The sequence below is a fragment of the Megalops cyprinoides genome, chromosome 13 (genome assembly GCF_013368585.1).
Source record: "Megalops cyprinoides isolate fMegCyp1 chromosome 13, fMegCyp1.pri, whole genome shotgun sequence".
NCBI classification, from domain to species: Eukaryota; Metazoa; Chordata; class Actinopteri; order Elopiformes; family Megalopidae; genus Megalops; species Megalops cyprinoides.
In genome coordinates, this window is record NC_050595.1 from 24769942 (window position 1) to 24840460 (window position 70519).

Consider the following 70519-nt stretch of genomic DNA (forward strand, 5'->3'; position numbering starts at 1 on the left):
GAACCTTCCTGGGTTGGAAAAGAATGAGCCAGAAGAGACTCAAACTGCAGATGGTTAATTTGCGTCTCCAGGCAGAGGGAAAACAGCCTCAAAATCATAATGGAGCTCCTAATTAACATGGAGCTTTTTCGCCAAGGAAAGGTAGGTTTGTACAAATCATATCCATGACAATGAAAACAGAAATATAAACACCATACTTCACTTTATTTTACCACCACACCCACAGCAGTTCTGATTGTTGAGACAATAACGAGAGAGAATGTATGAAATGCCAAATGAATAGACTTGTTTTACTTTTGGTAATCAGAGTCAAGCAGAAGCAAAAGATCCTTTTCCCTTTATAAACAACTGACATTGTTTGAAATGATTTACAGGTAATCAACACTTTCATCATAGATTTCCTGTAATTACAATGAATTTTAGCCACCCGGCAGGAACCCTTCTAGTGTGCAACATTAAACAAATTGTCAGCAGTGATACGGAGCAGGGCTTGTGCCCTGTAAGGTTGCTGGTTTGATTCTCAGGTGGGTGACTTCTGATGTAGGGCTGGGAAGCGTTCTTCACCTGAATTGCCCCAGTAAATATCCCACTGTACAAATGAATAACATACAAAAGTGGCAAGCTGTGTACGTCGCTCTGGATAAGCATTGCAATTTCAAGGCCATGGCAAAAATGCCTTTTTATTGACAAATGATCCTGAAGTATTTCTCCCCCAAACAGAGTTAAGCCTCAAAAAGAATAGCGGCTCCCCCACCGGGCTTAGTGACAAACAAACTCTGTTTTTCCAGAGCTGCGCGGCGAGCGTCGGGCCGGTAATATGACTCCCGCACTTTCAGGAGGAAGGAGTCCAGCCTGTCCGCGGGCACCATGGACACCACGCAGCCGCCCCAGCCTGCTCCGGTCAGCCGAGAGCCCGCGGCACCCGACCGTCTGCACAGAGAGGGGACACATGTCAGGCAGCGTGATAACGGGGCACTCGAATTAAATTTTTGAAGTTAACCATCTGGCAGGCACTTCTGTGGTAGGGATGCAAAAGTGCGTCTAATAAAGGCATACACACAACACTACGTACAGAAAATGACTCAAGTGCATCTGAACATGTTTTAATTCACAGTGATGTGTGAACTGGTGCTGTCTTGGACACAAAGGCATTCTTCTGTTTGTGGTAATAGCACAAGTTAATAAGGCATACTCTTAAATGAAACTCATTTTCAAGGATGTGACACTCCTTGTTTTTTTGTCAGTTATTCAGCAAGAAATGAGGGAAACGCAAGGTAACTTTCATAAAAACAAGGCTGCTCCCAAAGCTTTCTAGTGACTGTCAGGGGCATGTGCACGTCTCTGTATGACCGGGGCTCGCACCTTCTTGTGTTCTATGTCCTCACGACATTTCACTGTACTTACAAAAGAGACTTACAGAGGATTTGTCGAAAGGGGCTGAGCCAAAGTTCAGACACCTGAGAGACCTGAACGTAATCACAACTTTTAAGTGACCCCGCATGTGGGCCACATTGTGAGCACTGCTATCTAGAGGACTAGAGATTACAGAAATCCTCCATTTCCTTTGGGAAATATCAGTACACATGCCAGTAAACACTAGAACTGGCTCACGGATTCTGGAATGCTGTTAAGCTCCTTGAATCACTCTTCATAATGCTGGAAAAAGTGACTGCCTTGTTTGGACAGAGATTTATGAGTTTCTTTTGAGACAAAGACTTATTTCCTTTTCTTCTTAAGGAGGTTTCGTCACAGCCAGCTTGGAGGGTTCATATACACCTCGGTGATAACAGAATGACCATTTATCATGATGGTATCTAAATGTTTACCTGGTTACAATCTATTTTATTCCTTCCATTCTCATGCACAGCCCTGACTCATACGGTTAAAAAACCATTTCCCTTATCTTCTACTCTTCTCTTGCACTGTTTCAGCGAAAGTTCACGGAAAAGACTCGGCCGGCCTAGCGGAGGAAGCCTGTCAAAACAAACGGATTCCTGGACTTCCCGCCACCTCCGGTGAGCGGAGGCGCTGGCGTTGCCCGCCGTGTTTGCTCGGACGATGGCGACGGATCGGTTTTTAATCGTGGGCGGACTCACAGGCACGCGTCCACCAGCTGGTCCAGCTCCGGGCAGCTGCACTCGTACAGGTCCCTGCAGCTGGCGTGGCTCTCCCGCATCAGCTCCCCGAGCCGCCGCACGGCGCCGTCCGCCGCCCGCTCGCACACCGCCCTGAACTGCAGCACCCGCGCCGCCTCGCCGTACACGTGCTTGGCGCGCTGGTACAGCTTGAAGTGCGTCACTGCGGCAGAGGAGACAGCGGGTTCAGGGGGGGTGGCAGTATCATGCGGTGGTAAGGAGCGGGGCTCCTGACCCAGATGGTTGCCGTTTTCCTCCCGTGGAGGGTCACTGCTGTTGTACCTTTGGGTGGGGCATTTAACCTGAACTGCCTCAGTCAATACCCAGCTGTATACATGGATTACATGTAAAAACTGTAAAGTTGTGTAAGGCATACTGGATGAGAGGATCTGCTAAGCTGTAAAGAGTGTGCAAGGGTACAGTGAGTTTGACAATATACATTCCAATATCACTGATCATACAACACACGTGACACTCCTTTCTGAGGGTCCTAAGGTTAGAGTATTGTCACCCTTGCTCAAAGCACCCCTACTGCAATGCCCCTCCTCTGGATGACCTTCACACCCAAAGTACCCAGATGTGCCGATGTGTTAAAGCTGCTGAAGCTGACACAATGGATGTAGACTTTTGGTTGGTTGTGCCCTTTGCTGCAAGACTACAGGGCCTTTGATCAGACATGAGACCACATCCTGGAGATCCCTGTTGCTAATCAGCTTATCGGTTGGGTGTAATTTATGTATGACATTCAGCTCCATGTGTTCAGTAGCAGACAAGTCGTGACCACATACATCCACGCAACTCTGCATATATCTGTGGATCTCCTGTGATCCGGAGATATTTACGATGCCGTTTTTACAGAGGCCTGTCTGAGAGGGGCCGGGGCAATCCCGAACCTCCCTGCCAAGCGTCCGTCTGCCCCGCAGCGGCGGTCATATATCTACAGCCATGGGAGATGGAGCAAGAGTGTGCGTGTTGCGAGAGGCCCCTTGCGTTTCGGCTCAGAAACGGCCTTCATCTTTGACATGGCGTCAAGCTAAAGAGGTGGGAGGGGGGTAGTCAATTGATGTCAGGTTCAGAGTTTAAACTCTTTAAGTGTTTCATTAAAACAGTTCTTAGCCTTGAAATGGCCTACCTGGGTAGGCATAACTTCACTGAGAGGACTGGGAATATGTGCAGCAGGTGGTGATGTCGTGTGTGTGTGGGGGTGTGGGGGGGTTGCCGTGGCAGCACGGGTGAACAGATTTGCTAGATCAAGCTTGCGGAGGTGTATGCACGCAAGAAGAATGGCTGCAGGGTAAAGGAAATAGCCTTTTTAATCAATTATGTCCAAGGCCTTTCTATTTTATAACTATAAGGTGCACTGCAGTCTAAATGTAAAAAAGCAACACAACAATTTTTTTACCCCAGAGAAATTACATGTGTTTTAGTTTAAGTCTGAACCTCTCCACCTTTTGGGACTATTTTCAAGGGCCAGTTTAAAAGCTACAAAACCCTCCAAAACCCTCCAAAACCAGTCCATACTTCTATACAGTTAACAAACAGTATTACCATTTGCTACATAATGTAGAATGATTGGATGACACATTAGAAATAACTTTATACCCATTCTGATTTCTATTGCTAACCTTAATAAACAGATTTAAAACCAACAGATAAGGCTTTCTTTAAAGGAGAAATAAAAGTTAAGTAAGTAAAATGTTTTTTGTAAAGCAGACCTGTGAGAGCATGTCTTCTACTGTCGGCATGCTTTTTCAGTTAGGGGAAACAGTGAGACTTTGCCCAGCACTAAAGGAGAATCACAGTGTGGAAGGGCAGCGAATTGGGTAAACAGTTGAAAACCAAATGGAAGGATAGCATGCGTTTATGGCTTGTTCGCCCCAAACGGGACAGAGTAGGGCCCGCTTCACAATGTGCTTTCACTCAAGGCATATCTGGAGTTGCGTGAGAGATTTCCATATCTCACACACTCTTGTAAATCACAATTGAACAGTAGTAACTCAAAGAATGAACTCAAAACACGTCTGTTTTCAATTTCGGTGCGAACGGCCTGCCAAGACTGGGACTGATTCACAGACCACCCTTTGGTAAGAGCAAGCCTTTACTGGCCAGATCACCTCAGAATACTCCAGAATCTGGGCTGCCCTGCTCACATTATACATTAACGGCCAGGCTGAGACTCCAGCTGCTGCCTCCCTGCCTTCACAAATCGCTCGAGGCAGAGGTTGCCCTTAAGTGCTGATCTAGGAACAGATCCCCAAACCCCAATTCTAACCTTAGCCATTAAGAGCTAAACGACAAAACTGCTCCTAGATCAGCACTTATGAGCAACTTCTGCCTGGTTCCCACAAATCAGGCCTTATAATTTTATTTATATGTTTTATTTTAATTTTTTTACTTTACAATCATACTGAATACACAAATGTGCCATTCTAGATTGCCTGTGATTGATAGACAGCAATTTATTTCTGGTTGTAAGGGTAAGGGATTTTCCTGTTTAATATGTAGACTAAATCCTTAGTGCTTATTAATAGCAGTTATACAGCACTCAGCGGACTCATTTTACTAAACTACTTAAGGGGGAAAGGGAGGAAATGCTAATTTTATGCTATTGTTGTTGCACAGTGCTGCTATTTGTAATAATAGCACCACTTACAGTACAACTGAAAATAAAAAGATAAATTAAAAGCTGGAAAATATTACTTTTCCCAAGCCATTTTAATCACTTTCATCTTCTCACTTTGACAACCTCTATATTAAAGCCTATTAACTCACAACAGATTGAAGCAGTTTTTTGTTTCAGACTAGCCTGCTAGCCAGTTCAGATGATGGGTATTTAATGTTTTGTTGCTGTCATGGAACATTCTTTTTGTAACTGGCACCTACTGCAGGATTCTTTCATATCGTGAGACTACATCAATTGCGCGGTGGAAGATTGCCTGCATCGGTACTACTGTGCATGTAGCCTCATTAAAGGCATTAATCTGTAAATAGCTCTGGGTAAGACCCTCCGTTGAATGACAGAATGTTGCCGTCCATTCATTCATTTCTGAAAACACAAATGATGCTACATGCAAACAAACTAAAATTTATGGCCCCCTGACATTAAGATCTTGGCAAAATTACTCCGAAGTTCTTTACATAAAGATGTCATTAGAATTTGTGTAACCCTTAATCACACTTTGCTCCTGCAAGTGTTATACAATGGTTGTATAAAATGATTTTTGCAGTAATATTTACCTGTAATCAGAACATGAACGTGTAATAGCTTATTACCCTGAAACCTGTGAATACTATAAGGGTCCTGTGGTCCCGTCTCTCACTCTGAGCACCCCAAGGTGACCATGCTGTGTTCGTTTGAATCTGAGGCAGTCCAAACTGGCAGTCCAGTATTGTGCTGGAAAAGTTGCCTTTTTGCCGCAGAGAACACAGGAATCTTGCTCTCAGCACTTACTTTAATCACCTTGAAAGTGGAAGCTTCATGTGACGTGACCCTGAAGGTGACCGTACTTTGATGTGCATGCCATTGGCCATGCGGTTTTATTATTAAACATTCTTCAGCAGTCATGTCTCCTCTGCAAATGGCCGATGCCAGCGGAGAGGCAGGATATGCACTCCGCAATACTTATTCAGCCTGAAACAAATTATAGTAAACATCTCCAAGTAAAAACAGAAAAGTGCTAGCCCGGTTATGAAAGAGGAAAGCATTTTCAGGTCGTTTTGAAATGTCTTACAACGCATTATCACGACATCGGAACATCTCATTTAGAAATCCCTGTGACTGGACTCTGCTGGATCACCAGCGGGCCTACGATGGGACCGTGGAGAACGTGAAGACGGGTCATGATGCTTGGAATGGAACTGAGAAGATGGAGGTGGAGGGGACCACTCACCGTGCTGTGTGTTGGGACTCAGAATGTCACTGCAGAGGCTTTCGAGGGTGATGCCCAGGCGCTGACAGATTTCCTCCCGGCTGTACGGCTCCGGGTGTAGCACCTCCTCCACGATCTGCGCCATCTCCTCCAGCGAGGCCGCTAGCTCTGCCTGCACCTCGCCCAGCTTCAGCAGCCTGCTCCAGTCCAGGCCTCTGCTCTTGGCCAGCAGCTGAATGAGTGCACATTCCTTTAGGCTTTGTGTCATTCCGCTTGCTGCCATCTGTATTTGTTCCAACGAACTGTGACGAATGTCCCCGCCTGCCACCCAACGTTTTCATTTACGGCAGAGCCATCGTTAGCGTGTCACACGCAGCCACACTTTCGGGAACACTCTGTGGCACACAGCACCCCTGAGGACTTCGGCAGCTTTTCTGTGCTGGTTTCAGGAAGTGCGAGGACATCCAGAACCCAGTACGCCTGAGTGATATTTGACAACTAACTATTACTTGCTTACCCTCGTGCCAGTTTCTAATTTCTTGTATAGTCTTGGGCCATGTCAGCTCCTAAAACGGCTCTTTGAATCTCTGAAAAATTCTGTAGCTGAGTTTTCTGCCCAATCAGTAGAAAGAGCACATTCCTGGGAGATAAAGCACAGTCGACTTTGTTCTTTCAGCAGTTGCTGTCTATTATACAGATGACAAACACCAGACTAACGTGAGTAAATTCAGCCCACTCTACTGCATGAAAATGGCAAAGAACATCACAAGTCAAACCTATACCACAAGCACTAGGCCTACAATAAAATTTTTGGATTTAGGATAGTTACAGGTAGTTGCGGCTAGTTACTGTTTCAACATACAACATACAAATTAACCTTTTTAGTACCACTGTTGCAAGTCTATTACTAAGAAATGCTTTCTCTTCACTCTACTTTAGATTTCATGAAACAGGTGCTTTTCTAATTTGTGTGATACATTCTCGATGTACACATTCTGTGAAGACTTTGCACCATGTTAAGTGCATTAGCAGGGACGTTAGCTACATTAGTTATGGTTTACTAATTGATAGCACATGTCGGCCCCGGTGAATTTCTGCTGAACACTTGAGGGGAGTCAAAACAGAACTCCAGCTGTAGCCCAGACGAGTGCGTAAAATCACAGGCTGTGGGATGATGACAGAGGAACATGAATGCTTTTGTGTGTGCGACTCTCTGACAGGTCGCCCTGCTCAAGATGCTAAAATATTGGAGCTGTAATGGCCTCCCTGGTTTTGGCTTGAGAGATTGTCAGAGGATTGCACGCAACACCGGGACCTGTTGCATGTGAAACAGTGCGGAAAAGACAAACAACAGCTGCTTAATAATATTGGTACCAGGTTAGCCTATTAACACCTTAAAGTTAGAGTTCCAGCAGATATCCTGTTGATGGCTTTGTTTCCAGAGTGATATGAAATGCGAAAGCATTAAACTTTGGGGGGGGATGAGTCTTATATCAGCATGCTCATCACTGATGTTGCTCTAAACTAGTAATTATTCTGCAGACGTCTTCCATGACAACATAATACTTTAAATATGGAATGCCATCACTACACAACAGCATAAAGAAGACCCAGGGTTATACAAGGGCCCTAAAATCAACAAATACATTGCAGTTAAGCATCACGCACTGAAGCTGAAAACCTCATCGTTCCATTTTAAAAAACCCAGGATGTAGAAAATCATCCACAAAACATATAAAGAATATATCTAAAAAAGTATTATGAATGTGTCCAAGTAACAAGTAAACAAATAAGCTATACTAATGAAAAGTTAGTATCTACTGTCAATAAATAAATGAATATACATTAAGAAAGTAAAATTTTTGATTTTATTAAACATATTATATCATATATAAAAACCTGTTTAATATATCTTAGAAATATCACTGTTTTGTGACTGCCTTACATTAAAACAGCCTGTTCCACAACACAAGGCACGCACATTTATGCAGTTTACTACAATAATATGAATCTAACATGAAAAAGCGTGACATAAAATATTCAGAATCTGTATAATCAGCTTACTTTTGGACTAAGTGGGAACAGAGAGTGGTGAACCTTTGTTTTTCTTTACATTTGCAAGTTTGGCACAGGTTCAGGCCACCTTGAAGAATCTGAAAATCATTATCCACTGCTCATGGTCAAAAGAGCAGCAAATATAGGATATCACATAGCAGAGGCTGACATCAAGAAAGAGGATCCTGGGAGGGAAAAAAAAGGGGTAGAGACAAGATTTCGTGCAAGAGTCTCGGGCCGAGCCTAACAGACCTGCAGTGTGCCTGGCTTCTGCTTAAACCTTTCAATTACAAACAGCTTCGATGTCACTCACACGGACATGTTTGGTAACTGCGAGGGAAAATAAAGGGCATCTTTCTAGAATGACGTAATTGGGAGCAGATTTTCGGGGGGTGGGGGAGACGGCGTACCTTTGTGGCTATCCGGCACTCCACAACCCTGATGTTGAAGTGAGACGTGGCTGCCTTGTTCATTTCCACACAACAGTTGGCAATCACGAACACGGCCTCATCTGGGAGCTTCGCGTCTGTCGCCCGCAGAGGGTTGAACTCTATAAGCTTTGCCTGAAAGACGCAAGATCAACGCATACGGCTGATAATGCATACTACACACTGCAGTTGGTATTCTTATGATGCAACATCTTTACTTTGATTGAATCTGTCACCACTGTTCCAATTCAAGAGCCTGTCTTATGTAGATGAATACATACAGTTCCTTCCTCTGCCAAGAAGGAGATGGACTGGTCCATGCCACCTCCTTCTGTGCCAATGTAGCGTTCACTGCGGGCACAGGTCTCAGCAAGTACCACCTTAAAGAGAGAAAGAACAAAAGATACGAGGGCGACCCATAAAGTGTTCCTCAAATTAATCAGAATCACACAAATGAACTACTTCAGTGTCTGGGGCAGTATGTTGAGTTACACTATATGGACAAAAGTATTCGGACGCCTGACCATTACATTGTAATGACATTGTATTCAAATACGTATACTTTAATATGGAGTTGGTCTCCCTTTTGCAGCTATAACAGCTTCCACTCTTCTTGTAAGGCTTTCCACAAGATTTTGGAGTGTTTCTGTGGGAATTTGTGCCCATTCATTCTGTAGAGCATTTATAAGGTCAGACACTGATGTTGGATGAGAAGGCCTGGCTCGCAATCTCCGTTCCAGTTCATCCCAAAGGTGCTCAATGGGGTTGAGGTCAGGGCTCTGTGCGGGCCAGTCAAGTTCTTCCACCCCGAACTCATCAAACCATGTCTTCATAGTCCTTGCTTTGTGCACTGGGGCACAGTCATGTTGGAATAGAAAAGGGCCTTCCCCAAACTGTTGCCACAAAGTTGGAAGCATAGCATTGTCCAAAATGTCTTGGTATGCTGAAGAATTAAGATTGCCCTTCACTGAAGATAAGGGCCTAGCCCAAACCCTGAAAAACAGGTGTGGCCAAATACTTTTGTCCATATAGTGTATATCTTGTGTAAAGTAGGATTTTTGTGTAAATCTTTGGTATCACTATAAGAAGCACAGGTGTGACATATTTTTGGGAGTACAATGAGCTCCAACAATCGTGTGGAAGTCTGTGTCCATATTCTCACAGGAGAAGCAATCTGTAATACTCAGTCACAGCACAATGCACTGACACCCAACTAAAGTGTGATTATCAAACACATATGCCAGCATGCCACAAGCACAGAACAGAGAGCTGTGATGACTGAGCTGTCTCTCACTTTCTTTCTGTTCATTCCCTCCTCCAAGGTGGGCTTATCAGACACACATCACAGCATGCTGTGAGCTGTGTTTGACAGCAGCTGAATGCTCTGGTGTGGAGGCTTACTAGCACCTTCTCTTGTGAACTTGGTTAAGCTTAAAGCAAGGACGACAGGGTATAGCTGATTTCTCGTTCTCTCCCTCTCTCTCCCTCTCTATGTCCACCCTTCTCACCCCCACAATCTCTCTCATTCTGTATCCCTTTCACTATCTACCCACTCACTCTTTTTCTCACCTTCTCTTTCTATCCCTGTTTTTCTCTGTAGATCTCTCTCTCTTTCTGTCCCTCTCTTCCTCTGTCAGATGTCAGATAGCTAAGACCTGCTTGTGTGCATTCAGCTCTCTCCATCAGTGCAGACCCCACAGCAGGAAAGCTCGCAGTATGGAGGAGCTTCTCTGGGGCAAACGTCCAGGTATCTGCCACTTAAACCCCCACCCCCCAGCCCACCTGCTACCACCATACCCTAAGCAGTCAGGAGTCGTCACATCACAAATGGTGGACTTTTATGATCCGTGGGTACACAAACATAGAGTGTAAAGAACTGTGCTATTTTTGTACCCTTTAATAGAAAAGTACATATTGGTATTTTATGGGGAAAAAAAAACAAAACATTTGGCAGCTGTTACATTTTATATAAAATTCCTTCAACTGGATCATTTCCAAATGATCTTTCTGCAGACATCAATGAAATCTGTCCTTTCCAAGTGAGACAGTTGTATGCCATTTTAAACCCAATTCACCTGCTATTGCCATGATGTAATACTGCCCTGCTTGCACACAATCACGATAGGTTTTAAGCAGTTCATACTCAGATAATTGTAGCTCTTTATTTTGCTTCGCACCATTTAAACCATTAAATTGCACACAAAACTGAGATCCACAATGTAACGCTGTTCAAGTGCCTCCCTGCTTAGCACCAGCAGGGTGGAATAAGGTCTGACAACCAAATCAGGAGAAGCAAGTATGAGATAACTATGGAAAGTTTTTAAGAGGGATTTTTTTATTGTAGCAAACGTCCACCTGCGTGCTCCACATAGTTGTCTGCGGCATTTAGAGAACCAAATCGAATCGCATGCAGACTTCAGCATTCAGGTATTGAAAAAATCCTCCGCCCTACGCACGCAGAGGAGGAAAAGGCAACACGGTCTCGTTACACTGTACACAACGCTAATTAACAGTCCCATCTGCTTACGGTTTGCATGCTAAGTTGCAATTTGCTGCGTTTCACATATGTTTTATATGGCAGTGGCACCGGCTCGCAGCTGCAGTGGGGACGCGTTAGTTGAGCTTTATCTGGATGTCAGCGCGACCGCAAGCCGGGGCCCGATGGTTATCAGCCCCTCAACTCTCTCGAACCCCGGTCCCCCTGTCTGAAGCACGGCAGATGAAGGTCTCTGATGACCACACAAATAGCCCAACGGTTCCTTTCCCCCGGCTCACGCTGGCGAGTAAACACAGCCGACTTAAAAACCGGTTAATCACGCTGGAATTCCTGCGAGGGCGGGAAAGGTGCCCAGAAACTTTGGTAAGACCTCTCCACAGCCGCTTTATAAATCTTTACAGATTGTAAAAGTCTGTAATTCTATTTTAGGTTACTGCTCGGGAGTTTCTCTCTGACCCCGATTCCCTTTTTTTTCTTGTTCAGACCGTCACTGAAGAGCGCGCCCTCGTAAAAACGTGAGATCGTCAATTCAAACAGACAGCTGATCTGAATGCGCATCAAATGCGACACAGACTCACGAGTCCCAAAACCACTGTAAAAGCCGATGATCAAATACTCTGCAACTTCATTTGCCTTGGCGATGTGTTGCCTCTTATTTTCCCAGCATAGTCTGACTTGTATGTATATCTAATCATGTTTTATCATTCTCCGTTTTGGGGAATTTGTGTCTAAATACCCTATGATAATTAACGGAGGACTGAGATAAACCGTTATCTCTGAAAAAGAATGCTACAGTATCTTCCCATCACAGTCCCTTGTGCAGCTGATGGTTTCACAACTTTAACCCTCAGTGGGCACAGGCGAATACTAAAAATCCAGAGTTCCAGTCAATTTCTTTCTGCTTGAGGAAAAACCTGTCCGGAGTGTGTGGTAGGGAGCCGAGACCCCGATTTGCCTGCATGCCCCATTACTGTGTTGCCTTATAAAGTGCACAGCGAACACAAGGCCTCCTGTTGACAAATCATTCAGTTGGAATTTCCAAACATTTGTCTCGAAACAAACCCGGAGTAACGTTCCAGCGCAAACTTGTGCGCCATTTATTTTCTCATGAAAAAATAAACCCGTAACAGAAACAAACCATCGAGGATAAAACAAACACCGAGAACGGCCAAGACGTCGTGAAGCCGAGATTACTGGACTTGTGAGCGTGATGGTAGCTCATAAAAAACAAAGACACTCAAAGGGGTCGGATACCGCCAGAGTTATTGAACTTTGCTTAATATTTGTCTGCTCCGTCAAAACGGAATGCTATCAACGCTTCATCGATCAATTAAATGATACAAATATAACGATATTGCTTAAAATATATGTTAAAAATATATCCACTATTTGTTTAAGTAATCCCTAATCAAATAAATTGTGGTTCAGTGTGATTTAATGTATCTCGGATATCACCATGACACATAAATATTTGGATGATAAATGTCATGGGCAATTTGCTATGTGAGTACATACATTACAGCGGCCTGTCAAAACTATCATACAGTCTATTATGCATTGGGTAGATCTGTTCAGTTTTTTAACTACTGCGAGTTATTTGTCAATGTATCCACTTCACAGTCCTTGTTCAGGAAACCTGCCTCTCACAACAGTAAAAAGGAAAACAGTACTTTCAAAAAATGAGCCTGCAATTAAGATGCATTGCTGGATCCCAGCCAAATAATTGCTTTCTGTAGTCATGCTCAAATCTCTGCCATATGCTTGAGCTACGCTGCTAATAGACTATAATTTGTGTAACAATATTTGTTTTATTACACTTTGCACAAATCTTGCCCTTGCAAACATTTTCCAACTGGGTAAAAATCCTGACATTGAAAAGGGCACGTCTACACAGAGGTCAGCTCTGCCCGGGTCAACACACTTCACATGCAGAAAACTCAGGCAGACAGGCAAACCGATGCTATTGCCATAGGACGCCCAGCTAAACTGTTTTTGCAGCACTGCTGACCGCGATGTCTTCCACTGAAATGGATACGACAACTGTGGATGAGGAGGAATCCGGAGCAGTATTGTCTGAGTAACATTCTTGGTGGTGGTTGTTTTCCGATGGCCCACTTTGTTGATACCAATCTGAAAACATTTTTTAAGATTGTTTAAGTATTTTATTTGCAGTCCGAGATGTCCATGGAGTTTGTAAAGCAAGCTTATGGGAATACCCACAGTTTTTTTTTTTGTTTTGAACCTGTGCCGGGTAAAATGCTTTTTTCCCCCTCTCTTCATGAAGATGGACTGTCTTGCTTTGAGAGGACCTTCACATTGTTTCTGTTGTCACTTTTTTTCCCAACTAAATGACCCAGAGGAAAAAGGGCAGCTTTCCTGAAATCAATATACACCACGACAGTGAATGAATACATCTGTCTGCACTTTGATGCGCTGTATATTTTTCTCCAGCAAAACATTCAGAGCTTTCACAATGCCTCACAGTGCTTTAAGGTTTCAGGCTCACTAAGACAAGATCAGGGACATAAAAGGATATTAGAGCCCTCTGCCTATTAACTTTACTTGTTTTACCGTTTTTTTTCCAAGCAATGGAAAAATACAATTTGTAACCAGCTTCCCGCAAGGGGAACGGGCGGGGGGGGGGGGGGGGAGGGGGGGAACACAGACCTCACCGAAGACAGACCACCAGGCTACAATGCTTGGTGAATTCCTCCGGTACCTCTGGAGTAAACATTGCTGTAATGGACTGAGCTTTCCGTTGTTGCTCACCGCTCACCCGGGCGAGCCCACAGTTCACAGTGGGACTTCAGGTTCGGCAGAGGCCTTTGATGGACGCCGATCCCACCCATCGTTTAGACGCTAGCTGCATTATCACAGATTCACTCCATTCCTCCACTGCGTCTGTCCACCCCCCCCCCCCCCCCCCCCCCAGGTGTTCCTCCAGCTCAGAGTGCTGCCCGGTTGGTCTGAAACCGTACCCTCACCCCCCAACCCCCTTCCTGTTCTTGAGTGGTTGTAATGAGCGCTCGTCTCTGTATGGAAGGGGTGGGGTGGGCGGACACGCGTTAATTGCCGAGGTCAAACAGCCAGGGCCGATGTGCTGGTGTGCAGGAACGAGGCCAAGGGCCCCGCGCCCCTGTCCTTCCCTGCAGACTGACCTCGCCATGCTGCTGCCGTGAGGCGAAAACCGCGAAAGCACTCAGTAACGTCAATAAAAACCTGACACAAATTAACGGCAATCTGGTCCGCAGTGTGTTGCCTGGCTGGCTTCATGCTAATGTGCTAACCCCTACCCAAGTGGCCCCCTGCAGACCTGACGAGAGGAGGCACAAAAGACAAAAGTCCACTCTGAAGCGTGGCCGGTATAGGGCTTTTCAGACTGACAAAGCAAAGCGAAAAGCCTTCAACAACCTGTTTCTCTCGAGCAGAGTTACGGCTTGACACCGCAAAGCATTCCTCCATGGATGGTACAGCCTCTATCCGTTTCCTGCCCAGGACTTGATTGATTGTGGATGCCACTGCACTCTTCCTCAGGCTCAGAGCAGCATCATGTGGTCTATTGGGCTGTGGCAGATATAAAACCCTTCAAAGTACTCTGTAGTTAATTAGCCATAATTATGGATAATCCAGAGTAAGCCCTAATTATTTTCAATGAAATTCACATTTTTATCTCTTTTGTTTTAATTATGAACATATCATCTCATTTCCAGAGCATGGTATTTATGTTACAGTACATTACTCACGGGATAATTCTGGGGACTGCGGTATGGGTTCTGACATCATGGGACACACAGTGTTGCATCTCTGGTGTGCTTCTATTTTCTACATGCATATTTTTAATGGTAGAAAATGTGAAAAATGTTATGTAAGCTGAACCTTTTTATCATTATTTTGGGAAGAATGTTGCTTCCAGGAATTGTGATTTTCGTACAGGGGCAATCCTTGCGTTCCAGGAAAAGATTGCCTCTGCGACCTTGACCTGATGCATGAATCACCCAAGGTCACCAAAAACAGATAACGGGTCGAATCACTGTTTTGATGTCAGGCTGCTTGCAGATAGGCAAAGCCTGGAGCTACACTACAGCGAAGTAACCTATATAAATACAAAAAAACCATCCCTCGATCACATGGTCTGGGTTATGACCTGAGATGTGCACTTAACATCTGCTTTCATTTTTACCAGCTCTTGGGTAGAAAAAGAAAAAAGAAAAAAAAAAAACCTAAAATGAAAACAAAACGGCTTGATGCTGTTAACTAGCCACCCTAATGTCAGCACAAAATCAAAACAATGGCTTTGTCACATACTGTTATCTGGATGCGCCGTTTACTTTGGCAAACTGAAGGTCTCATTGTGGCGTTTTGTTTACCACAGCTGCGTCTTTGAAAACTATTGCGCCCAAACTCAGCAAAACAAAACAATGACATAGCTCGGCGGTGGCTTGCCTTTGCCTCTCAGCACACTGCTTAATTCCGTTCTGAAAAATAATGTGGAAATGTGGATACAATTGTTAATGCCAATTCATTTCCCCCAATAAAGGGGACAGCAGCAGAAGAGAGGCCTAGTTTGAAAAGGTGCCTTTAGCTGAAAGAAAACATGAGAAAACTTGAAAAAAAGCTGATTTTTACCAGATAGCCCCTAAAAGGCGGACGGTTTTTCTACTGAGAGGACTCTTCCTCCCCTGCTCCCCGGGGGTCTAATGAGCAACAGTGCACCGTTGCGTCGGCAGTCTGGTGCGAGTGGAACAGGCCGCAACCCCGGGTCAGTGGGGCAGCAGGCGCGGATCTGCGCCTCCCTGAGGCTCACTCCCCAGCTCCCCCCCTTCTCTTCCCTCTGCAAACCCACACGACGCAGCAGCCACCCCCCCCTCACAGACACACACACACACTCACACAGGCAGGCCTGCCAATGTGTGTGCGCACTTGCGTGCGACGGTGTGGGTGTGCGTGCATGTTCGGCTACGCGTGTGAGTTCCCCTGGCCTTGGAGCCCGGCGCGGAGCGCAATAACAGCCCGGGCGGACCCAAATTGGTGTGTGTAAAGTGGTGCACGCTCCTGCGCTGTAAAAAATGTTTAGTCACGCATTCTCCACAGGTGGAGGGGAGGCCGAGCGCGCGGCTGGCCCGGCGCGGAGATAACCCCGGGGCCGAGCGCCACCCCGAGCCCACCGCCGGGGACGCTGCCTTCCGTGAGCGCCTAAGTGAAAAACACATTTGGAGAGATATAAAAAGCGAGTAACAGGCTGTGAAAAGTACACAGCGGCCCCCCTGCCAAATGCCATGCTGGAAACTTATAAAAGGCTCTGGTAATGTTTAAGAAACTGTCAAAAACAAGATTACATTAACTGTGTTACGGTCATTAGGTTGTGCATAAAACGGTTTTTGGCAACACAAAATTAAACGGCAGATAAATCCTTGTGTATACATTCTTGACAGGGGAGCAATATTAATATGCAAAGTTTTTTATGAAATGAATCACGGACGGCTCTGCCGCCTCTAACACTTTAAAGTCCAGCTCGGCAATGTTTACGACTCCACAAACATAGCTGTCGGGAATTGGGAGCCGGACTGCAGGTCCTCGCAGATGGCGGATGAGCACAGGAGCAGTGTGATCAGTCACGGCCATGTCAGCGAAAGACCAAACTCCAAATGTACGAGAACACGGGCTGATTAATCCAAGCAGATGATATCTTTGGTGAGGAATGGTACAGCTGAATATTGGCATCCTGGTGATGCCTCCAGCTAATTCCAAAACCAGGGTGGAGCCTTACATCCCTGACCTCTAGAGGGGTTCAGTTTGTCAGTAACAAGGCAGAGCCACAGATATTCTAGTGGTTAAAACGCTGCAAACTGTAATTACGTTCTTCCCCGCGAACATGCTGACATCACATGCAAGCTCTTGCGATGACAGTCCATGACAAAGTGGAGGTGGAGCTGTAAGTGGAAATTACAGAGCAACCGTGATTAATCAGAAAGTATACTGTGAATTGCGCGAGCAATCTGTCTGCAGCAATTGTGCAATTGTCTGTGTCGTCCTATTCCAGTAATGTAACTGTAACAGTAACAAAATTAAAACAGAATGATGTGTGGTTGGCACATGGTGTGCTATTGTCAAAATAGGATGGCATACAAATAACATGCATGTAAAAAAAAAACAAACAAAAACAAAACAAACCAAAAACCACTGCTTCCTGAATTGGGACAGCATCCTCCAGGTAGTTTTTGCATAGATTGTGACTCCTTCACCTGGCTGTGTTGGAACTGCATCAGTAGTTGTGACAAGAAACTGAAACCAGCCTGGGCAATTGCCAACTAGACCATAGTAGACAGCCACCAACTGGCCTGGTTTTTTCCATGTAGATCTCTGCTCTCAGCTGTGAGCCAAAGCTTCACCTTCCTCGTTCTGGCTGTTCGCCACCCATTCCATCTGGTGTCCTTCAAGACGTCATCCTCAACCACAAGGTTTTTATGTGTGTGAGAGAGAGAGACTGTGAGTGAGTATGTGTGAGTGTGTAAGTGACTGGGGAAGTTAGAGAGACTGTGACTGTGTATGAGTGAGTGGGTGACTTAGTAAGGTAGAGACGTACAGACAGAATAAGCTTGCAAGTATATGTGTGTCTGCGGGACGGTGTTACCTTTGACAAAGACTTGCGGTTGGCCTCAACAGTGAGGAGACCTGCGCAGCACACCAGGGCGCTGGAGCTGGACAGGCCGGAGCTGGCAGGCACCGTCCCGTCGACCACGCACCGCATCCCGGCCAGGGCGCTTAGGCCCAGGTGCTCCTGGGGGGTCAGAGCACCATGCTGTTAATGGGCAGGTGATGGACACCAACGCATTGTGTGCCAATGATGGTAGAGATGGAACATAGACTTACTGCCAATGTGACTAATGTAATAGCACATGGACAGTACATTAATGTCTGCGTTTTGATGTATTTTATATTTTAATACCTCATGGATAATCCCTTTCTATCTCTCTCTCTCTCTCTCTCTCTCTCTCACACACACACACACGCACACACACACACACTCACACACGCAATGCCGTGACAATGGGATTATTACTTTATACAGCTGTTTTTATGTGTCTTCCATCACATTTTTCCGCTCCTTAGGTGTTGAATTCTGTGGAATGAAAAAATCTTACACACATATAATAAAAACACTTGAACCAAGCGTGCTGAAAATAATTGATGTGTGATTTTATGATACCTCTGTCTTTTACAATAAAAAGCAGCGCACAGGTTTCAAGCATCTTGCGTAAACCTTGGAGGCCATAATCTGAGAAAACTAACTTCTTCTGCAATAAAATCTTTTACTGACTATGATCTAAAACTGCCTTTCCAGCAAGTGAAACAGATTATGGGCTAAATTGAGACTGCTGCCAATACCATTTCTTGCAGTGTGGCAGCCAAAGTTGTTTAAAAAACATTTGAGGAATATATTTAAACTGAACCTGATCCACGGGGTTGACTCAGATCTGAATTGAGCTTTCAGACTTATCACGCAATGTTTGTAAAGAGTATACTCCGATTTCTGAGAAAAAAAAAGAACTCTGCCAAGTTTTGCTCTAGTTGTATCCCAATAGGCTTACATGTTCAAATTAATATAAACAGATTATCCCACTGGACCCTATCAGAACTAGACATATTATTATAGTCTGCTGTACTTCACGATATTTTCAGCCAACCTTCCCCTCCCTGTTTAAAACAGGCTCTGATGATCTAATGACTAACTTAATATCAAAGATCTTATCACTATTTTTTTTCAGATTTTTCATATTTTTGATTGCCAATATTTGCGTTGCATATTGTGTAAACATGACTATGGTTCAGCCAGTGTTCTAGGTAAAAGGGCTGACATTGTATTAATTATTTATTTCCTTTTTATTGAAAGTCAGAAGTTTTACATTAAGTGAACTGAACTTAAGTAACTACTAATTTGCTCAGGGGACAACCAATACAGGCATGTTCCCTGAAATATTCAACCAAATGATATTCAGCAAATTGTCATCAGATTGTTTCAGTACTTTTGATAATATTTCAAAGTAAATGATAAAATTGTTTGGTTTTATCTCTAATCCCTCTTCCTTCAACACAAATTATATGATTATAAACACCTCAGGAAACATTTATTGCAGTTACTTTATCTGCAAAAGGACAAAGCATATTAGCTCAGCATATTAAGGTAAGATTACAATGTCTGTGTGACACACTAACAGTTATATATACATTTAAATGAAAGAATACATTTAATTAAATTGTGAAAGTACTGTTAAATTAATTAAATTGTGAAAGTACTGTTAAACTGATTTTGAATGAAAATGTGTTAGCAAGAATTTTTTTAAAATTTGAAATACAACAGATTCTGTGGTACAACTGCAAGTTGCCTCAGAAAGGTTTCACTTTAAATGTATTTCTCACCTGTACTCCTTTAACTCCACAAAGAAAATAATATTGCCATTGGGGGTTTGCTCTGTCAATCTTGATGTCTCCGGTAGATACGGTGAAATCACTGCAAAGCAGCGCAAAGATTCTTTATACATGATGTAACAGCGCCACCTTCTGGTTGATGTTGTCATCATCGGCAATTTTATGCTTATCCGTGACCACGTGAGTTGGTACTCCCTAGTTATGAATCATGATTTATGCTGAAGCAACCATTTTTCTTTGGGAATAAGAGCGCCAGTGGATAATACATTTTAAATAGTTTTAAGTTACAAGTCTTACGTGTATTGGGGATTTGTATTTGCCAGCTGTATGTCTTGAGTCTCGTTCACTGAGACTGCAGCAAGAATATTTTGCTCAATTGCCATCGGAAGAACAGCATACCCACAGTAGTCAATGTGCTCCCCTTACAACAGAATAAAGACATTGGTTAGACACTAATTAAAGACGAATCGATTTTCATAATACGAGCTACTTACAACAGAAAAAAAAATGTCTAAAAAACATTTAGACACGAAACAAATATTATTATCTGAAAAAATGGCATAAGAAAGTTAGCAACAAGTCAATACCAACATTGAGGGAACTTGAGTGAAAATTACCAATTAAATTCACGCGTCCAGGAGCACATGCATAAAACAGAGGTACTTCGCCGAACTTCTGGATAAATATTTCTTTCAATTTCTGCAACCTAAAAAGAATTAGACACATAAAACCAGCCACGTGTATAGTAGGTACATTCAGTTAAGTAATGATTCTTTTTTTAACGTGGTAAGGTGATTATGATGAACCTTAGCAATTGACAACTGAGCCATGTTTTTTTTTTTTTTCTACCACAATAGTTAAAAAATCATTCCCTTATTGGGGACAACAAACTATTGCTATCACTTTTTGATAACATCTATACCAAAAATAATACCAAGATATAAATATGTAATATAGTCTCAGAGCTGGTGTATCTTATTTTGTTTTTTTTTCCCCAAACAGACAGCATATACTGCCCACATATGCAGTACATTCGCGTCACCTTCTTACTTAGATATATATTAGTCTCTAAGTAACTAACTTTGGCTGACTAGTTTTAAACTCACCTTTCATTAAGATGAACCTGCAACTTTGGCGAATGTGCAGACATTATGCGTTGCTTGAGGAACACAATTTCTAAATGAAGAGGAGCTTATATTTGCTTTTGTTAAGCTACAAGAACAGAAAATGCTTAAATCGTCCTGTCACTGCATCAGCTGACTGTCACTCCACAATTACGGAAATTGTAACCAAACACGGAAGGGAAATCCTGTTTGCTAGCTAGCTAGCTAATTTTGTGAATTTGAAATGTCTGAGTGCTGACTTGGCTAGTAGACTCATGCCATCTCTGACATTGCACTGGCTAAAGGCAAAATAACAGTAACGATATAGCCAATTCGCAAGCTAGCTAGCTAACTAACTCCCATAAACACAACGGTGATCTAAAGTGGACCGCATTGATTATATGCAATATGCCATCATAACTAGCCGGCTACATTCACAGCTGTAGATGCTGCATTTATGTAAAACACGTTCTGAGTGGCTGTTCAGGTCACTTCAATAATTTCTTTTTTAGCATTGTCGTTGTGCTCCAATTGGTAGTCCCAATGAAAAATGTGTTAATGTAGACTAGTTCCAGGGGAAGTCGGTGAATCTGTGCCGCAGTGAATTCTGGGAAGCAGTAGCTCTCAACTCCGCTAGTCAAGATGTCTGACATGGAGGATGACTTTATGTGCGACGATGAAGAAGATTATGACCTGGTAAGGGCTAAGTGAGTTGAATTGACTGTGTAGTTTCTCTTTAATTATGCAGGTCTGCTAAAGTTTTCGTATTTTGCATATTTTATGATGTCAAGAAATACGATCAGATCAGTTTCATTGCAACGATGCTAACTCACTAGTTAGCAAGGGAATGATAATGGTTTGCTGGTTAGCTGTGATAGCTGGATTGACTGTTAGTTTCCAGAATGTTCCACGCATCTTGCACGTACAGAAAAATTCATTTCGATAAACATTTCAGCAATTCATTTCGATAAACATAACTACCCAACTAGTAAACTTAGCTACCAATACAAGATGACAGGAGGCGGCCTAGCTACGTCGCTAACGTTAGCATAGCATTTGCCTTGTTTATCTTACTCGTGCAGGCCAGCACAACCATTGCGAGATACGGCTGGCTAGCTACCGGCTGCAGGAGTAGCCTATCTTTTTCAGTTCACTGAATGAATTACTTTCCCGAATTTAATTAATTTCTTGTTCAGTGTTCTTACACCAGTAAGCTAACGTCTGAACGGACAGTAATCGTAGTTGACTGGCTTGCACCTGAAACAATAACGATGATCACTTGCACAGTTAGCAACGTATTTAGTGTACAGGGGATGCTCCTTAAAGTAACATTAAACTCTCACAAATGTCTCACACAGAATATGCACATTCGCTCTTATGTTTTGTGATAATTAAATTGAAGATACAGTGCATTGTTGAGAAATATTAATAAACTACATGTAACGAGAGGGAGTTCAGATTTACTCGCATAGCATTTGACAGTATAGTTTATTAGTGTTGTATTTTTCTGTTGAAAATTGGCTTAGACTGTTTTTTCTTATGTGCATAGGTAAGGGTGATCCTGGATGTACTGTTGATTTTGTATGCAATGATATGTGAAAATTACAATTATGGCTTCATTTTTCCTTATATTTGTCTCTTGAAACTATCGTATGCATTGTTAGTCAGTAAATGTAGAACTCATGTACCTTATTTTTATTGTTTACTTCTCAAACCACTTTTTTATTGACATGGGTGTTGTAACTCAAGAGCTAATATTTATTACTTTCTGAATTTTTTTTTAACTTTCACTGGAGGAATACTCAGAAGACAGCAATTCCGAGCCCAATGTGGACTTGGAAAACCAGTACTACAATTCCAAAGCATTGAAGGAAGATGACCCGAAAGCAGCGCTTAGCAGCTTCCAGAAGGTTCTTTATCACTACATTTTCCCCAACATCCCAACATGTGGTCCTAGAAATAATTTAACAGACACATTAGCAAAAACATATGATTGACAGTGTGGTCATGGTGCATTTCTTGTCAGTCTGTTTGCAGCTTAGGCCTGTATGGGTATTTCATTTTTTTTTATTTTTTTTTCTGGTTGACAGGTGCTGGAGCTCGAAGGTGAAAAGGGGGAGTGGGGATTTAAAGCACTGAAGCAGATGATAAAAATAAACTTTAAACTGGTAAGCAATAAAATGACTGTGAAAAGCAACAGTTATTTACTCTACTTTGCTAAATGCATTTTATTATACTTTGTGTATAATCCAACACATCATGACTTGCTCACTGTGGCAAATATTGCCATTCAAAAATTTTTGCAAAACATGTAATGTGAGATTAGTTCTTTAGATTATACATTAAAACATGACAATATACTTAACTATTTGCTAGCTTTGCTATTCAAGATGTTGTTGGTACTATTGCAGCATTTAAATGGGAAAAATGGCTGCTCCTGATTTCATGTTATATTACCCTTCTATGCTTTTAATTGAACTCTTGGGTAATACAAGGGGCAAAATAGATGTCAATGGGTAGGGAACTGCCGAGATCCAAATTTTCATACTTTTAAACCCTGGTGCAAAAACATTAACCAAGATTTATCATTGCTGGAAGGGGAGGAGTCTGACTACAGACAGGAAGATTTATCCAAAAAAGCAGTTATGGTCCAAGATGACCCTGACTGTGGATTTTATGTCCCTGACCCTAATCTTTAATCAAACACGGAATAAATTAAAAGAGACTAGCCAGAAAGATGTCTCATCCATCGGTAGGATTGCTTGGAGGAGGTTTGCTTATTTTTGGCCAGAGTGCCTTGAATGCTTAGTGATGTCATTAGCTGTATCCATGCCCTGCTGTTTTCATTGTGAATATGCTACATTTTATATTACCGTATAGACTTTACTGTATGGAGGCAGCATAACTAAGTGATTACTTTTGAGATTAAATGCAGTATTCCATCACTATGGTAAAAATTTAACTGTAAGATAAGTTGATCTGGAAAAGAGCCTTTTCAAAGAAAGCGTCATGTAATGGGAAGTCTGTTACTAGCATTGATATGACATAAAATGATAGGATAGCTAGCTGTCAGTGTTGGACTGGAAAAAATCATTTTGTATTTGAAATGCCGAGAATGTAACCCTCTTAGCATGTCCCCAGCTCCCAGTCCTGTGCCAACACCTCTCAGCATATGCAATGGAAGTGTGTGCATTATACCTCCCTCAGTCCACTGGAAGTAATGCAGTTGTGTCTACAACATGCCGTCACCTCAATGCCAGAGATGGGCTCTATTCTTTCTGCCACTTGTTCAGTGTCTTGTTGCAGCCACAGAAGATGACAACAGTTTGTTTACTACAAGCAGTTAATCTCTTTAACACATGCACATATTAAAGCAAATTTGTTGGTGTGAAATGCCAGTCCAATCATGACATTGGAACAGTGCAATGATGAATACTGTAAACATATGAGAGCATACAACGTTCTTATTTTCGAAGTTGCAGCACTGACTTTTCCATTGTTTTTCCATGCAGACAAACTTCCCTGAAATGATGAACAGATACAAGCAGCTGCTCACTTACATCCGGAGTGCTGTCACAAGGAACTATTCAGAGAAATCCATCAACTCCATTCTTGACTACATCTCCACCTCAAAACAGGTATGGGTTATAGCTTCAGAGAATACGTTAATGCATTGGGAAAGGCCTCAGTTTATTTTTTAAACATGTTTTCAAATTCAAAAGGTCATGAATTTCAAAACTGTAAATCAAAATCTAATCGGGCATGCTGTTGAAAGAAAGAGATTAAGGTGACATTAGAGTTTTAAAATGGTCTGATATGAGCTGTTGGTGTATGTGTGTTGACTGTGAGCCCAAAGGAATCTTGGATGTACATTGTTTTTATGGGCTCTAGTATTTAGATGTGTCTTTCCCAAATGGAAATCCCAGTGAAAAGCTTGCATTGTCACCTTCATGGAAAAGTACCACTTATGAGTCTTACGAGTACGGTTGGAATCTTGAGATCATTACTTTATATTCTTGGGTAAAAGTGTGATGTGAAAAATGGCAGAGAAGATGCTGTATAGCATCAGTGACTTTCTAAAGCACCGACTGTTTAACAGAGTGATTTCATTTATCTGAAGTCTTTGTTTTCATTCAGATTCGTTTTTCTTGTTTGATACAGTTATACACACTTCCACATCAAAAACAGGAAAATTTTCTTATTCTTCTCTCAAACCTTGTCAGGATAATTCTTGCTGTTATCTTCATTCCTCACGTTTAGCTGTAATCCAGTGTCTATTTGTGCTTATGACATCCAAGTTCGAGGGTGTGGATGAAAAAGTGAAAAAAGCCACATTGTTCAAATTGTAATCCGCAGCACTAAAGGGGTTATCTCTGGTTCGCAGATGGACCTTCTGCAGGAATTCTATGAAACCACCTTGGAGGCATTAAAGGATGCAAAAAATGACAGGCTGTGGTTCAAAACAAACACAAAGGTATGTTGTACAGTTAGGGGTTGCTACAGGTAATTGCAGTGTGAAAGTTGATGCAAGTTCTTGACACAACACTTTGCTTTGTATTTGCTCATGTGCAGTAATTTAGAGCCAAGCGTAGATGGTAGACCTAAACTGAATTCATTGTAGCAAGGTCTGTTGATCTTTATATTGTGTTCTTTTGTCCGATTTAGCTTGGAAAACTGTATTTAGAGCGGGAAGAGTATGGAAAGCTTCAGAAGATACTCAGACAGTTGCACCAGTCTTGCCAGGTAAGATGCACTAATGACCCCTTTCAAATTTGGTGAACAGTAGTCTTTGGCAGAAATTACCAGCCTTTATGCAGAATAAGAGAGGCAGAGAACTTTACCTTTGTAATTGTGAAGCAATGGAAAGTTTTCTATACTGACTTGCATGTCAGACCGCATAGATTGTGTATTGGAGATCAAACATTGTAAGCTGAATTGAGTCCAACCAGTTGTTGCCAAATGCTGGCACTTGTGTTATGAAGATTCAGTATATTTTCAGTCTCCAGACTTAACATGATCAATAGGTCCACAGCATAATAAACAAGCATTTGGTCAGAGAAAGATGCAGTTTTAACGTGTTTTAACATGTGTGTAACATGTATTCTGTGTGCATTAGTCTTCTGTCACCCTTGATTTTGCACTGCTCTCTCACATATGTAAAATGCTCTTATTCTGTTCAGACTGATGATGGGGAAGATGACTTAAAGAAGGGCACCCAGCTACTGGAGATATATGCTTTGGAAATTCAGATGTATACAGCACAGAAGAACAACAAGAAGTTAAAAGCCCTCTACGAACAGTCGCTGCACATCAAATCTGCCATCCCCCACCCACTTATCATGGGTGTGATCAGAGGTACTGCAGGCATTCCGCCCGTCACTAAATGTAGATTGTAGGGAATTGCACTACACCTACTTTTATTTCTGTTGATGTTCAATTCCACGTCACACCACCTGGTGGCATTGCTGAGCTCCACATAACATTTTGAGAGGGTGTCAAGAGCACACAACCAAGGAAGCAATTTAGAGTCAATACAAGAATGGAAATATAAAAGACCCTACTTTGGTTTTTTAAAACAGTGTCAGGTTCTCACAGCACACTCCCTTTGTTGCACCTATTAACCCTATTGGATGCATTGCAAAGGCACTGTGTAGCCTGGTTTTCCCTTCTCTTAAGACAAAAGCAGGCTTGCCATTGGGAAGGATGTATTCTCAAACTTAGACATTGCCATTAAGTTTGTTTTTGTGCATAGTCAGTGATGGAAACATAAACGACCCATACAGGAATCCCAAATTCCTCACTAAATGATGGATTTTGTAATTGTGTATTTGTTTCATGTTAGTGGGCAGAAGAATAAACCTTAAACAGATGATCTTTTAGGGAAGATGATTGTAGTCTGATTTCTCCATAACTTGCACAACCCCTGATCTTCTGACCTTGTCTCTGTGGTGTTTTTTGGTCTTTTGCAGAATGTGGAGGTAAAATGCACTTAAGAGAAGGAGAATTTGAGAAGGCTCACACGGATTTCTTTGAGGCTTTCAAAAATTACGATGAATCAGGAAGTCCCCGACGTACCACTTGTTTGAAGTACCTGGTTTTGGCCAACATGCTGATGAAGTCAGGAATAAACCCGTTTGACTCGCAGGAGGTATGCATATTCATTCCACTGTACAATGCCTCTCGTAAAGCCGCTTCGCAAGCTAATGGAAAGAAGTGGCAGTGATGCTTAGAGGTGTCTGAATGTTGAGTTGTAATGTGGATGCAGTTCATTAAATTTATATTTATTCTCTCAGGCTAAGCCCTATAAAAATGACCCAGAGATCCTTGCAATGACAAACTTAGTAAGGTAAGCATATGTTTTTTGTGCCTTTAAATGAGGTACTTACACAGTGAATGTATTGAGAATCCACAGCAAAGGTCCTCAAAGCAAACTTTTTATTGAGTCATAATCTAAAAGTGCTGTGCTGTACAAAGAACAGAGCCATGTAGTATTTTCCCTCTGTACTGTGTCTGGAAGTTCCTGCGTGCTTGATATTCTTCCTTATAGTATTGTCTATAATTAGCTCCTTTGTCTAGTTCCATGCATAGCCAATCTGTTTGAATTCAACATTGATTAAAAGATTACATTGCAATTTGAAAAAAAATTAAACAATCCATTCTTTACAACACTATTATTTTCTGCGTTTTGATGAATCAAGAAAATATCATTGTGTTGATGATGGGACAACGTATGGATTGTATTGAAGAGATTTTTTTCTTCCTCCTTCGCAGTGCCTACCAGAATAATGACATCACCGAGTTTGAGAAAATTCTAAAAACAAATCACAGTAACATAATGGATGACCCCTTTATAAGGGAGCACATTGAGGGTAAGTTTACATAGCCTTTTCATGATTCTTATCACTTGTTTATAAATAGGAAGAGCGAAAAATATTGGACTATTTTGGTGGTTTCCAAACTTCTATTGATTGAATGCAGCAGATTTTGGTATATATAATTCAAATATAAATTGTGGGTCTGAGGCCTAAATATCTAAACGCTGTCTCTTACAGAACTGTTGCGGAACATCAGAACACAAGTGCTTATCAAGTTAATCAAGCCTTACACTAGAATACACATACCATTTATTTCAAAGGTAAGGTTTTACCTTTTCTGTTCTTTCATACATTATTTATAGCCTTTACAGTGACTTATTCTGAGAGGATGCCATAACTCTCTCCCCCCCCTTTTTTTTCTTTAGGAGTTGAACATTGATGTCGCAGATGTAGAGAGCTTGCTGGTGCAGTGCATATTGGACAAGTAAGTTTGTTAGAGCTAGACGTCTTGTGAGAAATGTTACTTGAAAAGCCCAGACAGAGCTGCTCCCTTCACAGAGGATTTTGTTCAGCATTTCTTTATCATATTTTTTTTAATCCCATTTCTGTGAACCTGGAAGAGTGACTGTAACTTTTTGTTTATTTTGGTTTGTTTCCAGCTGATTAACTTGTGCTCTGTCATTTTTTTTTCCTCTTTGTTTAACCCGGTCCGTCAGTTTTTGTCACAATATAAAGTCATAAGGATTTATTGTGTTGCAATGTTTATTATTGGACGTGTAATATTATGTTTAGAGTGGACCGACACAATGGTAATTATGACAAGTTAGGTGATGACAGGAGAGTTCCATTGAATTGGAGCAGGATAATTCCAACACACTGGGCTTGGCCTGGGTCCTTGTTTATCTCTGTGCTGCAGCATGGACTATTTTAGCCATGATTCAAAAGTTGGAGGAATGATATATGGATTGTGGGCTGGATTAAGGTCTTTAACTAATTTGCTCAAGCGTCTGTCTGTCTGAAACCATTATGTGAATGTTTTGTGAAGTCGTGGCCGTGACAGGTCCTCTTTGTAATGACTTCTGTGGCTTTCTCTCGTGCTTTCTCTCAGCACTATTCATGGCCGGATCGACCAAGTCAACCAACTGCTGGAGCTAGACCACCAGAAGAGGGGAGGGGCCAGATACACCGCTTTAGATAAATGGACCCATCAGCTGAATTCCCTCAATCAGGCCATTGTTAGCAAGCTGGCTTAATTGGCAGGTGTTTCAACAGATAGCGCTTAAGACCACAGTGCAGTAAAGGTAAAGTTCAAAGACCTGGGAATGGCAAAACTATTGTCGGGTGAAGAGTCCTGATAATTGGAGCTTGACAGAAGTGCTTTCTTTAAACGGCTGATTTGTGTTCCGCTGCTGCCCTTTCATAAGACAAAAACAGCTTTAATGTTCTGAAGAAAACCAAAACCCTTTGGGATTTATGCTGTATTGACATCAAGCCCTTGTCAATATATTTTATAATCAGGGCCATGGAATTACCAGACTTTGTCATGATCTCTAATACATCAACATGTTATTTTGGTAAACGTTAAGACAAAAAAGTCTTTCACCTGTAAGATCTTAAATGCAAACATAATCTGCAATAACTTGAAATGTATACAAATTTTGAATACTCAACTTTTTCCATGTATAAGTCAGCATGTTTGCAGTATTCTGCAAAATGTCAGGTTTCCAAGCCGTGCTTTTCTGTACTCGCAGTTGTAGGTGATCTTTAAAACTCATTTGGGGCTCTGTTGCCGCTCCGGACTTCGTGAAGCAAAATAAAACGGTGCAGCTCGGTCATCGTGTTATCCGAATTTAAGCTCCTTTTATTTTGTTTTGTAATGAAATGGGGGGAAAAAAACAAGAGAAACTGCCTTTTGCTTTGAACAAACAATGTACAGTACTTAGTTTAATATTGTTGTGATGTTTGTCTGGAGTTCTTTGACACCACAAAAGTACACTGTCCTATCAGACGTCATGGGCCACTGGTAGTTGTGACTAAAACATGTTTATCCCAGTGAATGAATAGCGTGTAAAGCCTCCGGCTTTAATGGCGCTTCAATGTGTCGTTGGAGACTGTCTACTAATCTGCGTAAGAAAGCTGGTAGTATTATGCTCCGCTCATTAAGATCTTACTGCTGAACATGGCTGTATAGGCATTGCCCCAGTTCGGAGTTACAGATCATCCCAGAGGTGTTCTGCTGGGTTGAGGCTGGGGTTTTGTGTTGGCTGTATTCAAGCCACCTGTATTTACAGCCATTTTCCTTCAATCAGATGGTCAGCCCCATGACTTTTGATAGGATAATGTAGATGGATCATCACAATATTCTTGGTTTACCCTAGGACACAGTTTGCTTGTGATTTGGGATTGAAAAAAAGTATTCTCATTTGAAAGACTGCATAAAAATAAAGTTTAATTTCACTGATTCAAAGTTCTGATGAATTAGTTGATACTCTGTAACACACAACTCTACTTCATTTGTAGTACTTGCACAGGAAGCTGTATAGTTGAAGGAATACATATTAGGCGTTGGTACATGGGCAGTCATTGTCACATTTATTTTTGGCAGTACAAATATAGCTTGTAACTGTAACGATCATCATTTAATCTCAAAGCTACACAAAGTTTATTTCATACAAGACACTACACAAAATATAGAACCATTTCATTTTCTGAGCTGGTTTAATAAGGCATTTACTGTGTGAAGAATTGCTCTGATCTGAGACTGGAATACAGTGTACAGAACTTACATTTTTATGAAGTTGTTGTTAAATGAGATTTACCGGGAAATGGAAGTACTTGGAGATATTTTTTTCTTGAACAAGATCTTGTTATCTAACAGTTCCTGCTAAGAGAAGTCTGTTGCTCCCATGTTCAAAAAAAAAACACCACACAACCAAGAAACATTTTTTCCACAATGTAATATGAGCACTGTAAGTCATATGATCACAATTGTGTCAGAATTCAAATGACTAATGATAGTCTGAAGGGAATGAGTATTGTGAGGCATTGTTTTTTTTAAAGAAATTGTAAATGATTTTTCAATTCATATTTTAGATATATTTTCCACAATTACCTATTTCAGCATTGTTCATTCCATCTACTGCCATTTGTGTAAAGCTGTGCTAAGTTGTCCAAAGTGTGGTTCATGTGTATTGCAAAAGAAAGTGAGATGCTCAAGATACACACGTAGAGCTCTATCGTTTTCTTGCATATGTCCGGTAATTTCCTCGTTTGGCCAGTTTTGATACACAAACGTTTGGACATAGTGTACCCTTTTGAACCAGCAATATGCTACTCGTAGTTCAAAGTATTAATGTTAAAATGCCTTTATGAACATATATCGAAACTTAATTCAAGCCTAACATTCCAGTCGCAAAACAGTGTTGTGGCAATTACATCTTGCCCAAACAGTTCCAAGAACTGGCTCACAAATACACCACGACATTGCAAAAATGTATGATGTCATGTAACGCATGACATACGGGGCTGTGTGTGAATTTCCATGCATTAGTGATGATCATGTTTGTGACAGCGTTGTCAAGAATTGAAACAGCGTTGACGTACGCGCGTCGCGCACCCTTTGGTGAGGAGGACACCTTCTACAAGACAACTTGCTACTGAAGCTGTCGCGTTACTTTTGACCCAGTAGGGCCTCCGTTCCAGATGACTCTCCCATTTTTTCTGTATTCTGACTGTAAAACAGCAAGCCAAGTGCTGGCACCGTAGAGCTAGCTAGCACCAGCAGAACGACAGGTCCTGGGTGTGTTTTTACACAGGGGGGCTCCGCGTTTACAATGAAGACAATAACAACATCCTCCTGACAGTCGCAGCGTACACGAAGCGGGTCCGCCAGGGCACCAGTAACAGGCATGGATGCGAGCGACAGTAAGGTAAGAAAGGATTATCTAAATAGGGACGGTGTTTTCTGGGCTGGGTTAGCTCGCTAGCTAACTACGATAGCTAACTAACAAGGCCTTGAGTGGAAATTCGGGGGGTTGGTTAGCTAAGCTATTTCTGTAAAGACAACCACATAAAGACATTCCGTGCTTACATCCTGTGTTACAGTGTACCGAAGCCATCTGTAAGAATGTTGTCATTGTAGATTTAATGCTAGATTTAAACAATCAAAATACAGAAATGTCTGCTAGAATTGTGACAGCTAAGTAACGTTACCCTATTTAATCACAGTCAACGAGTTGCCAGCTAGCAATAGCGACATTTGTCAATGACGTAACGTTAGCTAGCGGGCTAGCTGTGCAACCATGTTGCAGAAACAGCTTGTTAGACTAGCTAATTAAAGGTATTCAATTTCAGGCCAAAGTTAGCTAGCACATGATACTGCTGAATCTCGCTTGGATATATAGCACGCTAACTTGTTGGCTAAATGTATTCTATTGAAAATGTCTAATTAACTAGCTAATGTTAGCTAGATAGCCAAGTGGCTATTTGAAACCAAAGACCAGTAAGTAGATCAGCGAGCTAGTTTGTCATGTCTGACCAGCCACTTGTCTGAATTCACATGCACGGTAATTTGCATGGTAATTTGCTACCTAACTTGGCTATGTTGCTGAGATATATAATTATATGTAATTGGTAATTTAGCCATTAGTAAACCGTTGTGATAATTTTAGCTAGCCGTTAGCTAACGTTTGCTAGCGACATGTCAAAGCGTGGATTCATAGCTATTAGCTAGTCTAGCCAGCTTGTTTAGTTTCCACATCAACAGTTTCCACCGGAAGGGAGTAGTTTTACATTGTGATCACTAGCTAGTTTAGGTTGCTAGACAGTTTTTTAGTGATATGGGGGTTGTCTCGTCTGTATGCCTTGATGAGATTCCACCTCGTCCCGCCGGTGTAGTAACATAGCTACTCATCATTAGTTTAAAGCCACGCCAGACTGTAACATGTCCCAGCTGACAACATGCAGTTGGCACAGTCATGTTTTCGTTGTGACAACGTTGCGATGCGACTTTTGACAATGTAAAACCAACGCTGTCTTTTGTAAAACTGCTTGAAACGACGGTGCAAGAGAGATTAACTCGGGTTGGTACAGTGCTGTCACAGTGGACATTTAAATGAATGTCACCGCATATAAATCCTCAGTTCTTTATCTTAAGTCAACTTTAACTTTTCTGTTTACACATCTTGCGCACTATATAAACCGGCATTGATATAGGCCTACCGTGGGATAGTGTTGTAAAAATCAGAATGGTGAAAATATCAGTTAGTTATAGTCGAACTTTTAAGATTTTTTTTGAAAGTAATTTATGTAAAATAAGTAAGTACTAATATAGTAAGCGGGTTAATAATGTGTTCATTTCATGAGGAACAGAAAATTATTTTTTTTTTTTATTTAGGGTTAGTGTGTAGTTCCATGGGGGGGGGGGGGGGGGGGAATAATAAATAACAGTCCTTTGTAACAATTCATACTTTTAAGTGTTTTAGTCTGTTTGTTGTAGTCTTCTTGAACTATTATTCACCTGCTCAGTCCTGGTCTTGAAATGGTGTACTTGTGCTTGCTATTACTGGTGTGTAGATGAATTGAAGTTGATATGCACAATACAGGAATTAATATTTTATGAATCCGTATTGCTGTGGAAAACATCACAGGCCATTAGATTCAAAGCTATAGCCCACTCTTGAAAAGCACAAAATCTTTAACCACTGGGTTTCTCTCTGACTTATTAAATGTAAAAATGAAAGGAAATTTATGTAATCACAAAAAGACTTTATATCCTTTTACTCACTACAGCTCTGTCATGAAAATACATAACAGTTGTACAATTACAGAATCTGATTAAATGGATGCTTTTTTAATCACCCAGAAAATTACCACAGTTTTGCATCAGCCAACCAAAACACAACTTACTGCAGCTGTCTGAGGGGTTGTGGGCTAAACGTTTTACATTAACAACCTGAACAAATTTCATGTCAACTTACAGTGCCTAGCAAGGAGGAGCCTTTTGGATGAGACCCTCAGTGCCTGCCTGTGCAACGCGGCATGCTGCAATAGACTGGGAGAAGGCAAAACTCAACAAATCTATAAAGATAAATTCTTCATATGATGTTTTTTTTCTGTGACCAAGTGAAATTTGGTCAACCTGAGATATGGATTAGGCAAAATGTTGCTACATAGTTTATTTCCATTTGCAGTAAAAATGCTTTAGAAAATGCTGTAACATTCAAATGTGACAGTTCCCCAATACATCACTGGTCATGTTGTGTGAAATCACCACTGTTCAGAATGACCTCACTTCTTAGGCCAAAGTTACCCACTTGGCAAGAGCACTGCTGAGCCCAAATATAAAAATTATGTTTCATAATTTTAAGCAATGTTTCAGGTTTGGGTGTAATTAAGGCATTACATAGATATAACATTAAGGAAATAATATTGTTTAGATATCATTTTGGAAGAATGGTTACAATATAGGCCTTGCACTATGAATACCTGCCTTTTGTGAAATTGAGGATTACTTTAACAGTTGTCTCTGGTCCTTTTGGTCTTTGCTTATTTTTACTGTGTCACTGTTTTAGGCAGTTTGCTGGGTACCCTATTGCCACCCTCAGGCATTCACATAGTATTCTGCTCAATTGCAGTGTTATATACTTCTGAGCTCCAGTTGAGGACACAAGTGATGTCAGACTTCTTTCCATGATATGGCCTATGCATCTCTGTTTACCTTCTGTGATCCTGTCACAGGGTGAGATTTAGTGTTTTACCATAGTTTTTTCTTTAGTGGAGATTTGATCTATGATTGACTCTACATGCTTTCAAATGTTTTACCTATATACTGTATCAGTACTGACTTGAAGTTGGAAATGTGAAACACTGTGCTTTGATTTTAAATGGTTAGTCATGTTACAAGGGATTGACTTGAAAGTACCGACAGTATGCCTAACCTGGCAAACAATAGATATCTGTATCTGTTCCACTTGTCTTTCTCACAATGCTTACAAGGATGGTGAAATTCCAGATGACTGGTCCATCCAGGAGAACAGGTGTATCCTACATGTATTTGTAGGTGAACTCTTACTCTTATTCTTACTTTTAGCTGTTGGCCAGCAGTTGTGGGTACAGTTTTAAGGTGTGCTGTCTTTGATTAAATTTGTGTGTGCGAGTAGTGCCCTAGAGTGTTTCTGGCTGCCACAGAGTCCAAAAGTCTCTAGGTTTTGTGTCAGTGTTTCACTGTCTTCCACGTCATTGGAACTTAGCTGTCCTTATCACTCTGTTTATCACCATTGAGAAGATCACAGAGAAAGGTGTACCTCCTTGCCAGACTGTGGTATTTGCAGACAGCGCGTTGTTTGAATGCATGTCTTTTGTGAGTGACATGGCAGATCGAGTCCTCATATTGACTCCCCATTTCTTCTGGTTCTGCTGTACCGTCATCCTTCAAAGCCTCTGGATGGATGGTGTAAGGAGTCCAGTCTTAAGACTATCATAATGCCTGTGTTGCTTGGTGAATGGTTGGTAAATGGCTAGGTTGATTTTTCTTATCAGCCTTCAGTGAATGGGATCAAAAGAAAGCCACATATTTCAGACACATTTTAAATTTTGTCTTAGCAGTGCCGGGTCTCTAAAAGAGACCTGTCAAGTGTATTCAACACAATGACCTATATTTATCCTGTGCCACATGTTTATTTCACCCTTGATAATTTTGTAGTTGTCATGATAGGAAATGGATGGCAGATCGACAGAAAAGAATTGACAGTTTGGATTTTAGCATTGTAGCATTAATGTCCAAAATTTTTCATGCAGGCTACAGTCCATGAAGCGGTGCCATTGGGCATCTCATGTCTCCAGCACTGAGAGTCTTCCAGAGGTCTTTGTTTGTAGGGAAAAGAAGGCAATGACTGGGCTGTACGTTATAATCCAAAGGCACTTTAACGCTCGTGACTTGCATAGCATCTCTTAATTTAAAGCACATGGCTCTCGCCGCTCCTCATTTCTCTCCATGTCTCTCTGCATATTTACTGTACAAATTGCTGTACTTTTACTGCGTAAAATAAACCCTCTATTTTTTTGAAGCCGAGGGAGACATGAGGCTGGATTCCTCAGTTTGTCCATATTGGTGTCAGCGCTGCTCTGTCCACTGTACATCTGCGACTGACCTCAGCGCCACACTTACAATCGCTCCTTTTTCACTGAAGCGCTGGTATCTACCTCAACAATAGAGACAATTGAAAGCTTAAAGCCAGCTGAATGGATAATGGAGCAACATGCCTAGCTTAAAGGAGTAGTCTAGGGGCAAGGTGTGCCTGGTCACTTGTTAAGATGTCAAGGTACACAGTGTTACAGAAAGGCTCAAGCTCTGACAGCGTGTCACGAACTCCTTGGTTAATCTACCACCACCTTTTCTGTTCGCACAAAGTACATCAAAGTCTTGTACGTACAACTTACTGCAATAAGACATTGTGGTATTGATTACAGGTGGTTGTGAAGGCATCTCAAAAAAGATTTAGGGGGCCAATAACACAGAAAACTTCTGCTCTTTTGTATACTCTCACATCCTTAGAAGTGTTATTTCTCATTTTTTCACATATTAGTACCACTCATCAAAATAATTGTCTTGAGTGTACTTAAGTTTTCAAAATTGTTGGTTGGATACCAGGACATGTCTCTAGGAGTTATGGAATGGCATGAGGAACAGAAGGTTGTTGTGCTTTGTCATGTTATAGTGAAGTGGTTTGTAAAAGGTTAAACACAGCTTGTGGTTCATAGACTGGAGGCCAAACGATCCTTGAAGGCATACCAGGCATATTTGTCCTATCAAACCAGTGAGGGTGTAACATAATAATTCATTACCAGAACTGTGTGTTGGTACATTTCCTCAAAAGATTGATGTTGTGTATGTAAATGCGCTGAATAATTTGCTGTTTTAATCAAAACCTTCTCATACAGTTTGGTTTGATTCAGAGTTACAAACCAAGGGCCATGAGGAGACTCATTGTAGTGTAGAACCTATTCCTTTCTAACAGGCAGACAAACCACACATTTAAGTCAGGAGCTTAATAGTTAGAATAGTTGAAAATTATTCAACTAAATTTTGATGAACTTGTTTAGCCAGTGTCTTCAATTGTACTGAAAGGCAAGTGGTTCAGGGTTAACATTTCAGATTTCCATTTCAGATATAACAAAGTGCATTCAGGATTCAAATGTTGCCTTTTCACTCAAAGTGCTGCCCACAGACACTAGCTGCCAGAGACAATGGCTCTTTGTTTGAGGACCGATCTGCAGATACACAGTTCATGCATTCAGTTCAGGGCCTTGGATTCCCTGCTCTGGCAGTCCAAGAAAAATGATCACAAATGAAGGATAACGGCTGAAGCCTTGTCGTGTGTTTGCACTTCCTCTGCCATTGATTCTTAACAGAACCAGAAAGGGCTTGGTTGCAGAAATGGTTGCGTGTTTGTGTAATTCATTGTCTTGTAGCATAAACTGTGGAGAGCCATGGTTTTGTAGTGATGTAAGTGTTTTTACCAGTTCCCATGGAGAAAAAAGGAAAAACTGTATCCCCAATCATAACACGAAAATGGAGCCAAAAACCTTATTAGATACTCTGATGATGCTGTTGGCTTGGTGTTCGTACGTACTGCGGTTAGGGATATAACACGTTCATCTGTAAACTTATCGTTGTTTTCACGCAAGCTATCTTGGGCCCACAGAATAATCTGGCAGGAAGGAGCTTCAGGCTTTAGTAACAGAATGGTTTCAGTGGCTGTGAGGTGTTGACAACATGGCAGTTGGTGTTTTTGTTCCTCTGTTTAAACAGACCTCATTAGCCATCTCTTAGCCTCCTGTTGCCTCCTCTGTTCCTTCCCTGTCTGTCATCTTACGAGGTGGGGTCAGGCTCGACCCTGGTGCCTCCTGATAGAATGCCTGACACAAAGGAGATGTAGGAGGTTTTCTCTGTCCGGGTCCATAGCCGTGTCTTGTTGCGGTTATTTTGACTGGGGGCTGTGAATGTTTCTCGCAGCATTGCCGCATTAACGCTATTGAACTGGGTAGCTATAACTACACTTTGGACAGTGTGGCAGGGACTGTGTGGTAGAGTGTCCTAGTACTGTGCTTGACACTTCACAAGTGTAGCCTTCCATCCCTCACAAAGACTGATGACTTTTGGTGTACCTGCTGCTTAGGGGGCTCATTTCATACCTCCTCACATCCAGCAATGGACCTTTTCAGAGCATTTACAGGGTGTTTAGCCTATATGTTCCTGTTATATATAGGGGTTTGCATCATTACCCAGAGGAGTTTTTTCTCACTGCGTAATCATTCAGTGACATTTAAGGTAGCTAGTGGGCACATTATGCAAATTGTGGAATTAATCACCCTGGAGAGAGTGTGGACACTACATTTAGGGGCAGGCAGATATTCACTTAAAGGACACACACACGCCCAAATAAATTGCCTTTAGAAGGCAGGTTTCCAAACACCAGACCAGCCATGCACTTCCCCTTGCTTTCTTTTCTCAGAAAAACCCTAAATGGAATGTTTTTTACATGTTTTCCTTTTGCGAACATGCCAAGATCTTTCTTGGTACCACCCTTTCAGCCATTCCACTGAGGAGCAGGTCAGCCAGAAAGGCATCAAGTACAAGGAAATGGTGCTCCCAGATGCTCAGACTGATTTCTGTGGGTCCAATTAACAAGATGGCAAGAAATATATGGCATGATGCAATATGAAACAATTAAATGTCCTGTCATAAAAGTTCTTAGAAGTGTGCCTTTCTTTCACAGTTAGAAGTTGAAGACCTATATACTCAGTGCTCAGCCTACAGTGCTTTCCCTGTTGGCATAAGTGCTTGCATTGTTGATGCCTTGACATGAGTATAAAAGAAGAGATTACTGGGTGGCTGATTGTCTCTCAAGGGTCGACTTTGTACCTGTTTCTGAATTGAGTAAATGATTACCTGTAGGCAGCAGAAACACCAAATATCTCAGCACTTTACATAGGTTGACAAGTGCATGTTACCAATTGTTACAAACACACCACATCCTGAAAATGTAAATCTTGGCAACATCAGTCTGACTCTGCTGGTGTGCCTTCTCTTAGAATTACAGACGCGTTTGATTTTGGAGTTAACCAGGAGCCTTCAGACAGGGTAAATGTATCACTTGAGGAAACAAGTCACAAGTCAAAATAACCATGTGTAGCTGCAGAGAATGGGAAAAGTTAGCTGAATCTGATAACAAGGAAATGAAAGCTAGGGACTCAAACAGCATCAGGTTCAGAGAACACTTGTTGTGGTGTTATGCTATGTAATGAATCTGTCTCCTTGTGAAGAGTGGTGTCAGTAGTGATTGCTTCCACAGGCAGAAAGCTGACAGAGCTTTCCTTAATGGTCCTCATACTCTCTGCCCGCACCCGCAAACTCACTGATCCACATTCCGTGTGCATTTTCTGGAAGAGCAGGTCACGGGTCTGAACACTGACACCACGTGTGACGGAGTGCGTCCGCATTTCGGCCTGTGTGTACAGGTGTGAACCCCCCCGGCGGCCTTCGGGTACTGACCCGGGGACAGTTCACCGGCCGGTCAGAGCTGCGGTGGTGTGACAAGATCAGGGAAGTGGGATGTGTTTTATCGCAAGGTTCCGTGCCGGAAGGTGTCCCACCGCAGGGTTGTAATGAATGAATTGATGCCGTGTAGGATGTGCCGAAGGATGGGCACCTGATAAGGCTGTCTGTTTATAACAGACGTGCCTTTACAGGAAGGGACTGATAACTCACAAAGGTCATATGGAACAATGCTGACTCATACATGATACAACACTGTTTTCAGCTTCTTATTGTTAGTTAACGCCTGTCTTACATCGATGGTGCCAACACTTTTTATTTATGGACCCATATCCAGATATAAATAGCCTGCATAGCCCTACCAGCATAGACTATGTTATTGTTAAAATTGACGTTAGTAGATAATTAACTTTGAGGTCACATTCACGTAGTGTCTACAGGCAAATAATTTGTGCTGTCATGGTTCAATGCTAATTTACTTTTGTTTAACACAATTGAACAGCACAGTATGAAAAAATAACAATAACAGATAACTGATAAATACTAAGATGTTATGGAATGAACTAATGGCATGGAATATGTAACGACATCATTTGTTTATTTAAACCTGCCATCACAGGGTTCAGTCAAAGGAAGCTGTTTTCCATGACCGTGTCATTGTGACGATGAGGATTATCGATGCTGTGCTTGTCCTTTAATTGGTTTGCGTCAACCTTCCATAACCCCGGTATGCTCTTATCCCCTGTACTGCTTAAAGAAGCAGATCTGTGTCAGGTTCATTGGGTCAGCACTGGGATATAGAAAAGAGCTGTTGGCGCCCTGAGCGGTGATCCGCGTTCGCGCGGTGGAAACGAGCTAAAAGCTTGTCTGCTTGGTCGTTGCCCAATCTTTGGACCGGCGTGGTGACGACGGCGTGTTGTTTTGTTGACATTTTAACTTTCCGCTCGCGCAGTGCAGCGCACCGCAGTCCGCCGCGCCTTTCTGTTTGTTCAGGAACCGCAGGAATGTCTATGAGCAGACTGCTCTGAGAACTCCGGTCAGGACAGAAACATCGCTTTTAAATCACTGAAAATATCGTACACAACCTTTCTGAAAGTGGTTTTTCACAGGTGAAGCTTCTGATGTTATCCGGCTAAAACACTGTTTACTGTGGACATAACTTGATCTGAAAAACGTGACTGAAGTGGCTGTGGCAATCATTAGACAAATTTTCATATTTTACAAAAAAAAAAAAAAATCCACATTTCTGGTGTCTTTTGGTGCTTTGATTTCATGTTGTGGGTTTCCAGCAATGCTGCCTCCAGAGTGTTTAAGCCTCTGTGGTTTCCTCAGGATGTGAAGCTCTCCGCCGAAGTGGAACCGTTCATCCCGCAGAAGAAGGGCCCGGACGCTGGCCTGGTCGCCATGAGCCTGTCCGGGGAGGGCGGAGGGGGCGGCAGTGGCGGCGGGGTGGAACCCGCACCCATCCCCAGCTATCTCATCACCTGCTACCCCTTTGTCCAGGAGAACCAGCCCAACAGGTGTGTCCTGCTGCCATGCCCGTTACCCACGCCCCCCTGGGGGGAGCATGCGGCAGGGTCTTATTCAAGGCTAATTCAGGAAAAAAGAGGAAAAGAGAGCCATTGAACAACTTGTATACACTTTCCTATGTGTAAATATTCTCGAGTGAACTCTTGGTTTCATGGCAATAGTTTACTACACCAACAATATCAACATAATAATACACATCCAGCTATAGTTCTGTTCTGTTTTATCTGACATGAAAATCTGATGGTTTAAACAGTGGAAGAACACCCCAGACTGGCCCCTCAGCTGAAACAGTAAGGCAGCAGACTGGAGTGGCGTGAACACTAAAACACAGACTAGACCAGAGCGCGGCTGTCTGCTCGATAGAAACCGTATCCTGAGCTCTTCCTCTCTTTCCCCTTCTTCCTTTCCATTTTGAATACAAGGAAATAGCTGCCGGGGAGAGAGTGAGTTAGCCATGGAAAAGCTCGCCGCATATTCTTCCGGCCCAGTGCCACACTTTCCACAAGCCCACAGCTAAAGATGGAGTTTCTTTCCCAGCTGTGCGTGCAGTTCTGAAGTTATCGTGTTTTCATCTTGGTCTTTTTCGTTTTCTTGTCCAGACGAATCTACTGGCACCATTGTAGATTATACTGAACATTTTTAACTACACTTCAGAACCGCACCTACACAGCACCATTGGGTCAGACAGGACCCCGGGGAGCCTTACAGATGATAAATTGGAGTGAATGTCTCCTCCAAAAAAAGATGTGTCCGGTGTGGTGATTTATAAGGGGCGGGGGAGTGAGAGTCTCAGACGCATCTCGGTTAGCGGCTCCAGGGTAATGGAGCTCGGTAATAAGAACAAGCTCTTCACAGCTGTTTTCAGGTGTGCCGTTGAGGTGATTGAAAGGCTTTTGTCCTGAGCCTGGGACATAAGGGGCCAACATGTCTGACCGGTAGGTGCAGATGAAGAGGAGGGTGTTGAATTGCACTCCGAGAGGCATTGGAAGCCAGTGTGACTGAGTGGTGTGGGCTGTGTTATTATTCCCTGGAAAGAGGATGAGCACCGGCGTCCTGGCCGGGCTGCGGGTTGTGCAAGGGTGATTAGCACAAACCACCAAGTAGTGGATTGCTGTAGTCCAGGCAACGGCTGCACTAGGCTGACACAGAAGAGTGCCAACTGGGTTTCAAACTCTCAGGCCCTCAAGGGGTCTAAGTACTATGTTATGAGCTCTCCACATTTAATTCAGTGAGCCTCTCAAAGTGGTACGCTGGGATATCCTCTCATTCTCATCCTTGTTCCCACCAGGCAACTCCCGCTGTACAACGGAGACATGCGGTGGCAGCAGCCAAACCCCAGCCCCGGAGGCCCGTACCTGGCCTACCCCATCCTGTCGTCCCCCCAGCCCCCCGTGTCCAGCGACTACGCCTACTACCAGATCATGCCGGCGCCCTGCGCCCCCATGATGGGCTTCTACCAGCCCTTCCCCTCCCCCTACGGGGCCCCCGTGCAGGCGGGCATGGTGAACGCCGTGTCGGCCGACTGCGGCGACCGGCCCCTGGGCCCGGGACAGGCCTTCACCGTGTCCAACCAGAGGGGAAGGGGCATTGTCCGAACCGCCGTGCTCCCGAAGGTGAGCTCTCCCGTTCCCTCCCGTCTGGCGTGGGCTCACCTGAGCTCTCAGCCCGCCTGGCTGCCATGAACTCTCCTGTTTCTGTGCAGTGGTTTTCACATGTTGAGGATAAGCAGATAAGCGGACCAAGCCGGCCAGCTCTGTCCTGACTTTGATTATGTCATCCCCGCAGCCACTCTCTCAGCCAATGAGAAGCAAGAGACCCCCGATGAGGAGCGTGGCGGTGCAGAAGGAGATCAGCGCCTCCGGTCCCGACAGCAGAGCGAAGACGGTCCTCCTGGTGGACGCCGCCCAGCAGACCGGTACTTAAGATTCAGGATCCTCCGTGGGGATTAGCTGTTGTTCCCCCCACTTGCCTTGATTAAACCCCAAGCCAAGGGAAACTTAAAGTATTTCTTCTCTTCTCTAAGGAGTTCATTGTGTGCTCTAAAAGTCAAAACACAAAGGCTACATGACACAATAGCTGCCCGTCAAGCCATTGTAGTCAGAGGATCACTTTTGAGTCGTTATTTTTAGTTTTACCCCCATTGTGTGTGATAATGTTCTGTAAATACATGCATTGTCTCTGGTCTGCCTTGACTTAGGTCACTGAATTTCACTGAAGGCCCGCCAGTGACTCTGTGACTCACTTTTGATTATTTTCAGACGTAATGCCCTTAAAGAGGGCTTAGCGGGACACGCTGCTGTGTTCGGCACTTACATAAGCCAGAGGTTACACTCAGTCCCTCAGCTTGCATGTACTGCGGCCCAGCATGTTGACAGGCTTGATCCTGAAACACCAGTCTCCATTTGTGCAATGAGTTATAATTATGTTTAATGGAGTAAAATGTCTTTGCGTTCTTGAGGAAATGAGGGGGTTGCACTCGTGACTTGACAGATGCTTTGGTACTCTAACCCTTGCGGTGGTATTTGTGGAATCTGGCTCTTCTAGTCTGAAAGGCTCATGTTTGCTGTGCCTCACGGTCTTCCTGTGGGTCACGGCTGAGTGTACCTGACCTGTATTGTGTCAGCTCAGAGTCGTTAAAGTGGCTGTTTTTCCTGAATTCACAGATCCATTGCAATGGCGTCGCAGGTCAACTGCCCATCACTCATTCTAATTACTGGTAGCTAAGTCGGCAGTGATGAAAAATACACATTATGTACAGGCCACAGGCAGCAGACATGTAGAATAGCAGCATACATTGGCACGTCTGTTTGTGTGAATGGAGCTCATTATTAAAGGAAACACAACACAACTTTACAATTATAAAATGGATTTCCCTTACCTTTTCTCTGTTTTGTAATTTTTCACATTATGTCAAAATATGAACATTCTCTGCAGTAGGATGGCGTGTGCCATGGAGCAAAAAAAAAAATTCCATCAACGTCACCATGAATACGCCTGCTTTTGCTCAGCCTGCTTTTGACTGTATTGAATATCACTAGGAGCCGAGAGAGGTGGTCCCTGTCCAGGCCCAGCTATAAGTGGAGTGGATGTAAGGAGGAAACCTGGTGCTGAGTGAACAGTGCGAGTCTGTCCTCGTGAGGCACGTCGGTGACACGCCTCCCTCGTGTCCCCCGCAGATTTCCCGGGAGAGGCCTCCGGCAAGCCCCTGTCGGAGAGGGCCAGCCCCCTGCTGTGGAAGAACAAGGCGCGGAGGAGGCGGGCTTCCCACCCCACGGCCGAGTCGTCCAGCGAGCACGGCGCCAGCGAGGCCGACATCGACAGCGACAGCGGATACTGCAGCCCCAAGCACAACCAGGCCGGCGGAGCGGCCCCGCGGCCCACCGACGGCACCGCCGCCGCCGCGGTACGCCAAGCCAAACATCCTGCCCCCCGCCACACTGGGAGCAGGCAGCTTCAAATCTCAGTGCGCTGGACACTCTGAGCTGGGTTAGGCAGCTGTGAACATGGAGGGTAGTGGAATGACCTATTGCTAGGCATTTCATCATAAACCCTCATTCTGTCTCTTTAGTGTAGACTTCAGAGATGGTTTACTGCACCCTGTTCCCCAGGCGTGCTGTTCCACTGAAGCATTATGCTTATCAAAACGCCCAGAATGCCGTGTGTACTTACCGTGTAGGTGACTGGTATTGTGGCTGGAAACTGAAGTGCTTCACATTGTTCGTGTCAATAGCAGTAATGGCTCTGTTTCTGTTTCTGTTTTCCATAGGGAGTTGACACTGGCGTGATGACAGGTAAGACTTGCTTCATGTAAATGGTGCATTTCAGTAGCTGTAAACCTGTTCTTTTTTCATTCATGAACTCTGTGTTTGTGTTTCTGGGCAGCGGTGAGCTGGGTCAACGTGGCGTCCCAGGCCACTCAGAAGCCCTGGGTGGACAGAAGCTCCACCTATTACAGAGGAGCGAAACCACCTGAGCAGAGAAACGGAGCACAGGTAAAGTTTATGGACAGGTTTTGCCTCTTCCAGCTGTCTGCTTGTGTTTTAGCGATTCCTCAACAGCAAGCCTAAAGTAAATGTGAATTTATGAATGCTCTTGGGGGAGGATGCAGAGAACAGAACTTGCCTACCATTCAGTTACGACAGTATCATTGATTTTATATATAGAATTACATTTATGCTGTGAGCTGAAGTTGGGCGGAACTGAAGCAGTTTATAAAAGGGGGCACAGGGTGCATGTGCAAATACGCTGTATTTGAGCTGTGTCTCTCCCTCAGATGGACTTCCAAGCTGGGTACCATGGGCATGGCTGCAGCACCTCGTCCGAAAGGGGGCCCGGTCTGCCCAAGAGGCTGCAGGAGGGGACGGTGCAGGCCGCTCCCCAACTGCCAGGGGCGGAGCTCACCACAGAACCCCTGTACTTTGAGGTAGGACACTTCTCATTTTCAATAACAGCATCTGCTCATGTATTGTCGCCCTAGCAGTACCATGAATACCATGCTTTAATACTTCACACTGGGCACTGTCTGTGATGGTGGTGGCTTTGCGAGTTATGTTTACAGGCCAGCAGATTAGGCATACTGCACTCACTTAGAGAGCAAACATGTATACTTGTGCACATGTGTGCATACTTTTCTCAGGGGTCTCAAACACAGTGTACTGTAATCCCATTAGGATGAAGACGAGTTTCCTGAGCTGGTTTCTGGGGGAGCCGCAGCCCGGAGTAAACAGGAGCAAGCCCAGCCCAAGCTCCCGAAGAACCTGGTGAGATGGGCGTGGTGCTGCCCTGTGTGCAGTTTAAACGCACGTCATGCTGATTACCGCAGTAGTGCGATATCTGAACGCTGACCACTGTCCTCTCTTGTTTTCTGCAGCTGGAGAACCTTCCAGAAAACTCCCCCATCAGCATCGTGCAGACGCCCATCCCCATCACCACGTCCGTCCCCAAGAGGGCCAAGAGCCAGAGGAAGAAGGCGCTGGCGGCCGCGCTGGCCACGGCGCAGGAGTACTCCGAGATCAGTATGGAGCAGAAGAAACTGCAGGTCAGCTGCCTCTCATTAGCGCGCCGTCGGCCAGACGCGCGGGACATGATGTCATCTGATGTGAATTCTCATGTTTTCCTCTGAGTTTTCCCATTATTCCATCATGACGCACTCCGTCAAAGCCGCCCCAAGCTGATGTCGATGGGACGGTGGGGCTGAGATCTGTTGCTTCCTGCTTATGTTTGTGTTGGAGAGTGCGTGCGTGCGCTCAGTGCTGTGGAGCTAAGCATGGTGTGTGGCCTGCAGGAGGCACTGACCAAGGCGGCGGGGAAGAAGAGCAAGACCCCGGTGCAGCTGGACCTGGGGGACATGCTGGCAGCCCTGGAGAGGCAGCAGCAGGCCATGAAGGCCCGGCAGATCACCAACACCAAGCCCCTCTCCTACACAGGTGCCCCAGGAACTCTCAGACTCATTTGCCTCTCACTTAACCCTTTCATTTTTATATGGTAAAAAGGCCCCCTACCCCAACTAGGCCATATTTTCTGTTTTCCCCTTGTCAGAAAGCAGAATTGAAATCCATATCTGCTAATGAAAACCCTAGAGATTAGCATTTGAGTCTTGGTGAACCCCCAAACTGGGTGGAGCTATCAGCTATCATGCTTTCAGTGACTTGCTGATTTAAACGAATCCTCCTAATAAGGAGAACGTAGTTTTTTGATTGGTTTGTGTGGGTGACTGATTTCCACACATGGTAGTTCCACCCATTGCTAAGCCCGAATCTCATATCTGTGGAATACACGTTTTGAAGGACTGAAGATTAATGTTTAGGATATAGGGGAGCGGGGGCAATCGCCTATGTTGAAGTGTTATTGGTTGTGGATATGACTGACTGAAGGTTTGCCTGTGTGTGCCTCTGCTAGTGGGAACGACCACCCCTTTTCACGGCAAGGAGTCGGGCAGCAAGGCGTCAATGGTGAAGGGCCAACAAAACACGGGACCCCACAACATCCTGGACTCCAGCGCTCCCAGGGTGAAAAGGGGGAAGGAGAGGGAGATCCCCAAGGTGAAGAGGCCCACCGCACTGAAGAAGGTGAGCAGCAGGGCGCTGTGCGACACCCACGCTGAGCTCAGAGTGCAGAACAGAGGGGGAGCATGGTGTAGTGGTTGCTCCTTGGTTCATGCACCCCTCCTAAATAGTCATGGAAAGTGGTCAAAAATTTCCCTGTCTTTAAAATCTTTAAAAAATTGTATTTCTGTATTCCACAGCAAGTTAAATATATCTATCTTTCTTGGTCGTTCAGTAGCTTTATATCATGTACAAGTAATATGTTTATATTGCCAATAAACTGGCCAGCTTACCAGCTTGCACAATAAGCCCATTATTTAAAGTGCTCTTGACTGGTTTTCACTGTCAGAAGCATCTGCAGGTCTTTGTCTGTGTGGGCACAAAATATTAATGTGCATCATAAAATATATACCCCCTGCAGTTTCAAAAGTAGCCCAAATACTGTGAGATTTCACTATTGCAAAAATAAAGCTGATACTTAAATCTTATCACTTATCCTTAAAATGTAATTGAGAGTGAAGTGTAATGTGCACGCGGTTTGAGTGGGAACTCTGCCTGCCTCTCTGCTCTCAGATCATTCTGAAGGAGAGGGAAGTGAAGAAAGGAAAGTTCTCTCTGGATCAGAGTGTCCCGGGGCAGGAGGAGCAGGGTGGGGATGAGCTGCACTTCACCGACGACCTGCCCCGGGAGGGCGTGTCCCAAGAGGGTGAGCAGAGCATGACCCCCCTCCTGTCATAACTCCATCTCCTCTGTCCCTCAGATATTAGAGGACTTTCTGCAGATCCGTGTTTCCAGCCTCTAAATTCTCCCCCCATGTTTCTCTTGCCGTGTTGCAGATAACAGTCTGAGCATGCCCAGTGACGCCTCGCTGTCCCCGGCCAGTCAGAACTCGCCCTACAGCATCACGCCCGTGTCCCAGGGCTCGCCCGCCAGCTCGGGCATCGGCAGCCCCATGGCCGCCTCCGCCATCACCAAGATCCACAGCCGCAGGTTCAGAGAGTGAGTGAAACTGCCACGCTCCGCTGCTCAAGCCATGACCAAACATCTGCCCTGGGTTTCGTTCCTTTACAGCAGTTTAAATTGCTTCAGGGAATCTGAAATACTTTCAAATTCCAATCAAGATGTAAACTTAAAGCAAAGGGTGGATCACTTTCCTTCAGTGAAATGCCTCAGGTGCACTTCTGTGATCCTGCATCATTATGTCATCTTTTAGCTTTGTCTGACTCGGTGTGGTCAGTTAATCAGAGTGAAGATTGTCAGGTGTTTCCTGGTCTCAGGATTTATAAGTCTTCAATCCCATTGCCGTGAGACAGAATGCTTTATATAAGTCATCATGGGACAGTGTCTTCATTAGCTCAGCGTAGAATCTTTAGTCAGTTAACACTCTCTACAACAGGCTGAAAGGTCAGAAGATGGTTAACGGTTTTAGGATAGCGGGGAGAAAAAGGATTAGGCACTCAAATTCCTTGCCCACCCGGATAACAAAAAATATATCCCAGAACTAAGGCGTCCTCTGTGAGCATTAATGGGCCCTTTTAAGGAAGGACTATACAATAACGGATTGTACAGTGTATGGTACAAGCACACTGCGCGTTGCTCTGTTCTCCTTGCAATGTATGCCACCCCTTACAGACAGGCCTTTGTTGTCCAAAAAGTCAACGGCAGTGAGCACATTGTCCCGGCCTACCCGCATCTTACAGATCCTGAATTCTAACAGCTTCTGGCCTCCCACCGCTTCTATACCCACCCCACCCCCCGCATTCATTCTATTTATTGTGTGGGATTCAGTTAACCATGTTATGTACACACGTTTGAAGTTGAGCGCATAATTCATCTGGATCGTGCGATGGCACTTGTGCGTGTGTGTGTGTGTGTGTATGCGAGTTTGTGTGTGTTTCTGTGTACATGTGTGTGTGCTCATTCATGCGTATGTGTACGTGTGGGCTCATTCAGGCATTTGTGTGTATGCCTGTGCATTTGCTCATTCACTCTGTGTGTGTATGCTAATCCTTGTGTGTGTGTGTTTGTTCGCGCCTGTTTGCACTCATTTGTGTCTGTGTGTGTGTGTGTGTGTGTGTGTGTGTGTGTGTGTGTGTGTGTGTGTGTGTGAGTGTGAGTACCTGTGTGTACTCATTCAGTCGTGTGTGTGTGTGTGTGTGTGTGTGTATATGTGTGTGTATGTATGTGTGTTTGCGCCTGTCTGTACTCATTTGCTCCTCTGTGTGTGTGTGTGTGTGTGTGTGTGTGTGTGTACTCATTTGCTCCTCTGTGTGTATGTGTGTGTGTGTGTGTGTGTGTGTGTGTGCGTACTCATTTGCTCCTGTGTGTGTCTACGTGCGCCTGTGTGTACTCACTCTCTCCTGTCTGTGTGTTGCAGGTACTGTAACCAGGTCCTGAATAAGGAGATCGATGAGAGCGTGACGCTGCTGCTGCAGGAGCTGGTGCGCTTCCAGGAGCGCGTCTACCAGAAGGACCCCACCAAGGCCAAGGCCAAGCGGCGCCTGGTCATGGGGCTGCGCGAGGTCACCAAGCACATGAAGCTCCACAAGATCAAGTGTGTCATCATCTCGCCCAACTGCGAGAAGATCCAGTCCAAAGGTCAGAGTTCACCCCGGGGCTGGCCGCTCAGGCTGGTGACCATAAGCTTCTTCATGGCTGCTAATTTCCACTCTAATTTACACCAGTTTTCTGGATGCATTGAAAATGAGAATCAAAGAGGAGAGCTTTTTTGTCTGTGGCTAGCTTTAATAACCTGACAACATCTAGAATTGTGTAGAAAAAGAAGTTGTTGGTTTATACGGAATATGGTTTGTGCATTCTGTTGAGAACCAAGACGATTTCTTGGTTTAGCACTAAACTTAAGCAAACGTAAGACCAGATAGGATGCTCCCAAAACCCTTTCCAGGTATTATGAAATGTTTCAGGTTTTCATTTATTAGCGCAGGTCTTCTTTAAACTTACCCTCTGTCGAATCTTACGTCTTGCCACCAGAGGGCACCAGTACATGCTTGCCGGCATATGATGTTGGATAAAATCCAAGATCCAAGAAAGAAAGGCATAAATAAATGGAGAGCAGTAGGCAAAGCTTGGACCTCTCTGTGTGTGTGTTGGGATCAGGGGGTCTGGACGAAGCCCTGTACAACGTCATCGCCATGGCCAGAGAGCAGGAGATCCCTTTCGTGTTCGCGCTGGGGCGGAAGGCGCTGGGCCGCTGCGTCAACAAGCTGGTCCCGGTCAGCGTGGTGGGCATCTTCAACTACTCCGGAGCCGAGGTAGGAAGGCGTCCTCCGTGCCTGCACCCTCAAATCGTGCCCCCGCTCCCAAAGGGCCAGTCCCGTTTCTGACCGAGACCCCGCTTCCCTCCCAGGCCCTGTTCAACAGGCTGGTGTCCCTGACGGAGGAGGCCCGCAAAGCCTACAAGGACATGGTGTCGGCGCTGGAGCAGGAGCAGGCCGAGGAGGCCCTGAAGAACGTGAAGAAGGTGACGCACCACATGGGCCACTCCCGGAACCCCTCGGCCGCCAGCGCCATCTCCTTCTGCAGCGTCATCTCCGAGCCCATCTCCGAGGTCAACGAGAAGGAGTACGGTAAGATCTCACACCGACACGAGAGCTGCTCCCTTATCTTTGGACAGTATGTACAGCCATCCACATGTAGCTGGAATCATACTGTTTCCTATCTTGGTAACAATTATTGCTGTTTTAGAGAGAAATGGTTTGCCCTGTCACTGAAACCATTTTAAACCGGGGTAGGAATATCAAAAGGATGTCAGGGTTAAAAATTCACAAAAGATCCTCACTGTTTCCAGATATATGACTCTGACTTGATGCATTGGGGATCCCTTTATCTGTCTCAAGAATACTTTATGCCGCTATGCCAACACTAACTACCGCACAGGTGAGATTATACTCATCCCAAATCATCATTTTGCTTGTATCCTGACTGTCCCTCAGAGACCAACTGGAGGAACATGGTGGAGACATCTGATGGCCTGGAGGCAGCGGAGAGTGACGGGGAGCCTAGCGGCCGGGCAGGGGCCAGAGAGGCTGCGCCAGGAGCCCGCAAAGATGAGGACGGGCACCCCAGCGCCACCCCTGCTGCTCCCGGCCCGACCCCGGCCCCCCAGCCCGGGAAAGCGGGCGCCCCGGCCGAGAAGGAGGAGGGCAAGACGGACGACCGGCTGGAGTGGGCGTCCCAGCAGAGCACGGAGACGGGCTCCCTGGACGGCAGCTGCCGGGACCTCCTCAACTCCTCCATCACCAGCACCGCCAGCACGCTGGTGCCGGGCATGCTGGAGGAGGGCGAGGACGAGGACGAGGACGAGGACGAAGAGGAGGACTACGCCCCGGGCCCCATCTCCGTGGAGGTGCCCCTCAGCAGCCGGATCGACTCCTGGGTCTCGGAGACGCTGGAGAACCTCCAGCTGGGCAAGGGCCGGGACAGCACGGAGGAAGAGGAGGAGGAAGAGGAGGAGGAGGAGGAAGCGGGCGGCGGGCCCAGCGAGGAGGAAGATCTGGATTCCGCTGAGCTGGCGGAACCGGGGATGGACCGCAAGGACCAACAGCTGGAGCCCAAGAGCGTGCCGTGTTGACAGGGCTCCTCCCCCCGAAACCACTCCCCCTCCTCCCCGCCAACCAACCAGCGGTGTCTCTAACTGCGCTGTGTTTTCTCAGGAATCCTGCAGACACCAACCGACAGACTAACCAGCCCAGCAACTAACCAGCCCACCCAGTCTCTTACACAGAGCTCTCTCTACCATATCCATGCTCCCGTTGTCATCTTCAGAATGCTGTTCTTTGAAGGAAAAGCATGAACGAGAACTGTGGGAATGCATAAAAAGAACTGTTTAGAATTGTTAAAATTAGTCAGAGGTCATTCCCACTTGATTTATGGAGCAGTTCAAAAATGACACTTTCATCTTGACATTCCATTCCGTTCTATCAACCCCCTGGCCACACAATTCTACCCACCACTCCACATATCTGCCAGGAGAGCTGCAGAGCCATTTGAGGGGTATCCCCCCCTTTCTGGGCAGTCTAAAGACCAGCCCCAGCCTCACCCCTCCCTCACTGTAATGCAGCCATCAGAAGTGGCAGCTATGTGTGCACAGGACAGACCTGTTAAGGGTCGTGCCCTTAAATCGCCATAGCGCTATGTTTGACGGCTGCACTTACCAAGTCTACATATTTATGTGGGTTGCCCGAACAAGTAATGCCCCACTTCTCTTTCCTTGGAGTAAGGTTGAAAAGCGGTGAAACTTCATAGGAATATTTCACAATTTTAGAACAAGAAAGAGGGGCGGCTGGGTATTACTGTACCAATACTTGATCGTTTCCTGTAGTCGTTTTTATGAGGGGTGTTGCTTTCTGGGTAAACCGTGTTCATTATATTTTTTTATTTTCCTCTTTTTAAGCGTGTCGATTCTGGTTCAGGGTGTAGATTTAAAAAATCACTGTTTCAGCCGCAGGTCTCTTTAGCCTCTGAATATGTGCAGTAAACATACAGAAGTTTAGTTTGTAGATGATGTGAAGCCAGTTGCGTCGTGCGTTTCTCCTGAAGTTCAAATGTAGATCCTGAATCTGAGAAAAGAACAGCTTCATCCAGATGCTCTGGTGTCACTCAGATCTTTGTTTTTTTTTCCCTTTCTTCAAAATTTTCTTATTCTTAGCTGAAATTAGTTAAAAGACTACAGGGCACAAGGAAGTAGGACCTGTAGAGTAAATTTGGTTGTACATACATGCGTGTAGGTTACGCTGTTAACCTGTAACCTGTAATATTTGTCCTGCTTAGATTAAACCCGTGGAGGGGGGAGCTTAATGCATTTTGTGTGAGTTTCTAAATCGTGGCTTCTTGCTTCTTTCAGTTGTTTCTGTGTTTTGTTTGTTACTGTGTTTATCTTGGTACCGATACTTGATTTTGTGCCAGGAATAGAATGTCTGACCGTGCGGGTTCGTGTGGTTCGTGTCCTGTTGGCTCGGCTCCTCCCAGCAGTAGTCGGCCATTCTTCCAGGCGTGCGGGGCGTGTGGTCGGCGTGGCGACGGAGAGCCCTCCTGCTCAGTTTGCGCTAATCTAGTTCTGAATGTAGCGTCGACTGTTCCTCCGCGAAACTGTCTGGAGGAGAGCGGGCCGATCTGCCTAACCTGGAGGACCGCCCCCCGACGCCCCCGCGTTCACGCGCTGTAACGCGTGACGACCGCGAAGCAGAACAGACGCCGTGACGCAGCTTTCGAAAAACACGAGTCACCCAGCACTTAGTACATCTGGTGCCGCTTCTCCCCGAACTCCCCGATTTTCCCCCCGTCTCTCGTCAGGAAGTCGACTCCGCGGCCCGCGTTTCTCTCCTTTCCTTTCAGAAGCCCTTATTTATTGTGTTCATGTGTTTCTTATGATGGTATAACCGCTAGCCGTTATAGCAAGTTTGAATGAATGACGTTAACCTTCCGTCAGCGGTGGCATATGAAGCCGGGACTCCTGTCTCGACCAGACTCCTTTTTGGCTGGGAGCTCTAAGCATGAAGTAATGTCCCTGCCCCAGAGCCGGGGCGAAGTGTCTGCATAATCAGTACCATTAAAAACGAAGAAAATGTACAAAGATGACTAAGAATTCACACGGCTTGTTAACCTCTGTTAAATGTTAATGTGTATCATGAAACTAACCACAATGTTTCTTCCCCCCCCTTCAGTGCTTTGAATATACAAGTCAGAGTTTTACAAAACTATACAAACATGCATATGAAGCTGGACAGCGTCAATCACAACTGACACGTGCTGCAAAAGAGAAGCAGGAGAAATCACGCCTGAGCGTGTTTCTGACCTCCGACACGCAGAACACGCAGAACACGCAGCAGCGGTCGAACGCTGAATGAAGCAAACCCGTTGGTGCTAAATGAAGGTCCCCTTTCTTGGATCATTGGTACTGTGTTTTCAGGCTTCATGTTGACTATTTACTCCATTTTGTTTTTACCATGTGTGTCAAGTAATAATATGCGTAATAAATGCGTCCTTTGCACTATGTAAATACTAGTGAACTTCCTATTGTAACTAATGTGAAGAGAAATGGTTGTATGCGATACCCTTTTCAACGTATTGCTTGTCTTTATATTACTATTTAAGGCTGGTTCTTTAAAACTGTACAGCAATGGCAACTTGTAGATGCTTCTCATACAGTAACTGTTACCCGATTTGGCTATCTCGACTGATTATTAATATTATTAAAATATGTTGTTTAAGTTAAAATGTTATTGAATGCCGTGTGTGACTTCTCCTCTACGTGTGTTATGAGTAGGGATATTTCTGTCCTTTCATCTGGTGCCTATCAGCATGACTTTTCAATCCACAAACCGTTGAGTTGTCGAGTTCGATTTTAGCAACTTGGTTAATTCTGTTTGACCAGAGGGTACAGTACTTGTAGCAGGTTGTTGATTGAAAGTGATGTATCTCTGCGTATTTACCCAACATGATGTACCCAATGATGTCTCTGAGAGAGCTGTTATCTATTTAGAAATAAGATATCTATTCGGATGTAATGCCTGTAAGGTTTCAGGCAGCCTCGGTTTCTAGCAGAGCTGCAGTAAATTCCACTTCAGTTTAGTCAATCCAGCAAATGAACTGAAGTTTAATTCATGAATTCAAAATCATCCATCATTATCTGTGAAGACTTTGCAGTTCATGAATTGAATTATGTTTCATTCCTGGAATTAACTGAATTGAAATGGAATTGACCACAACTCTTGTTTCTAGCGAGTAATGTTGCTCATGACCCTAGTTTGAGCATTTTCCATGTTGAACTTGGAGGGCACGGCGAAGACATTTTGGTTTTGTCAACAAAGGTAATGTGATTAGAACAACTATTCTCCAAGGCATCAGCATCTTTTAAATAATCAGCAAGACAGTTCTGAACAAGCTAGTGTATTTTCAATCTTGTGTAATTGAACAAAACACTGGGACAGGGAAAGGATTGCTCTTACCAGTAATACATTATCTCCAGTACACTGTGCACTCATAGTAGGACATTTTCTGTCGTTGCTGGCCTAATTTTGCATTCAGGTATATGTGCCACCACAAGAGGGAGCCAGAATCACAGTGTCTCACAGTTGGCCAGTTCTGTGAGTCATTTCATTCTCGACACTGCAGCAGTCGAAAGCTCTAAAGGTCGTTTCGGTGGTTGTAAAAGTTCAGGCTGTTGTTGATTCTCTGACAAGTGAAGGATCTGAAGACATCACCATCTTTGAGATTAAAAAAAAAAAGAAATTACTGTCAAGCTTGTTGATTGTCAGAATCAAAAACAAAATCAACCTTGAAATCACAAAAAATACAAAGCTGACAGACACGCAAACATTATTTATGATCTATAAATAGAACAGAACTTGTCTTATTTTCTTTAACATCATTTAATGACTGATGGAGGTGTGATTATTGAGCTTTCTCATGACATATATATACAAAATAATATAAGTACCCTCCAACTTGCGGACAGTACTGCATGCAAGCATCATTTTGTCAGTTTAAAGCCTGTACACCTGCTCAGACATACAGTGTCTGTTCTCCCCATTTTAAAAACATTACTGTATATTCTAATTTATTTTTTAGATGCCTTATATTTTTATCTTGTTAAGTGAATTTTTTCCTCTGGAATGAAAAAAAATCCCACACAGAAAATATTAATATTTCAATATATATATAATATATTAGGCATATATATATGCCTAATATATAATATTTTTCCCATAATGATGTAGTATGTGTATTTAAGTGTACAAATCTAGGTCAGGAACTACAAAATAAAGCACTGAAGGATCGGAGGCACAGATCTTATTCTCTTCCATTGTCTTCTGTAACAAAAAGGATCTCTTTTGTCCCACTGATTCACAATTGAGAGGAACTTAATACAACCACAACTGCCTGTGACTGTGTGCTCGACTGCCTGCTCTGGCAGCCCTCATCCCCGGCCTTCATCTGAGTCATTTCAATAGAGCCAGGAAGCTGGACCGGACTAGAGATTGAATAGTCAATAAAAAAGCCTGGATTCTAAGAATGAAGCAGCACAACTTCCCCAGGGAATAATACCATATATCTCGGTGTCCTAGGTAACATAGATTCAGAAATGGTCTTTTTTTTTAACCCACATCCATGTCTTTCAGCAGAAGACCCCCCACCCCACGTCTTGTCTTTTGTGAATTCTCTCTGTTTTGTTTCAGCACGTTTGCCGCTCTCACCTGCGAGGATGATTTATGACCAGATAAAAAAAACTGATAATGATAAAAAAGAACATTCAAATGGGTTCTGCTTTAGTGTATTTATGGTGCATGAGTCACCCTGCCGCTCTCTGATTGGACGGGAGCTTGGAGGGAAAAAAAAAAAAAACCCTCAGGGACTGTCAGTCAATTACAGGCATCTCCAGCTTCATTCACACATTTGTCAGCATGCGCAGTGAGGGAGAAACTCATTCATAAAAAAAAGGAAAAGTTCATTCATAAAAATTGCAACATCCTGCGCTCGCCTCTCAAAGCCGAGCTGATCTGCGAATCAGGGAGAATGACCTGGCCTCTAAGACACGGTGAAAGGACTGGAGGGGGAAGGAGGAGCTGGCAGGGGCCGCGAGTCTGAGGGAGGGGGAGTGAGTGCACCGTGTGTGTGTGTGTGTGTGTGTGAGTGAGTGTGTGTGTGAGTGAGTGAGAGAGTGTGTGTGCGTATGTGTATGTGTGTGTGAAGTCTGGAGCACATGCCATGGTCTGACTGAGGAGAAGTGGAACAACCAATCAAACAGGAGAAAACTGCAGTCCTGGTGCTGATACCGTACGAGACGGGTAGGTAGAAACAATGCATGACAGTGTCTCACTCGTAGAGCAGCATGCTGACCAAAGTGGCTGTACTCACTGTGGAGAGGAGGCAGCCAGGATTCCGATTATGTAATATTTTCATAAAAGCAAAATGTAGTTATAGCCGGTGGAGCTGCTAGCTGTGGCACTGATGATGGCAGTAGTGCAGAGTTATTAGTGTTAGTTAGATTGTGTGTCAGTGCGGGTGTAGGACCCATAAAGTCTACCTGCTCCTGGAACTAAGTGAGCTCCGTGGAACAGAAGCTTGTCCGCTGCATGTGCTGAGAGCTGACTGAAGCAAAGCATGTGGAACTATCTGGTGCTTCACGTTAGGGGTTGCCTTTATCAAACATCTGTGTGGGGAAGGAAGAAACAGCTCGTTTTGTAGATTCTTTTTTCTTTTTTTTTCTCTTCAGTTGCACTCAAAGCCCTGCGTTTTCTTTTCCTGCTCTTCCTTTATCTGCGGGCACTCTGGCAGCGAGCGTGCGGATCTGGTTTCAGCGCTTTCCCACCGGCTCTGGCTATGAGAGAACAGAGCCACCTCGGCCGCAGAGGAAACGCGCTGCATGTAGGGCTCTTCGGACACGCCGGCATGCTGCACCGGACCAAGTACAGCCGCTTCCGCAACGACTCCGTCACCTCCCTGGAGGAAGGGGCGGCCGACCCCGCCGCCGCCGCCGTGACCGCCAAGGCGGCGCCCTGTCCCGTCACGCCTCCGCCACCCTGCCAGGTGACTGTCCCCCGCAGCCGTCCCGACCACGAGGCCCTGGGCTCCCCCGGGGAGGGCTCCTCCACCCTCTGCACCTTCATACCCAAGATGGCCAGCATGAAGATCTCCAACCCCGCCGCTCTGCTGGGACTTAAGGGGCTGGCGCTGGCCTCCAAGGAGGCCCCCCGGGGCAAGCTGAGCGGGGACTGCGGGCTGGGTGAAGCCGAGCCCCGGCAGCACCTGACCGGGTACCTGCCCCCCTCCTCTCACCTGCGCGCCGAGGGGCTGTCTTCCTCGCTCAAGCCCGGCAGGGGGACAGAGTGCTACAGCCCGGACGTTCTCGAATCTGGGATTACCTACCACATCAAGGTACGCGCGGCACCCCCGGAGACATTTAAGTGGCTTTTGATCTTGAGGGGAGTGTCAAAGCTGGATGTGTGAAAGCCCTTCTTGTCATCGAGTTTGTGTGTGCGTTTGGGGGATATGTGTATCTATGCGTGCGTGTGGTTGTCTGTCAGTATATATGTTAGGTTTGTGAGTCTGTGTGTGTGTAAGTCTGTGTATGTGTGTCTGTGTCTGTGTTTGAGTGTATGTGTGCGCACGTGTGAGCGTGTGTGCTTTGCATGTGTTTGTCACTGGGAGTCAGTTGTGCATAACTTTTTCATGTGCTGAAGTGCACCATTTCAGTGTCTGTTAAGGGCTCTGTGGGCTATCAAGTATTTATGAAGGAAGTACTTCTATGGGCAGGAAATGTGAAGCAACAGATGCACTGTGCTATTTCAGGGTGTACTAAGGCTTCAGAACATCTGATGGGACCTTTGAGTACACAGTATTCTTACCCAATAATCTAAGCAAGGACAATATATGTGACTGTATCGTTGGTAGCAATGTCATTCTAAAACAAAACCTGAAAATTGACTGAGCATTAAAGCTGTGAAATTCTCTGAGGCTGCGCGGGATGCATGAGAGACAGTTCCCCTTAGAGTTTAGACAGGTTACATGGGTCACTCCAGTGCTGTAATCTACCTCAGGCAGCCCAGCCCGGAAGTTTGTACAGGATGGAAGAAAATGTCAGTTTTCTTCATTTTAAGTTGGCAGGAAAAGCCACAGGGTGCCTTTGGTAAAGAGGAGAGCGGACCATGTGTCATACAGCTTCTGCCACAGTGCTGAGAGCTCGTGTTAAGCGTGGCCCGTTGCCGAGCGCAGCCAGGCAATGCAGCTCAGGCCAGCCAGGCAGGCTTATGAAGCCACCGCTCTTCCCCGTGCTAAGAGCAAAGTCAGGCACGTGAACAGGAGCTACTGAGGACACGCGCTCGCCTGTCCACGCGCGGCTTTCTGCTCTGCGCAGACGGAACTCGCAGCCGGCGGAGGAGCCGCACGCCGGCGGTCTGGCTGCGCGGTGTCCTCCGGGACCAAGAGCTGTGCATATTTAACAGCGTGTTCCACCTAATGTCAGGTTATTAGGCGGCTTTAAGGAACATCTCCTCAGAGGTGCAGCTCATGCAGGATCTCTGTGAGGCGAGATACTGCCTTTCAGTCCTTGTGCTGCCCTGTTACCCATCTTAGCAGATAGTCAACTTGACGCTGGGGAGCCAAACTCAGGTGCACTGTACCAAACAGTCATACAACCCAGTCTCCTCTCTTCAAGAATGCAAAAGTATGAGCAGGGAAAATGGCCACATATCTGAGGGAAAATGTACTAACCAACATTTGGCTACTGTCAGGCAACACGCAGTACATATATTAACGTCTTTGAGTCCTCGGCACAGAGCACTGACATATAATGATAAATGTATATTTGTAATCGATTTCCTCTCTGAGAGGTTTGATTTAAAGTCAATGAGACTAGCAGAGCTGGGGAAAAATACGCGGAGGTCTCCCTTTAAGCGGAGGGAGGATGCAGTGTGAGGCTGGCGAGCTGGAGCGAGGAGCGGAGCGGTGGAAGTGTACACCCCCACACTCCCACCCCCGCCCCCGCCCCCTCCCTCCCTCCCTCCCTGCTGCTGCCGCTTCCTGTGCTACCAGAAGTGACTCATCCGCGCTTAATATTCCAGTTCAGATCTGCCAGATCAAAGGGAGCTGTTCAGCCAATGACACGTCTGCGGGGATGTGCGCGCCTCTGCGCCTAGCGTTGTGCTGTCCAGCAGGCCTGCGAGGCTTAGTTCCGGCCAGATGCGGGTTCACAGGGGTGATGAGCCAGCACGGGCACACACACATACTGAAGCACACACAAGCACACACACAAACACATCCACTCAGTAGCCACTCAAGTGTTGTATTATTCTCATCTAACACACATACATGTATGGGGTTTGTACTGGTAGGACTAGAACAGCTTATGGACTCGGAGACATATGTTTATGCTCTGTATGTTACACCCCCAGTGACCTTAGCGTAAAGTGTACATTATCGTGGATCTCCTCTCTGGAACATCACGCGCAACAATTGAATCTTTCAGCTGGTGCTGAGGGGGAGATTCTCTTTGCATGATATTCTCTGAAAGAAGCTATAGGAGACATTTGGGAAATGTATTTAAAACTGCGGAAAATTGCACGGCGCTGGCTGTATTAAATTGATATGCCCAGAGAGAGTATCACAGATGAACAGTATCAGCTCTCTGAGCATCATTCTTCCTGTGCAGCCAGAGCCTTGAGACGCCTCCATGAAGGCTGAGTACTGTCTTGGGTCCTGAATTGGATCCTGGTTTCTTCCAGTAGGTGGTGGGGTCTAATTATACTCTTTGTTATAGGTATGAGTAAATCCCAAGTAAAGACCAAGTACAAGTAAAGACCTTTTTTTCCCGTCTCTGACATCCTTTGCACCCTTGGATAGGGGTAACTATTAAGAAAACTAATTAATTAAAATAATGAGCATCATTTGGTGTAGGGGGTATAACACACAGAATACACAAAGAGTCACTCAGAATACTCAGAATGTTTCACACACTGGCATAGGCACGCACAAGCACACCCACACACGCATGGACACACGCATGCATTTGAACACCCACGCAGGCACGTGTGCACAGACAGATGCACGCACATGCACGCGAAACACACGGACTCACAGGAGTACGATCACGCACACGCGTGCACACACACGCGCACGCACGCACGTACGCGCTGAGGATGCGGACTTTTGTAGATCCGCTGCGCTGCGCAGTGCAGCCTCCCGCCTCCAGACTGAGGAAGCAGCAGTGGCGTGCGTTGGCAGGATGACTCACCTGCTCTTGTGAAGGCTCTGTCCTATCAAGGTTGGAATAGTAAGAACACATTTCTGAATTCAGTGTAGCTGCTTGAGTGGGCGTACTTAACTCCTTCCAGGAGCGGACTCACCCCTCCCACATTTCTCTGAAGCACAAACATGCATGCTGATGCTCCACTGCAACAGAGAGTGAGAGAGAGAGAGAGAGAGAGAGAGAGAGAGGAGATAGAGAGAGGAGGAAAGAGAGAAAGACGGAAGGAAACAGAGAGAGGGGCAGCCTATCCAAATGCTTCACATCTGCCTGTTTAAGCTTAATGACCAGTAGACATGGCAGCCAAGGTGATGCAGGTGTTCGAAAGAGGAGCTTTTATATTTACTTATTCTGCTGCTGTTAAAGAAAGCTTGAAATCTGAGAGGTGCTTTCTGAGATCCAAGTCTGTGTGTATTCTAGCCACGTCACTGCCACTCCTAACTATGACTCTCTAACCACCATGAGTGTATTTCCAGTCCGGAGGCAGTCAATGCAGGAAATGACCAGTGCTTCAGCCATATGGTGTCTGTCCGCTAAGCTCTGTGTTGTGTTTCCCCGGCAGTATATGGGCTGCTTGGAAGTGATCCAGTCCATGAGGATGCTGGACTTCGAAACAAGAACGCAAGTCACACGGTAGGACTCATGCCTGCTGACTGAAGCCAAAAAAAAAAACACCCCCCCAAAACACTCCTGAGTATCTTGTGAAACTGCAGCGGGTTCGGCTTTCAGCCTCCCCTCCAGCTGATGTCTAATCGGTGCAAGAAGAGAGCACATGATCAAAGGACAGTCGGGGGCCCCAACCACATTACAAAAGAAGATGTAGCCTGCAGGTTGCTATAATCAAAGTAAATGGAAAGAAAGTTTTCCCGGAAGCCAAGTCATTTAAGATGAGACAAATATGCCCAGCACTGCTCGTATTGATGTCACATTCTACCGCGGGCACGCCAATCATACTCGTTCTCCTGGGGCAACGTATTTCGCACGCAAGGTTTTTTCATCCCTCAGCTGAATTTCGGCAGGTAAACAAGGCTCAGGTGAACAGGCTATTGGTAAGGTTAAAAGGCAGATTACCCTGTTCTTGGAGCCCTGCTGTATTGTAATATCTTGAAGTTTGGATATTTATGAGATAGCATTAGGTACAACAAAGTCAGGAACAGAGCTTCCTCTGTCCATGCTACCATTGAAGCTCAAAGAATAATATGCCGGAAAATTTAATTTGGACAAATTTCCTGCAAATAATGTTTAATAGAATTCTAAGACAGAGGATAGTCCGCCGATTGTAATTTGTTTTCTCTGAGAAGAATATTTTGTTTGTTGCTGCTTCGACCTTATGGGCATTTGTAGATTACCATCTGAGCTCTTATGTGGAGCTCCATCTGGAGTTATTGGAGCCTCCAAACTTCTAATTAAACAATCCATTTACTTTTTACAACAACAATAATCTACTCAGAAACAGGGGCCATAAATGTGACGTGGCCACAGCCTGTTTCCTGGAGGTCATGTTGCTTGTGTTTTCTGCATTCTAACTCGGTAGGTATTTTTTTGTTTAACAATTTAAATAAAATCTGACCATCCAGCATCCATTAATGTGGTACCTTAACTGAGTGTCATTTACAGTGAGTAATGCAATCACAGGATGGCGTGCCGTTGGTGATCTGAGGACGTGATTTTTTTTTAAGAGAGATGAGAGGGGTTCAGGCTGGGTGCTGGGTCACCCCGCCCCCTCAGTCGTAGCCTGTGCCAGGTGTTTTTAACTGACTGAGAGTTTCTTTCATGCAGCTGCGCATGACACCCCAGACAACTGGCACCAGCTTGTTCTGCGGCCCACAATCGCCCTTTTCTCCTGCTCAATTACGCCTCCCCTCTCTCTCTCTCTCTCGCGAGCCCCTGCAGCCATCCTGCCCTCCGCTGCTGCGCCGCTGTTCCCCCGGACCCTCTCCCAGCCACACGCTGCTTTAGGACAGCCCGACCGCGGCTGCCTTGGGACACCTTGAGTTGATCCCTGCCAAAAAAAAGCGGGCTCCGCTGACTCCAGGTCAGAGCCAACGGCTCTGATCGACAAAGGCTCCGGGGAGCGGGATGAGGCTGACCCCAGGTTAGGAGCAAATGCCGCAGGCCCCAGCTCCCGCGTGCTCGGGCGGGAGTGGGCGTCGGCCCTCCTCTCTCATCAAAGTGCGTTAATGAGCGTCGGCTGGAGGCGACCCCCGTGACCCCGGGTGGGAGCATCATCAGCAGATCCAATCTGCTGTTGATTTCTCTGCACATCTGCGCTCTCTCCGAACGGGTCAAACCCCCGACATTCCTCCACGGGCTTCCTTCAGACGCTAGAAAGACGGCATATTACTGCTGTGTGACTGACACCAAGGCGCCGTGAATGATTGATTTCTCCTTTGTTCTTCCAAAAGTGGCTCACGCACTTCCTCAGAATGCGTCCGTCCGCAGACGCCGCCGAACACTCTGGGGCGTTCGACGGGGTGCTGGTGGTACACTGAACGCATCCTCTCACTCCCAGGCTTCGCACGTCAGCGTGTGCACATCTGAAGGGCCCGGGTGAAACCCCCCGGGGTCTGTAATTGCAGATGGTCCGTGTCAGCAGTGAATCATGTTTCTCTCCTCAGCACGCCCACCGCGGCAGGGGAGAAACGCGTCCGTCCACCGCGTTCGCTGACGCACCGCCGAAACCGCGAAGGAGGCCCGGGCATGCGGCGCCGCCCCCTCCGCCGCGTCCGGCCCACCTCTCCCACACACGGCCTGTCATCTTCCGCTTCAAAGGAAATCAAATGTCACACGCTCACACCATCGCGTCTGACTGCCATGTGCCGGCGTGATTCACCCACAGGGCCCTGGGAGTGAATTAAGACCACAGATATTCCTGTCAGGCAACGGCCTGCCCTCATTAATAATGTGGATCTTTACTGGTAGCCCTTCATCTTTGGGGCTGCTAGGAGAACATCACTAGCGCTTTATTCTTCCATGAGCAGATGAAGTTTATCAGTGTGACTGCTTTACTTGAATATCTGTATGCACTGCATCAAAATGGAGCCTGAATAGTGTGACTGGCTGGCGAGGGTCATCCAAACAGCTTTATTGGTAGAATGTAGAGGAATCGCCAATACACTAACAGGGCCCATATTTTTTCTTGTGGTAGACAGCCATTTTCCATAGTCTTGCTAGCATCACAATAGCCTTTCCTTTGTCTTTTGTTTGTCCAGGGAAGCCATAAGTCGTCTGTGTGAGCATGTGCCAGGAGCTAAGACAGCACCAAAGCGCAAGAAGGTATGGCACACACACACACACACACACACACACACACTCACACTCACACTCACACTCACACTCACACTCACACTCACACTCACACTCACACTCACATACACAGACACACACACATACAGAGACACATACACAGAAGAAGCATAGAGTGGTGCTTCACACCCCCAATTGATGAGGTTTCTGTTGCATGATTTTTGAGTGTTGTTATACTAACAGGTAAAAATCTAGTACTACAACATACATACACACAAGTGCTGAAACGTTTTGTCAGAACCATGAAATTAAGTTATAGTAATGGACATATGTGTTTTATTCTCAGCCTCCGAGTAAAGTATTGTCAACCATTTTGGGCAAGAGCAACCTGCAGTTTTCTGGAATGAACATCAAACTAAACATTGCAACAGACAGTCTGAGTTTAACAACCCTTGACTCCCAGCAGGTAAGAGACTGGTTTTCCCACTGCTAAAATATCAGATGAAAAGTTATGTAAGCCACAGCAAAGATACTAACAAATAAATCAGAATAGCTCATTTCAAAAATAACAAATTGTGTATTAAGACTGGATGTATGACCAAGCATAAGGTTGCAGTCACATCTGTAGGACAGGGAGTATCCCTTTTGTATTCATGCGAAGAGCAACATAACTCAGGCATCGTTTGTGTATGTCTGGTATTTGGACCTCATTCTGATGTCTTATTCATTGCTGTTGCATGAATGCTTTTACAAATATTCTGTTCCCTTTCTCTCCAGACTATTGCCCATCATCATATGCAGTCCATATCGTTCGCCTCCGGGGGAGATCCTGTACGTTTGCTCCGCTTGACCTGTACCTCTGTTTGCGGTGAAGGGTTTGGATAGTGGGTGTGTTGAATATGTTCTGGGTGAATGGATGGGGAGTAGTGGTGTGCAATATACATGTCTGGGGTAAAGAGGCTGGCTAATGGGAGGGTTGTATATATGTTTTGGGTGAATGGACATGAGTTAGGGGTGTGCATTAGAATTTTGGGGGTTTCAGGGTAGGAAAATGGGTTTGTTGCATATGTTCTGGTACAGTGGATTGAGGGTCATGGTGTGTGCTATACATGTTTGTGGTGAAGAGGTTCGGGATACATGTGTATTATATGTATAGGGTGACTGATGAAAGGCTAAGTTTGGAGTAACCATTTGGAGTATTGGTAAAGGAGTTAAGTTTATAGGTAAAACAAGCTGTGTTAGAGGTGAAGAGGTAGGCAATAAGGTTATGCAGTATATATAGTAGAGGTTCATGCATGTATTAATGTACTGCATATGCAGCAAGTGAATGACATGGATTTACACCATGTGGCCAAACTATGCTGCTGGGAAAATTTCACCTCCAGAAATACCAGATGTATTAATGTGCAGGCAGTGGTTCGTGAAGGTGCCATTGCCTACAGTATAATTTTCCATAGAAATTTGCCACGGTCATAATAAGAAGCTATAATCTTCTTAAGCCAGGCCATGTCTATATATGGTACGTATTTAAAGCACAAAGTGCAATTACAGTCAAAATTTCAATTAAATACCCATGTGTGTGGGATGGATTTAACTGCATGACACAGCCCCCATAATTTATTCTAAAATGAATATGTGCTAGACACTCTGCCGGTGTCAGTTCTAACCATCCTATCAGGTACTGATCCGTTTCTGCACGCGTCCTACCTGAAGGTGCTCTTTTAATAGCACAGCACAGTGGCTTATATTAAGGCTTAGAGACCTGCAGGCAGGTGAAAACACATGCACAAATTCATATTGAATGAACCGGTGTGTAAGGAACATGCTCCCTATTAGGGGTAAATGGGTAAGGGTAATGGGTAATTTAGGTATGAATGAGAAAGGGGGTTAAGATGTTTAGACTGGATGTTCTGGGTGAGTGAGGAGGGTAATTGTGTTCAGACTGTATGTTAGGGGTAAATGGACATGGGTATAAGCGTGTTTAGCCTGTATATTAGGGGTAGATGGTACAGGGTAAGGTTGTTCAGAATATACAGGCGCGAACAGGTAGGGGGTGAAGAGGTTTACACTCTATATCCGGTTTAACAGGCAGCTCAGGGAGTTTAGAAAATGCTAGGTGTGAAGCTGTCGCGTTCAAGGCTAGTGCACCTCAGCAAGTAGAGGACCCGGCATGCAAATATAAATGTCAACTACAAAGGGAGCCAGAAGTGCCAGAGGTCATTCCTTTTCAATGACCTCTTATCTGAGGGCGTGGAGCCTTCCTGTTTCCTCCTGCGAGCGGGTCCGCAGTCAGCGTGGGCAGAGGCAAATGAAGAGCCGCGCTCGCCCGGGCGAGCTCATGAAAGAAGTTTGTTGACCCAGTCGCACAGAATAAACAAATGAATTCACAAAAGCAAATCGCTCCGCTGTGTGATGTAATGCAGAGGAAGGAAGGAGAATGGGGCTGATAAGCATGCAGTGATTTAATTAATGTAACAGTCTTCTCCCCTGAGCGTCTTCCACTTCCTGGTTCTTGTCCTGTATTAATCATCATCTCAGCGGTGCCAGCGACACACACGGTGTAATTGAATTACTGTTAATTACTGCTCTGGAGGGCATCGTAAATGGAGAGATTTGTTTCCTGTTGACTCACTGAATTTACTCCACACCTCCACCACTGCAGCGAGGCTGTGGCAGAAATGCACACACACACACACACACACACACACACACATAAACATGCAAGATCATACCGTGCCTCTGCTTAGCCCTACCCAGTGACAAATGCACTGTACCCAGGCCTGCATGTGCCCACATACTCACAGAACTCACACATACATGTATATATTCACATTTTTAAATATAGGTTTTAATTTGCAATTTTTATTTGCATTCCCTACCTTATCTCTTTATTTCATGTTTTGTTCCACAGGACACAACTGATTATGTTGCTTATGTTGCCAAAGATCCAGTTAATCAAAGAGGTATGTATGTCTGTGGATGGACACACCATTAGGCAACAATTATGTTCCATATGCATGTTATATAATACCTAATAAATGCTTAATTAAATAAATGTTTATCATCCATGTTATGCATCACTAAAATATATTACTGATGTTTATTCCAGCATTAATAAACGCGAGCAGTTATGTTATGGTATGTTAGCCAGAGAAAATTGCAGACAAGGTTAGAAAGTGCACTGCTAGCCATACACAACAGAACTGCAGTACATCTTTATGTGGACCTTTCTCAGTCTGGAAAACCTAGTCTCCTCCTTAAATATCTCATTTACAAACATTTTTAAATGTTGTAATAGTCATCAATGATACATTTTTAAAACATAAAGCAGTTACTAATGCTTTAGTAATCATTTACAACTGCTCTGTGTTCTAATATTGGCAAAGATTTCACACAGAAAATAACATAATTAATAGGGATGGTGGATTACTTCCTCTTGTGTTATGAAAGCATGTTTGTGTACTCTAGTAATACTGTCATCACTAAGACATGATTCACACCCATTGCTTTACAGGAGACAGCTTGGTGCTGGTCTCATAGCTTGTTTAAACATTATTAATCCTTTTAGTTGAGCAAATACAGCCGGAAAAGGATTCTAGAGGAGAAAAACCAGACAGAGTACACCTGGAGACTGCAGACATAGTATTTATTTTAATATGACCTAAGATGAATTACACATCATAAATCATAACATGTGAAAAGCCATTATCAGCACTGCTCAATGGATAGCTCCTACACCATAATGTCTAATTAGGTCCAAGAGTTCATTTATTTCTTGATGATCCTGCATAGTTTTAAATGTGTTGCTTGTATTTGTCCATGGGGTCATGCAATGCAGAATGCTGATAACATTCTTTTTCCGAGATCTCTTAGCTGTGCAGTGATGGAGTCCTTTATGTTTTAGCTGTTCATATATTGGAATGTCCAGACGGACTGGCTCAGGAGGTCATAAACACAATCGGACAGGCGTTCGAGCTCCGGTTCCGACAGTTCCTGAAAAACCCCTCCTCTCTTATTGCGACCAGGCAGAGGTCAGTGCCTGTTTCTTTTTACCACATTTTCACAATGAAAAAAAAATCCCTGTACTTAAGTTCTGGGTGAGCCTATAGATTGGTCACATGTATGATATCGGTGTGACACCATGTGACCACCGATGGTACCGGTCCCTCTGGCTCATCGGCACAGTGGCATCCTGCTTCCGCCCACTCGCTGACTGATGTGTTAAATTCACAGGAAGTGACAGATTATTGTGAGTCATTAATTCATCTTTCCAGCTTGGTTCGGATGTATAATAAAATATCCCTTAAATTCCTCCATCTGCAAACACAGTTCTTCACTGAAGGCTGTGTGGCCACTTATGTATTTGTTAATGTGCACCTAATCGACCTCACTGAGGCAATTATTCACTTGTATGTCCTATCACCGCTATTTTATATTTACACAGCAGAAGGATCTTCAACTATTAAACAGCTGTTAGAACATAAAACCCTTTTCTTGGTTCATTCTATAAAGAATTTATCAAGTAGAAGGCATACATTATGTCCATCCAAACACTTTTTTGGATTTTTTTTTAAGCAGGACCTTAGGCACCCTTTAAAATCACCTTTGGATCCCACTGTACATTTGTGTGCTATATAGAACATTTTCTAAATAGTGTCAGGAAAACGCAGCTACTGTATATAGTACTGCACATTGTATTTGCCATGGGTATTTACTGCAGCATGCATTCTGACTGCCAAATACCATGAATGGGGCTCCGGTATCCGTGGAAACAGGGCACTGATTCATGGTATCTGGGTGACTGCACAGTACCGCGCTTCCTCAACGGAGCGTCTAACCCCCGCATCGGCTGTGCCGACGGACCCGTCCGACCTTCCGACGGAGCGCCGCGCAAGCCGGGCCTCGGCTCCCTCTCTCTCTCTCTCTCTCTCATGACACAAGTCATTAAACAAAGTTAATTATGCAATTTTCAGGTTTATTGATCGTTTCCTGTTGTGCTGGCTGTGGTTTCGGCGCAGGGCGGCGGAGGCGGACGCCGGCGGAGGACGGGGCCAGGAGAACGCGGAGATCCGCGAGTACTATAATGAGATTCCGGGGAAAGAGCCGCCCCCAGGTGGGCTCCTAGACATGCGAGTCAAGCTGGAGGCGCTCCAGCGGCCCCCCGGCGGCCAGGCGGAAGACGACGAGTGCCGAGGGGTGAGCCCACCTTCCTGATCAGCCGCGCTTCGTTAATGCAAGCACCGGCGCTTCCTGGATGACTCACCCTTGCTTGTTTTTGTTGTCGCGCAGACGGGCTGCCCGCAGCACCTCAACGTGTATGAAAACTGCTCTCTCGCACAAAAGCAACTCTTCCCGTCTGCAGGTAAGGAAATGAGAGAAGCAGCGAGAGTCCCTTCCTGACTTGATATTGCTTGAGAGGCGAAAATGAAGAATCATACCACCAGCCGGGAGTGAAATGTAACGCTGAATCACAGCTCCCGACCCACAGGAGGACTGTTTCCATTTACCAAACAGCCTACAATGGGCCTCACTCTTCAGGGCAATTGCTGCCCTGTTTATAACTCCAGGTTCTAGCTTCCCTCCTAAACCGGGCGATGCTTTTTTCACACCCACAAGCAGAAAACAAGAAAAACTTCTGGGCCCACTGTGAGGGACAAAATGGTCAACAAATAAAAATGAGGACTCTTGACATGCAGTCACTCTCAACTTGTATTCCCTCATGGTAGACTACAATCTCAGCTGTGACCCAAGACTCCCATAATTAGATTAGTCCAAACCCATTGACTGCTGTTTCATAAGTTCCTTTTAACAGGACAGTTACTGTTTCATATGTTAATTGAGTTAATTGCTGCACTTATTAAAAAGGAAGAACATGTGACCTGAACAATTTGTTCCATCTATCAGTTATAAAGTCCCTCTGAAGAGAAATATAATCTGGTTTTGAAATTAATTTCCTTCAGACCTTTCACAAGCAGTGGACGTTCGGTTCGTGGCTGTCGGTTGCTTCCAAGTTTTAGTGGGCATAGAAATCTGATGCAAGAGGGACAAATAGTACGGTCACAGAATGTGGAAAAACAGCCTCAGATATGGCAATGACCTTTTAAAAGCAGAGCACTATTACCAAAGCACTTACTAGCATATCGAGTTCCTTCTACACATCCAAATCAATAAACTAACTTGATGAAAAATAAGCAGTGTGGTAACCCCCAGAGTCCAGGCACTGGTGACCGGTACAGCTGTACTGGTTTTGCTTTTTGTTTATGTGCGTGTGTGTGTGTGTGTGTGTGTGTGTGTGTGTGTGTGTGTCAGATTTTGAGAAGGACGTGCCCCTCTTCCCGCCAGACAGCAGGGAGGCAGAGTACAGCACCCTGGGGGAGGGCAGTCCCCTGTCGGGGGTCCTGCGGCACATCCAGGAGCTGCTGCAGCGCGAGGCCTGGTACCATGGCAAGATGAGCCGGCGGGAGGCGGAGAGCCTGCTGATGGACAGCGGGGACTTCCTGGTGCGGGAGAGTAGCTCCACCCCCGGCCAGTATGTGCTGAGCGGGCTTCAAGGAGGCACTGCCAAGCATCTACTGCTCGTGGACCCAGAGGGAATGGTACGCTGCCTTTAGTCATCGAAAAACAATGAACTACAGCTCCTGCCTGGCCATCTGTCTTTTCATGAATAATGTTTGATTTTTGCTTCCCACATAATAGTGTTTCAGTGCCTGCTTTTATTGATCATTTTCACAGTTATCACTCCCTCTTTGCCTGTTTGAGACCAAGATGATTCAATTTATGTTTGCGGTAATGAACGTTAATGTGTCTTTTTTTCCCCTTTGTTTTCCGTTTCCTGGAAGGTGAGAACAAAGGATCACATATTCGACAGCGTGGGACACCTGATTCGCTATCACATGGACAATCAGAGGCCAATCGTCTCTTGTGGGAGTGAGCTTTGTCTGAAACAGCCGGTTATACAGAAACAGTGACAGGGTTTGGGGTGAATAAGAAACGATGGCCTGGCCAAGTGCTCCTGACCAAGTATTCTGGAACTTCCTACCACAGGGAGGCA

The 70519-nt window shown here is 44.7% G+C and overlaps 4 protein-coding genes across 5 annotated transcripts in view; 3 read left to right on the forward strand and 1 right to left on the reverse strand.

The window, feature by feature from the left end:
- Window positions 1-428: 428 nt before the first annotated feature.
- On the reverse strand, window positions 429-20649 carry galk2 (galactokinase 2). Its single transcript, XM_036544397.1, has 10 exons — window positions 20518-20649; window positions 20029-20117; window positions 19709-19832; window positions 19403-19493; window positions 17616-17762; window positions 8769-8867; window positions 8470-8622; window positions 6026-6236; window positions 2097-2298; window positions 429-930 (listed from the first exon to the last, which is right to left on the reverse strand). Exons 1-10 carry the CDS (start codon window positions 20559-20561, stop codon window positions 723-725), a joined length of 1368 nt encoding a protein of 455 aa, XP_036400290.1. The 5' UTR covers window positions 20562-20649; the 3' UTR covers window positions 429-722.
- A 471-nt stretch (window positions 20650-21120) lies between these two features.
- cops2 (COP9 signalosome subunit 2) lies at window positions 21121-29759 on the forward strand. Of its 2 annotated transcripts, none has more exons than XM_036543616.1 (13): window positions 21121-21210; window positions 22308-22424; window positions 22605-22682; window positions 24027-24152; window positions 24899-24988; window positions 25180-25257; window positions 25695-25869; window positions 26484-26662; window positions 26808-26860; window positions 27286-27383; window positions 27567-27649; window positions 27755-27813; window positions 28438-29759. In XM_036543616.1, the coding sequence occupies exons 1-13, from the start codon at window positions 21157-21159 to the stop codon at window positions 28580-28582; spliced, it is 1335 nt and encodes a 444-aa protein (XP_036399509.1). In that variant the 5' UTR covers window positions 21121-21156; the 3' UTR covers window positions 28583-29759. The 2 variants fall into 2 exon arrangements, with proteins under 2 accessions (XP_036399509.1, XP_036399510.1); XM_036543617.1 differs by having other exon boundaries at window positions 22311-22424.
- Window positions 29760-30895: 1136 nt separating this feature from the next.
- Window positions 30896-52573, forward strand: secisbp2l (SECIS binding protein 2-like). Its single transcript, XM_036543553.1, has 18 exons — window positions 30896-31258; window positions 40219-40406; window positions 41705-42041; window positions 42202-42331; window positions 43593-43819; window positions 44183-44207; window positions 44299-44408; window positions 44690-44839; window positions 45087-45176; window positions 45287-45454; window positions 45701-45842; window positions 46315-46484; window positions 47034-47166; window positions 47297-47459; window positions 48838-49058; window positions 49578-49732; window positions 49828-50047; window positions 50414-52573. The coding sequence occupies exons 1-18, from the start codon at window positions 31238-31240 to the stop codon at window positions 51049-51051; spliced, it is 3288 nt and encodes a 1095-aa protein (XP_036399446.1). The 5' UTR covers window positions 30896-31237; the 3' UTR covers window positions 51052-52573.
- A 3574-nt stretch (window positions 52574-56147) lies between these two features.
- LOC118787841 (SHC-transforming protein 4-like) overlaps window positions 56148-70519 on the forward strand; it is a 14378-nt gene continuing 6 nt past the window's right edge. Inside the window, exons 1-12 of the mRNA XM_036543554.1 lie at window positions 56148-56266; window positions 56757-57356; window positions 60785-60855; window positions 63435-63498; window positions 63815-63934; window positions 64246-64299; window positions 66380-66431; window positions 67373-67499; window positions 68487-68664; window positions 68758-68830; window positions 69778-70064; window positions 70308-70519. The exon at window positions 70308-70519 is cut by the window's right edge and continues 6 nt beyond it. Of these exons, the coding sequence (XP_036399447.1) occupies window positions 56802-57356; window positions 60785-60855; window positions 63435-63498; window positions 63815-63934; window positions 64246-64299; window positions 66380-66431; window positions 67373-67499; window positions 68487-68664; window positions 68758-68830; window positions 69778-70064; window positions 70308-70436 (1710 nt within the window). The 5' untranslated portion in view covers window positions 56148-56266; window positions 56757-56801 and the 3' untranslated portion in view covers window positions 70437-70519. The remainder of the gene's footprint in view (window positions 56267-56756; window positions 57357-60784; window positions 60856-63434; window positions 63499-63814; window positions 63935-64245; window positions 64300-66379; window positions 66432-67372; window positions 67500-68486; window positions 68665-68757; window positions 68831-69777; window positions 70065-70307) is intronic.

Bases quoted from the DNA above. Each gene is read 5' to 3' on its own strand.
- galk2 (XM_036544397.1), bottom strand. From the start codon at position 20,561: ATGTCTGCACATTCGCCAAAGTTGCAGGTTCATCTTAATGAAAG. The intron at 19,494-19,708 runs GTAAGACTTGTA...GCTGCTTTGCAG, and splicing joins AATACAAATCCCCAATACAC to TGATTTCACCGTATCTACCG. The intron at 8,623-8,768 runs GTATGTATTCAT...TGCGTCTTTCAG, and splicing joins TCTTGGCAGAGGAAGGAACT to GCAAAGCTTATAGAGTTCAA.
- secisbp2l (XM_036543553.1), top strand. From the start codon at position 31,238: ATGGATGCGAGCGACAGTAAG. The intron at 43,820-44,182 runs GTACGCCAAGCC...TGTTTTCCATAG, and splicing joins ACGGCACCGCCGCCGCCGCG to GGAGTTGACACTGGCGTGAT. The intron at 44,409-44,689 runs GTAAAGTTTATG...TCTCTCCCTCAG, and splicing joins AGCAGAGAAACGGAGCACAG to ATGGACTTCCAAGCTGGGTA.
- cops2 (XM_036543616.1), top strand. From the start codon at position 21,157: ATGTCTGACATGGAGGATGACTTTATGTGCGACGATGAAGAAGATTAT. The intron at 24,989-25,179 runs GTATGTTGTACA...TGTCCGATTTAG, and splicing joins GGTTCAAAACAAACACAAAG to CTTGGAAAACTGTATTTAGA. The intron at 25,258-25,694 runs GTAAGATGCACT...TATTCTGTTCAG, and splicing joins AGTTGCACCAGTCTTGCCAG to ACTGATGATGGGGAAGATGA.